The 72,089-nt window shown below is 31.0% G+C and overlaps 1 pseudogene; it reads left to right on the top strand.

Moving 5' to 3' along the window:
- Positions 1-52,291: 52,291 nt before the first annotated feature.
- On the top strand, positions 52,292-60,038 carry LOC102895407 (annotated as a pseudogene).
- Positions 60,039-72,089: the final 12,051 nt, after the last annotated feature.

Below are 72,089 nucleotides of genomic sequence, written 5' to 3' on the forward strand. Positions count from 1 at the left end.
CTTCTTCGGATCATGGAGTTAAAGTTCAGGACAACTGTACCTAGACTATTTTATATATTTCTTGGTTACATATCTCCAAACTAATCCTGATACTTGTCAGAAGGACACAAGTGTGAATAATATTTTTTTCCCACTCTGCATTGTTGGCAAAATGTTAGCGCTGTTATTCTTATAAATCATATAGAAGTAACAATATTAACACTGACATTGATCTTTTAGTTTATAACTGGCTCTCATATATTTTCCTTTAAGTCACTTGATAATCCTATAATAAAGTTCTCATATATTTTATAATGAAGAACTTTATTTTATAATAAAGTTCTCATATAATAAAGCTCTCATATATTTTCCTTTAAGTCACTTGATAATCCTATAATAAAGTTTAACCTCATTACTTTAATCTTAAAAGGATGACATAGAGTCTTTTATTTGTTAAACTACCTGTTTCAGGTTAAAAAAACGTAAATAATAGAATTGGAATCACCATGTTCTTTTCACTATAACTCCTTAAGTTATTCATTTTGGGGAGGTTAAAAAAAGATGAATTGAAGGATTTTTTATTATAAAAAAGTATAGTGGATGTAAACACAATTTATATTTTCACTCTGCTGTCAAAAAAAATGTCTTTTTTTGACGGCAGTCATTTAAGTCACTGACAACCAAGTTGATGTTTTTGCTTTATTATATTTCGTGGTCAATTATTATTCAAATTGTTTTCTAAAATAGGGTTACCGATATAATTCCATTTTTGTCTCATGCAAAAAAACAATTCACCACAAAATCTGATACAAATATATTTCTCTTCTCAAAAGACCAGGAAATTAAAGCCCAGAACCTCATATCAAATATGTAGCAATGTTTCTGAAATTTATATGTGGTTAGTTTATTTTTTCTGTTCTGTTTTCTAGACTTTTAGAGTAAATATTCCTGCAAGGGGATTTTAAAAAAATAAACTAGTAACTGCTGCTTTTCTGTTTGCCTTCTCCCAAAATGAATGCATTTTAGTCAGAAGATTTGTACTTTTGCAAATAGTGTTTTTAACTTACATAATACCAAAGGTAATTCAGTATTAAGACAGTTGGTTTTGTAATTGTTATTGCTGATTTTAAGCTTTCTATTTTTAAATAATTTTAGATTGAAAAGAAGTATTTAAAAAATTTCAATGTCCATGAGTATAATTTCATCCATCTTCAAATGCTAATTACTTACATAGTCATAGTGCAATAATCAAAATGTAGAAACTTGTTCCTCTTGATGCTAAAGAAATATAGCTAGTCTAACCTTTAGGTGGACAATGAATCTTGGAACTTTGTGAAATATAATATCAGAGAATTAATAAAGCTAAAATCAAGTTTTTTATTTGGTTGCATTTTTCTTTTAATCTTTGATTTGCAACTAATTTATTTAGAGCACAGCACCTGTTGTGGGACAGAATAAGAAGAAAGAGATAAATTTACCTTTTGTATAAAATTTAAAATTTATATCACAAGCTATATATATATTTTTTCATTTAACATGCTATTAAAATATTTAACATAGATGAACAAGTAGCTAATTTAGGTGTTCTGCTCTTTCGATCACCTGACTTTCATGGATTAGATACTTTTGTAGAATTTCTCCTGATGAATTTCCCAAAGTAAGTGAGCATTATCAATACCTTTGAAAGAATGAAAGGACTATTATTTTGTATGGAATTGTTTTCATCTATTGTCTGAAGTTTATCAGTTCATTGCTGAATATATACCATAGACATCCTTTCCCAGTAATAAATATTTGTCAACAAATATGTTGGATAATTATAATAAAAGTTAAAACTATTACAGTTTTATTTTAAATTTGGTGAATTGTTTGAATACTGAGAAGTTAGTGTTGAAAATATTCATTCATTCATTTGAATAATTTTTTACTGTATCAGATATCTTTCATTTGCTCCTCTAGATTTCCATATAAGATTCAATATCTGCTTTGTAACTATAAGGACTACGTCACTGGGATCTGTTGTTCTATGGTTTCTGAAAGATGCAGGCTAGCTAATTGGAGCACAGACAGGAAATGAGAGTTAAATAGGAAAGTAAAGTCAAAGCAATCATTCCCTTGCCTTCTATTAAGGGTTGCTAAAAACTGGATGGTTCTATTTAAAAGGTAGCCCTAACTCAGGTCCTTCTCCAAAGTACACATAACTATTGCTGTCTCTGAACCCCATTCAGGCTTGAAATATAAAAGGTGTGTATTCTTAGTAATTCTATGATACTGCCCTGTTCCTTGAGATTTATCCATACTTTGTACTCTGTATTCTGTTTGTATATGTGTTTTTGTGGAGAGAGAGAGAAAAATATAAGAACTAGAAATAGGGAGACAAAGGGACAAGGAGAGTTTTCTGAAATCAAATCTCTGAGCTTCATGACTTCAGATAATAGAGATAAGAGCATAAATAAGAGATCAAAAAAAGAAGAAAATCTTATCAAAATCAGTGGTTCCTGAGCTACTTTAAAATAGTAACAGTAAAAGAGGCATGGGCCAGGTACAGAACTTAGGAAAAAAACAGATGAATTAGATGATATTATAATTTTGTTTTTTAATTAATTTATTTTAAAATTATAATTGACATACAATATTATATTAGTTTCAGGTATATAACACAGTGATTGGAATTTATAAAGTGATCACCATGTTAAGTTAGTAACCACCTGTCATTTCATATAGTTTTTACAATATTATTGACTATATTCCCTGCATTGTGCATTATATCCTCATGATTTATAACTGGCAGTTTGTAGTTCTTAATTACCTTTACCTTTTTCACTCTTTGCACAGCAAAGGAAACTATCAACAAAACAAAAAGGCAACCTACTGAATGGGATATATCCTATAAGGGCTTAATACCCAAAATATATAAAGAATTCACACAATTCAATAAGTCCAGTCCTTACCTATATATTACATAGAGAGAGTGTAGAACATTAACTTTAAAAAAAATGAAAAGAACTTCAATAGATTGACAGATTTTCATTAACAAGAGTAGGTGCCTGAAGACAAGTAATTAACATGTTCAAAATATCTGAAGGAAAAATCTAGCTGTCACTAGACTTTTGTGTCCATCTAGTTTATCATACGAAAATAAGAAAAAGATAACTTTTAGATTACATACAGAATTTCATAAAGAAAAACTATAATGGGATGATTTTCACAGAAAACAAGTCAAATGCAAGAAAAATAAGTGTCAAGTTAGGGAATTAGTAAATATATTTGCTAATGTTTTACTCACTTGCTAAAAAATGATTAACGATAAGTTTCAGAAAATTTTAAAATTAGGTCAGAGACAAAAACCTAAACAAAAGATAATACTAAATACCAAAGGAGAAGATCTGAGATAAAATATTTTATTGTTTTTTTTTGTTCAGGTGATAAGTATGTTGATTAAAATTCACTTTATTATAGTCAAGTATGCACATTAGTAATTTATAATAAACAAATAACAACTGAAATATAGTGTTTATAAAAAGAAGAAGAAGAAAGAAAACCTGATGTATCTAGAAGAAGGTAAGGCTGGAAAAAAATACAAAATAAACAGTACACAAAACACAAAATAACAGAAAAAAAGGTCCAAATATATCAGAAATGACAATATATATAAGTGACTTAAACTTTCCTGTTAATAAACACTAACAGACTGGATTTTTAAACATGGTACTGACATATTAGGAGAAATTTAAAGCCCCCCCCCAAAATAAATGATATTTAATGAGGTTAGTAAGTAGGGTATAATGGAAACAGAGTGAGAATTAGATGCATAGTAGCACTTAGGTAATAAGATGTTTGAGTTGAAGATATCGGACTAAAACAGTTGCCAATAATAATAATATTCAGATATGGCCATGCAAACAATAACCTGAGGATCAAAGAAATCAAAGGCTAGGAAATAGAGATATTTGTCTACATGGAGGTTTGAATTCACCCTGGTTGCTACAAACTATTGGGCTAGTAAGGCAGACTTTAAGTGATGAAGTAAGATTTAACCAGAATACCAATATCGTGGCAGATGCCATGAATCTTAAGTAGGAACAATTAAAAGTTATTGAAGTATAAGGTGGACATTACCTTCGTTTCAAAAAGGTTATTTTGGGTTTGGTCAGGAACAAATGCAGAGTGGCCACTACAAATGTACTGTATATGTAAATGTAGTTTGCTAACTACATTTAGGAAGTGTTTGATGCCATTTAAACTTAAGTAAGTTAATTTATGGAGCGTTGAGTCTAACAATTAAAGAGAAGAGATGTTTTGTTTATGAACTATCTCAAGCTGAAGCACCACCCTATGTCCTATCTGTACATTAGAAGTAATCTGTTCTACTTACAGACTAAAGCATCAGCTGGCGTGTGATGAAAAATTGAGTCAATAGCAAGAAAACAAGGCCAGTTGGTGCTCTCATAATTCGGAGGCAATAATAAAAGTATAGGTGCACACCAAGACTATTCTAATTTTAGTGGATTAAACATATAAATCTTTCTATACATATTCAAATATATTCTTTATTTCAGACTTCAAAAATTTCTTGTTATATATAGCTGATCATTTCTGCTCATATCACATTGGATTTATCTGAACTTTGGCATGCAGAATTCATGAGGCATATTATAAATCTTTTAAATAATTCATGTATAAAGAACAGTATAACAAGAGTCATACAAGTCTTTTTAAGTCCAAAAATTACTCTACAGCACTGATTTTGGAGATAATAGATTTATTTTCCTTTTAGATCATGAACTTTGTATGTCCCTATGTTTCTTAACTGTTTTATTTAATTCGATGTGTTTACTCTTTGAAGGTCTCACATTTGATCTGTCAAGGAAAAAGAAACTTGTTTGTATTGATATATAATAGTTACATTTTATGTAACTTCTTTGATGGTAAGGTTTCAATGGTAGTAGGTGCAGTGGAATCAATAAAGGGCAGAAAAAAGATTTCTTCAGCAAATACTACTGCAAAATGGTAAAAATGTATCATCATAAAGTGGAATTTATACTTGATGTTTTGAACTCCTGCCCTATGGAGGTGATTGCACTATTAATATAATAAATCTTTGATTGAAGAGGTCAGAAAACTTAAGAAAAACTTCAGAATCGATTTGCCACTGATAGCAAAGATGATGAAAGATATAATACATTTAGGCTGGTGTGTGAAGCTTCATAACAATAGCCAATATTCTTGAATTATCTCAAAATATTTTTAAGCTCTTTTTAGAATAATATGAAAAATAAAGAGTAGACAGATTGGAATTTTGCAAATGAATTATAATGAATATAAGGAAATGCCATCATGGATATAAGGAAAAAAATCTCAAATCAGCAATCTTTGTGGTGAATGTATTGGTTGCCATTCTCCTCCCATTAAAAAGGAAAGAAGAATCAAGGTTAAGAAATTCGCCAAAGTAAAATGAAAGGGACAATGGAAAAACCTGCAGAAGTGACTAAAAATATACTTTAATTCTAACAATGGAAAGTAATTAAGTGCATCAGTTATTTGACTTTTTCGTTATTGATATGTTTCAATCATCTCCTAATGAACTCAAATCAAAAGAATTAGTTAGAGAATTTTTTCCTTTGAATAGTCCCATCACTGATATAAAAAAGAAAAATAAAAAAAGAAAAGCATAGAATTAACAGCAGAATAGAAATAATTCAATATAATTCCATAGGGAGAAAAAGAGATGGAAATATAGAGGATAGTAAAAGGAAAACTGGTATATAAAAAAATTAGAAAAATCAATCAGTGACACAATAGTTTGAAAACCGAAAAAAGCTCAGAAAAGGTGCCTTTTTTTTGACTATCATTGTTTTGATTCAATATGCAGTTAACACTGCTCATGTAAATATGCTATTTAGTAACTTATACACCAAAAATGTTTTTCAAACCTCCAAGAAAGCTAATAAAAATATTAGAAAAGTTGATAATTAGTTAGATTTAAGAACATTCACTTTCTATGTAAGAGTTGACTGAAAATGGAAGAATGGAAAATAGTATGAGTTACTATCCTTTCCTGATGTACAGAGGTGCATTGTTACAACTTTCTTACACCAACATAGCAGAATTGTTGTAGCCAGAATGTATGCCTCTGGGTTATATTTTTTTTGTCATATGCTACCTTTGTTAAATAAATATGTATACATACATACAAATTAATATAGTCTGCGTCAACAAAATGCCTTTTCTTTGGCAAAATTAATTATATATATGTATGTATGTAGGTACTATATATATTTTATGTATGTATTTTATATAAAATATATAGCAATTTCTTCCCACATCTATTTAATTAATTAGATAGTTTTCCTGCTTACTTTGTTTATGCTAGTGGAGGTTCACAGGGAGTTAAAATGATTTAATTACCTGTCTAACATTTTATAGCACATAGATTAATATGGTTTCCATACCAAAAGTTTATTTGAAATAAATATTACATTTGGAGGCAAAATGTTTGAAGGTTTTATTACAGTGGTCTAACAATTACTGAGTTCTTAATGGGGGAATTGCTCAGTGAAGTAAATTAAAACTGGAAGTTGAAGCCGCAAATATTCACAAAGGGAATCAACATATAATTTTAAATTGCCAATTTAACATTTTGGCCATCGGTCCTCACAGCAGCCTCAAAGTCCTTAACACAGATGCCCAGCAGGAGCATTATAAAGACTCCGGAAAAGAGGGCTGGTCAGTATTTTATAGTTTGATCTTCAACTTGTTCACTAGATATAAATGCCATCTGATATCTCTCAGTTTTGCTAATAATATGAATAGGATGTTTCAAAATACTTTGGCTTTCCTAATCACAGGTTTCAATAAACCCGTAAAAGCTATAATAATCGTGTAGCCTCAAGGTAGAACAATTATCAAAAATTGATATGCTTTATTAAGAAAATATAATGTTCTTAATGAAAGAAAAATAAGAAAATGTTCTTGAAAGAACAAATAAGAAAATGTTCTTAATGAAATTAGAGATTAAATTTAGAGGAGTGTAGATATTTAGTCAACTATAACACTAACATTTGAATCAATTTAATTGACTATTATGAAGACAGAAGCATAGGTTGTAAAAAGTTTACTAAGTAGTACGTTTTTCTATTTCAAAAATATTTTCTAATAGAAATGAGTAGCCCTATCATGTCATTTTGAATAATTATTTGTTCATACAAATTTTATAAAGATTAAGGATATTGGCTCTAGAACTAGACTGCTTGCTCTTGAATCCCACTGGTCACAATTACTGGGCTGAAGGCCCATAGAACCACTGGAATTATATATCCTCTGTGTGCTTCAGATTCCTCATCCATGAAATGCGGATAAAAGTTTACTTTATTAGGATGAAATTAGTTCCTTCATACAATGCCTGAAACAAAAAGTATTAGCTATTATTATTATTACTTATCTATTATTACTGTTGATGTTTCTTATTTAAGAAAATAAAAGAAAACTATGGTTATAAAATGTTTGCAATTACAAACTGCTTTAAAGAAGCTTTTTAACCTGCTTAAGAAGTACTGATCATTTATTTTTTCATTGTCACAATTTCCTTTCTTCAAAGGGAAGAAAATAATTTTAAAGGAAAAGAAACAAATGGAATATTTTATTTAAATGGTGATATTCAGTTTATAGGCAATTATATCGGTTCTGATTCACTATTTATCAGACAGCACATGTTAAATATATCTTCATTTTCAATGATAGAGCTCAATAAGCATTGATGGCTAAATAAAAGATATACTTTAAAAAAATTTTTGCATATAAATCACTTTCAGATTTCCATACCTAAGATAAACTAGTTGTGGAAGCTGATGACATTCACATTGCAAGAATAAACTGAAGCCAAAAGAGCATTGTATCTCTGAAATTCTTTTCTAAATTTTACAATACCACCACTACCATTATTCCTGTTTCTATATATTTTCCAGTAAATTCTATTCTGCTTCCTTCTGATAAGGTTACAGATGTCTACTCAGTGATTTTAGCATCACCTGTACTCTCAGAAACCAGAGAATGTAATCACAGAGGAAGGGATTCAAGATCACATTCTTTAAAGGCAAAAAAGATTGAGTTGCATTTAGTATGAGTTTTCTATAGTTTGAGAGCTATGCAGTTGACTGAATTGAGCAAAATAATACAACTCACTGCACTTGTCTTGTGTAGCATAATATTTAACAGGTATTTCTATATTGGTTCTCTTCATAATAATTCAAATATATGCCCCTATTTAAAAAAATATTTTCTCAATTGATTGTAAGTTAGAGCTACACATTTTTTTCATTTATTGATAATCGATTACATAATGTATAAACACACTTGTTTGACCGACCAAGTAAATTATTATATAGATCCCCCAATATTGGATAATTTGCCTGAGGAGCAGCAAATTCTTCCACATAAAATGATGTTTCTGCTTAGGGAATATAATTCAAGAAAATTGAGCTTTAACATCTGAAGGGGAAATTCATATGTACATACATCTATAGTCTGGCATTTCTTTTTTACAAGGAGGAAAAGAATCATACAAAATAAAAAAAAATTTCCTTATAATGGTGAAAATTAATTTGTCCAAGAGGTCCAGATAGTAATTGCAACTAATTTATAACAGATCCTGTTGTTTTTATCACTACAGAGGAAATATATTTGTTTTGGTGTAGCTAAAGCATTTTGCCAACTCAGGGAAATAATCTTTACAAATCATATATTAATGACAGATTCTACAAATGAAAGTCAGCTTTATTATTTTATAGAAATGTTTATAATTTTGCGTGTGTGTGTGTGTGTGTGTGTGTGTGTGTGTGTTATGGAAAGAGACAGCATTTCTACATAAATGGTTTTAGAAGGTCAAATTTCACCTTTTACCAATGCCATACTCTTGGTTTTGTTTCCTTGGTGATATGTAGAAAGCTATTTTCTCCAAAGAATGAAGATCTCATGCTAATTTTAAGTGAGTTGATCAAATTTAGGAAAGTTCTCCAATATCTTTTATTAAACTAAATTTTTATCACATTGAATTACTTATTTATTTTTACCTTTTTTTTTAAAAAAATTGTGGAATACAGAGATAGAAGTAACCATAGGTTTTGATTTCACTTAGGATAAAGAAAGCTGCAAGATAACATTATTCTTCTACTAACAATAAAATAGCCAGGTGTTCTAAAGAAATATTAAATTGGGGATGATGGAAATATTCTATATCTTGACTGTGTTGTGGTTACACAACTGTCCACACTTGTCAAAACTCATCAATCTGTACATCTAAAAAAGGGTAAATTTTACTGTATTTAAATTATACTTCAATAAACCTGGACTGAGTAAATGAAAAAAAATAAATAGAAACATCATGACATCTTAGCATTTCTAATGCTATCTATTCTTACATTTGTGAAATTAATAGTCATCATTGATATGTCATTATAAATTAATCATTGTGTCATTAATAGGCTAAACATATTATTTTTCCATTGCTGTATAATAAATCACCACAAACTTAGCAGCTTGAAACAACACATATTTGTTATTTCACAATTTTCATGGCTCAGTTTCCATCTAGGCACAGCTCAGCTGGGTTTTCTGCTCCAGGGTCTTTAATAAGAATGCAATTAAGGATTTAGGACTAAAGGCCTGACTAGGGGAGAATTTACTTTCAAGTTTGTGTTATTGTCAGGATTCAATTCCTCATGGATTGATAGATGAAGGGCTTTAGCTCTTTGCTGGGTGTTGGCTAGAGGCAGTCCTTAGTTCCTTGCCATGTAGGAATCCCCACTGGGGTAACCTGCTCATGTAATGTAATGACAGAAGTGACATCCTACTTTTGTAGTATTGTATTAACTAGAAGCAAGTCATGGTTCCACACTCCAAAGGAGTTAGTATTAGGAAGTGGAGATAAGTCGGCCATGTTAGAAATTACCTGTCACACCGATTTAATAAAATGCAATTAATATATGCAAATACATTATATTTAGAAATTTAGTGCTTAAGCTACATGAAGATAATTGGCATATCAGATAAAAATTAAAACTATTTCATATATTACATATTTTGTTTCATATTTTAATTTGTCAAAAATAAATGCTAGAAAATCAATTGTTTACCTATATATTCATTACAGTCATTGTGACATTAATTTTCTTTAAATGAATGTATTTCTTTTTATGGCTCTGCTTCTGGATATTTTACATAATTTTGTTTTGACTCAGGCATACCATATGTTTAATGGGTCTTAATTTCCCAATTATTACATATTATATTATCTAAAAGACTTTATATCTTAGAAAGCAATATTTTTAAAGCCAATAATATCTTTCATTATATTTATATGCTCCTTGTGGTTAAAGATTTAGCATATAATTTTAATTACTATCTGGGTAAGCAAGTTGTCAAGAATTTCACTAGCTAATTTTGTTAGCTAATATCAATATGTGTGATATTGAATACTACTTCAAACTTAGTAAAAAAATGTTATGACATATACTTAAAGAACTTCAACTAAATTTTTTATTAATATTCAATGGTTTTGATATTTTGATTTGATTTACTCTTTCTAGAAGATACATATAAAATATAATTTCTTTCTAAAACCCTATTTTAGAGAATATATTTTAATTTCAATTTTAAAATTTGTTTCATATATTCAATTCTTAAAATTATTTTACATGTAATGCTTTATATTTAAAGTTAACATTTCTCTTTTTATATCAGATGTTTATTTTATATTCTTTGCCACTATTTTATGCATATTGATACTTCCAGATTATTAATGACTCCTGACCACTTCTCCTTAATCTAGAATTTATTCTATAAAAAGACAGATTATAATACTTTTTTCTCCAATTAAAAAAATTATTTATCATTTTATAGTATTTCTAGGCTTTTTTTTCCATTTCACTTCTATTCCAATATAAATATTTTATCTCGTAAACTTGTGTTTTTATTTCAAAAATATTTATTACTTTAACCATATAGTCTACTTCTGGAAAACTGAGAAAAAAAAATATCTACTTTATTATTTGAAAACAAAGGATTATTTTAATATGAATAATCTTTTTACTCCCTATCCACCTCTTTTTCAGCATATCAGGAAGACAGAAGTTGCGGCATTGAAAACGAAATAGTGTATTGTCTGATGCACACTGAATTATTGACTATTTGGAATCTATGGCATTTTTTTAACTAGATACAGTTCAAATTACATAATTGCAGGTTTTTTACTTTTGAAAATGTGGTATGAATAAAACAGGATAAGGCTGTTAGTTTTCTCTTATATACACGCACATACATACATATATATTTAACTAATATCATTGTGTTAGGTAGCTATTCAGACATGAGCAACAGAGCAACAAAGGAATGGAGGCCCAGCCCAGAGACTGTCCAAAGAACACCCCAAGGGTAATTAAAAAATCCCTCCTCCACCCTGAGAGACAAAGGACAGGAGAGCCATAACGTTTAGCTGGTTTTTATCTGGCCACAGACGCTTGTGTAGAAGGTACTACACTAACCTGCCCACAACCTCAGCCTCATTATGTCATCATTATAATACCATGTTTATGCCTAGAAGTTCACGATTCTAATTATAACAATTCTGGGTAAGCACATGTGCACTATGGAAAGAGTTATATAGCAGACAAGTGTCAATCAAAATGACCTCACATGCCAATCATCTAGGAATACCTTTGTAACTACTCATCATGGCCCAAATATAACACAGACCTTCTCACTTCTGTGGGATTATAGCTCTCTTTGCTGAAGACCCGCTCCTCCCTTGGAGTGTACTCTGTCTTATCTTTTATCTTTTCACCTCCCAAATTCCAAGGGCTACAGCCTTCCTCAGTGTGACCTGTCTCCTTCTAAAAATACCTTTAATAAATCTTTTTCTAAATCTCGCTGACCTGTAATTCTTTGCTGTGTCAGTGGGAAGAATCGAGGAAAAATGCTAGCTGAACTTTTGTGCCATTCGCCCACACCATGCCGTAGAGGCAACACTGGAGTTCAAAATGACCCAGAATGGTAAAAATTGGAAGATGTTTACCAATTCATTCAGTCGTTCATTAAAGTTATGTTTATTGAATGGGTACTACAGGCCAGACATTGAATATGTAACAATAAAGGCAAAGGCCAAGACCCTTTTTCTGTACTCCTCTCCCCATCCTCATCCCCATATCAGAAAGAGTATTGCCCACTCTGATCTAGATTATTTAATAGTGTTTTTCTTATGGTCTTAAAATTATGATGACACTTTTCCTTACTCTATATTTATTCTTATGGACTCTCATAATAATTATAGAACACTGGAGAATAAAACATATATTAATGTGTGTATATGTGTGTTTATGTGTATATGTGTATGTCCCCCCATCAAGTAGCTTAGTATAGTATAGCTGACACCTAAAACACATGTGCCATATTTTAAAAGGTACCTGGCACCTCAGCCAAGACAATGGTAAGAAATGTTCTGAATATAAAATAGTTTACATTATATTTTGACTGAGTCTCCTTCAATGCTTTCAACTTAGCCCCAGGAAGCACATATTTACAAACCTGGAAAGGCCTCAGGGAGAGATGAGTAGAGTTGAAATTGTCTCATTTCTTTGGGTTCTTAAAATATCAAAATCAGCCTAAGGCAGTAAATGAGGCTTGAAATCTCCATTCACTTCAAGGGCACATCTGGCTATAAGGCCATCATGTGGGCTCATATTTATCCTGCTACATTTGAGTACAAATTAGAGCTCCCAGCTATGAAAAACTAACTTTAGGGTTGTTTAAGAATGTAGTCAGTCAACTGGAAGCTTTTTATTATGTAGTCAGTAACCATCTGCAGTCAATAAAAAACTACCAGTTGGCCTAAATATCTAGAAGCACACTGGTCACTTGTGTTTTGGGGTAGATTTGGTCCTATGCCCAAGTGCACCTGTCTATCCATGCCCAAACAATGTTGTGTAGAAGAAGAGGCAATAACTGCAACACTGCTGGTGAGATATGCAATACACCTGCAAGTAAGTATATTCAGATTTTTATCCACACTTGCTTTGGAAGGAGGCTTCTATTAATCAATGAAGTCATGCCAATAAGTTTACATCTGCAAGCCCAACTTTAGTTACAAAAATGAAAAACAGAAAAACGTAGATGAATATGGTTTCTATCTACCATTATTTCATGAAAATATAAGTTTAAATAAGGGTTGCAAAACAACAACTTCATAAAGTGTTTCAGGAATTACGGTGATTCAATATAAAATGAAATCACAGCTGGCATTGATGTAAGACTGCTGTGAATAATAGTTTTGCTTAAAGGAACTGCTATCACTTGGTCAAGGGTTGTTTAAAAGTAGGAGAAAGGGCTGTGGAATAAAAGTAATGAATAGCAAAAATGAATAAAATAGAGAGAAAACTATTGGTATAGCATGAAAAATATAAAATCCATTAAAGTAATAACACTCCAATTTACTAAAATTTCTCAAGGTATCTTGTAAAATAGCTCTGCATGATTTCTCTTATTTTCAATGCTCTCTATAAATGGGTTCAAGTCCTGTTGTTGGTATGGTAAAGTGAAAGCTTCAACTTGCCATCAGAAAAACTAAAGTCTAAAAATAAGAGTTGTCACTACTTGTGTGAATGTGAGAAATATCTGTACCTCAGTGATCAGAAGTTTCTTAATAAAAATAAATCGCAGAATAATAACTCAAATACTTTTTCTCTATAAATGAAATGACTTAGCCCACGGGTAAGGTAATTTGCTTTAGGTCATCAAATGAATAATGAGAGCTGAGGCTAAAGTTTACAATTTCCAGACTCTGAGTTTAATGTGATGTTTTAGGGCTTTGCTTTTTCAAAGTATGGTCCCTGGAGGAACAATATCAGCATGACTGAGGAGCTTGTTAGATGTGCAGAAAAGCTCTCTAGACCCCAGACCTACTGATTTGGAATCTGCATTTTAAACAGATCCCCAGGTGATTCCTCTGCATATTAGAATTGGAAAAGCAACACCTCACAATCTACTGTCTTCTCCTCAATGGTTGATGTGGGGAACAAATGAGTTGATAATGAAAAACAAATTATGCTCGGTAAATGCAATATGGCTGTATTTAATGGTGCCTGTAAAGGTGCTTGTAATTTAAAATTGGAAATTGAATAAGAATGCCCTTTAATGATTTCATTAAAATAATCTTCACATTTATCAAACCCACATATCCCAGTGAATTAAAACTCTTCCAAGTCAAACTGAGAATAACTATTTTAATGAAATATTTATATGGTATACTGCAATGTTTAATCCAAAAAATATTCCATCAATGCTAGAAGAGTTTACAGAATTTATAGTTTCTCTCTCAAAGTTTGTTTATGATTAGATGAAATCAGTTAAAATCTAAGAGAAGTGAGGAAATTGTGCAAAAAGGTGGAAATAAACTTTCACACACCCATTTCTGTTACATTCATAAGAATTTAGGTTTTAAAGTATTGACAAGAGGAATGACATCAATCTTAAATTCTCCCTGTTTAGGTAAAGCACCTTCAATACGGCAATTGCATCTTTAAAATATGCATCTCCGGTGCTCTATACAGTGCTTGGCTAGACAAAGTGCTTAATAAACATTTTTTACACAAAAGCCAGGGTTGGGGGGAACCAGACAAAAACGCTTTTTTTCTCTTCACGTAATAGAAGAAAGAGGAAATGGATCTGATTGTTGTTATCACCAGAGGAAAATATGACAACTCTCAACAAAATGGAAGCTTAATATTTCCATGTCTAATTCTTATTCTATGAGAAAGAGATACTCTTTTGAGAAATATTGCACTAGTATGAAGAAAAAGAGCCCTATGCTCTACCAAATACTAAACCAAATAAAGCCAAATATAGTATAATCTTTATTGCTAAAGAAAAACTCAAAAATAAAAAGAAGGTATGTGTAGGCTTAAAGCAAAAACTACAGAAGAAGCTGATGCAAGTTGGGCTCTATTTAATGACTTAACAATAAATGCAGCAAACTTATTTTAAATAATTTTGATTTGGAATGTGGTAGACAGAAAAATGTTTACCCAAAGACATCCACTTCAAAATCTCTAGAACCCGGGAATATGTTACATAAAATGGCAGAAGAAATATTGCTTATATAATTAAAGTTAAAGATCTTAAAGAGATTATCCTGGATTACATAATTTGGTTCAATGTAATCTCGAGAGTCATTAAAAGCCCAGAGCTTTCTCTAGAAAAGCACAGGGATGTGGCAGAAGGGGAAGTTTGAGAAAGTATGAGAAGAGTCAACGCACATTTATCAAACCCACATATTCCAATGAATTCAAAACTCCTCCTGGCTCTGAGATGTATGGAGCCACATGGAGAGGCCAGGGACAGGCCTCTAGGAACTAATAGTGGTGGATGGACAGCAAGGTAATCACAGGGAACTAATTTCTGCCAACAACATGAATAGGTTTGAAAGTATATTTTTCTCCAAAATTCCCAGTAACTAATGCAGCTTTGTCTAGGTGCCTATTGCAATCTTTTGAGATCTGGAGAAGAGGAACATGCTGAGCTGTGATGTGCCCAGTGTGTCTGTTTCTGTTTTGTCTGTTTGTTTGCATTTGGTCAGTTTCCACCTAAACTATAAAATTTAATTCAAAGGCAATTACCTTAACATTAATAACTGGAGCCAAAGGTAAAAATGATTTAATTTTCCTTGGATAATATTAGCTAGAAGTTATGATAGTGGCTCTCAGAATTACAGTGGGTATATATTAAATTTCACCTTTCTGGGCCCTAGTTTCACAAGCAGAGTTAATTCATCTAAATGAATTAGTAGGAAAGGTGAATTTTGAAATAGGCTGCTTTTCTTACACATGCTTTAATCTTGACCACTCTTTCAGTAACACCACACTATAGTTAATAAAATATAACAAATAAATTATTAGAGCACTAAATTAGAATTAATTTCATATATGTGCATATTAACTAGTATAAAATATTTCGCAGTTCTGATTATGAACTATGTAGAACAGAGTGAATGAAAGCCTTAATATAAATCAATCACATTTTGTTGGAAAGCTTTTAATGACAATGGAGTCTGGACATCAACAGCATCCATAATGGAATAATGGAATAATGGAATAATTGTTTTACATAAATGGAATAATTGTTTTATCAAAGTAAAACAATGGCTATATCCACAACCTAGTAGAGAATAGAGAAAGGAAATTCAGAACCCCAGTTCTCTATTTAGTGGAAATAGAGAAACACAGTTCCTTACTTAATAGAGGAAACAAATTCCTCAAATGTAACATAAGAGAACAGTATCACAACCATTTTATGCAATGAAATAAGATAAAACTGTGTGGTCACTGCTGAGTGACCCTCCTCCTTGGCTGGGAGAATTTGGTTAATTTATTCTACTCACATAAAAAAAATAAAACAAGCTATCGTTGTTAAGAATAATTGATCGTCATAAAATGGTTAACTTAAAAAATTATAATAGCAAGTAAATTAAAGAAGCTACACATACTATGTTTACCCCTTGTACTAAATTCTGTGATACTACACTTATAAACATAGTTTTTTCTTTGTTGTTTCTATTTCATTGCAATCTGGTAAGAACAAAAATATCTACCAATAGGCAAAAGAGAATGTGAACAGAAAATTTTATGGTCTTTACTTTACACTTAAATATTTTTATTAAGGGCATTTCAGGATACCAACATTTCTCTGTCTCCTCAACCAATCACCATCACTGAGAGAACTAACTGTCAAAAAAGAAAATTTAAATACAAGTTTATATTACATACTTTCCTACTTATGATCTGTACTACTCATGATAACTATTTCTACAATATGTTAAAATTAGCAGTAATTATATCAAATGTACATAGGGGGTTGTGCCTTTTAAAGCACATTTGGGGCTTTTATGTTCTGTTCATTTGAATTTGATTACTTTAATTTCATTGCTTTAATTTCATTGAATTTAAATGCTTTAATTTCTCTCAAGTCATCTCAAATTGACAATTAATTATTTTGTTTTCTCAACATTGTTTCATTTTAATATATTTCTTTTTCTTATATTATTACCCCTTACAAAGTAAAGGAATTGACAGTATACTAAATAAGCAATGAGTAGAACATATCAAGACTCCACTCAGGTCTATCTTAAACTTCCATTTGGTCCTTTTTGTTTTCAACTTGTGTCATATGATTTGTTTAGGTTTTTCATTAAACATAATGAAAGGGGAAAAGAATAAAAAAGAATTAGAAAGCAGTTGCCTTCTGTTTCACTTTCTAATACAGTTTTTTCAAATGGTAACTCAATCTTCATGAACCCTAATAATTATGTTTGTTCTCAGGGCCGGTGTCACACATACAACAAATGTTAATGACCCTTTTCTACCTGGTAGTTATTTTGCTACATGATACAAAGTATCCCTCATGAAACTCAATAATACTGATGATGATGACAAAAGAAGACAAAGATGAGGATTATTACAATGAGAACAAAAAGGATGACCATAGCTAATATTTTTTGAATGCCTCTTACATACTATAAACTTAATAAATGATGATGATAGATGATAGATAGATAGATGATAGATAATAGATACATACATACATACTTAGATAATTTATTCTATGTTCACTTTCATATGTAATCTTCAATATGCGCTATTAAAAGCAATTAAGAAATAGATTAGCAATAAATTAGCAATTAAGGAAATAGATTAAGATATTGTTTAAATTAGAATTTTCACTAATGTTTTTGAGATATATTAACTTCTACAAATATTAACTTATAAATTAATAAAGTACCTTAATAAGACAGATGACCATACTTGAACTCTTAAGTGCACACATTTTGAGTACCTCTTAGATGCTCAACACTGCACTAAATCCTTTACAAAATTTATCTCAAATGATTCTCGAAATCTTGCAAAGTTCCAATTTAATAGACAATGAAATTACTTATGAGAAGTGCCAGAGATCTAATCCAATTCTGACTCTAAAATGTAAGCTGTTTACTACTAGAGTGTTTCCCAGTCGCGTACACCACTTCAATTTCTATAATGAGTAATTCAAGGGATTTAGTTATGTCAAAATATTGGTGAGGTCTGTTATCTATAAAAGACCTTAATTATTAAATTTGGAATTTTGGGTCATTTAAATGAACAATTGTTAGATTTTTTTTTAATCAAAGGCATGAAATGCAAATATGAGAAGAAATAATATTTGAGTAATGATGATTACTTCAACTCCTTTAAAATATATACAGGAATATTTCAGACAAATATTTATAAATCATACTCTGTTAAAAGTGATGGTGAAAATTAAAAGAAAATGATGACTGCATTCTTTAAGTGTGATACTTTCCCACATTATGCTTGATGACCAAATATGATTACAAGTAGTTGTATTTTCCTGGAGAATAAAAATGTTGTATATAATTGTCAAGATTAATTGTCCTGAAAGGCATAATTCTATATACTCTGCTCAGACCCAAGTGTGGCAACCATGCAAATGTGGTTAACAGATAGCCTGCTGCAGAGAGCATAGTTGACTGACAGTCTCAGCTGCTGCCTATCAAAGTCCACCACTATGTCTGTGCCGAGGCCATATTTCCACCTGCCAATTTCTATGCATAGTGGGGATATTAAGTACTCCAATAGGAGCCTCTGGCTTAAGGACATTCCATCAACCTGATCAAAATTTCATTAGAATTATACAGGAGTCTGACTCAACCTATGCAATTTACCTCCCTCTACCCTCTTTTCTCACAGTTGTCACATCTGCTGGCAGTCAATGCACTCTCCTTGCCTACCCCTGGCTACCCTGCCTCTTTGTTTTTCACAGATGTTTATTATCTTATCGCATTTTTATATCTGCATTGCAGAGCACCTGAACTAACACGCCAAATCAATAAATCCTTACCTAGGAAGAGGACGGAAACTGGTGTATTTTGAACATCACTTCTAAGACCATTTGTTGAATGCAAGCACTTAGAAATAACTTGAAAAAACAATGTTAAAATGCCTGATGAATAAAGTATTCACCTCCAAACTTGATAAAAACATGTGATTCCTACAGGACAATCTTCTTTAAGAAGAAAAAGCCAGACTTTCTAAGTTCATAGCTACTCAGGAATGGCAGTGAGGGTTAAGGGAAGTGTGAAATCATTGAAAATGTTCTTCACATGATACACTGAAGTGTTCATTGGGAAGAGATGTGCTCAAAACTGATTTCACATATAAACATTGTGAGTTAAATTCCTTTTGCTAAGAAAAAGAAAAGTATGAAGTGGGCTTTGGTTCAGGAATCTAAGTGAAAAAGTATCTTTTGATTCCCTTCAATATCAAGAAGGCTATAGAAAGATAATTCGAAGATTTTTCCAATCAAATTAATTTATCTGTGTATTCATTCATTTATTTGATCATTCAACAATTGTTGAATTCCTAGTTGTGGCAGACAATCTGCTAGGAATTTGAAATATGGTTGTGAATAAAACACAACCCTTGCCACAATCTGATTAAAGTGCCAGTCAGACAACTAAGTAAACATTCAAAATAGGGTGAAAATATTTGTGGCAAGTGAAAATGTGAATGGGTCACAAAAGAAGGACACATAATTCATTGTGAAAGTGTTAGGAAAGGTGCATCTTGGGAAGTAATATTTTTGATGTGATAATCCCTAAATGATAAATAGTCAAGAAAACAAGGTAGAGAAGGCATATCATGGGTGCGAGAGAGAACATTGGTAGAAGTGACTCAAACCACAGAAGCACAAAAACAAGTATTGAGTCACTGAGAGGGGAATTTGTGACTAGGATAGAGTAATATAGATTAGAAAGGACATTGCATGCTCTGTTAATGTTGAATGTTATTCTTCGGTCAATGTAGAGCTATTCATGTATTTTATGTAGGGGCTTTAGAGTGAGCTAACAGACAAAAAGTGGCAGGCTATTACAAGAGTCCAGATAATAAAGAATGAGCCAAAATGACAGGGATAAAGAAAAGTCAATGGCTAAAAGCAAAAAATGTTAAGGGAAAATAATGAGATTTAGTAACTGTTAGAATACGGGAAGTAAGAAAAGAGAAACCTCAAAGATATCTCTCAAGTTTCTAGCTAAACAAAGTACTGGATAGTGATGCTATAAAATGAGATAAAGAATCAGAAAAAAATAGAATTTAAAATGAAAAACAAGAGCACTTTCAGATATATTGAGTTCATCAAATGCACATATATGTAGAAAATCGTGTATGTAGTCAAAACATTAAAGTTTGTTCTAGTGATATAGGCTTGATGGTCATTAATTTACAATAGATATCTAAAATTTAAGTAGTGTTTTTTAGGAAAATGCAAATCAAAACCACAGTGAGATACCACCTCATATCTGTTAGAATGGCTTATCAACAAGACAAGTAATAACAAATGTTGGAGAGGTTATGGGAAAAAAAGTAGTTGTGGGAAACCCTTATATACTGCTGGTGGGAATGTAAATTGGTACAGCCACTACGGAAAACAGTATAGAGTCTCCTCAAAAAACTAAGAATAGAATTACTATATGACCCAGCAATCTATTTTCTGGGCATCTACCTAAAGAACTTGAAAACATATACCCGTAAGATACATGTACCCTGATGTTCATTGCAGCATTATTCATGGTAGCCAAGACATGGAAACAACTGAAATGTCCCTTGATAGATGACTGGATAACAAAGATATGGTACATATATACAATGGAATATCACTCAGCCATAAGGTGAAATACTGCCATTTGCAACAACATAGATGAATCGTGAGATTATCATGCTAAGTGAAATAAGTCAGACAGAAAAAGTTGAGAACCATATGATTTTCACTCATATATGGGTTATAAAACTAAAAGTAACAAACAAAAACTCACAGACACAGACACAGTTTAGTGGTTATCAGAGGAAAAGGGTGTAGAGTTAAATAAGAGCAAAAGGGGTCAAATATATGGTGACAGAAGATTTGACTTTGGGTGGTGAACATACAATGCAATATACAGATGATGTATTATTGAATTGTACACTTGTAAACTATATGAAATTATTAACCAATGTCACCCCAATAAATTTAAAAAATAAAATAAAATAAAATAATAAAATAAAATAAAACCTAATGTGTGGATCTGATCACCCAGGGAAACAAAATAAAGAAAACAAACTAGTCTTGACAAAAAGCTGAAGAATATTACAATTTCATTTAGCTCAGGAATAATAACAATTTGTACTATACTAAGATTACAACAAACTGATATTTACAGAATGATATAAAAGAGACTGTCTCATAAATTAATATACTTTTAAAAACTGTCTTCTCAACAGTTTTCCAATTGATTTCTTATAATCATATTGTGAAATAGTTAGAAAATGTATTACTTTTCTCATTTTATTCTTTGATATTTGGGGAGGTGAATGTGAACATTGATGTTTGAATTTCCAATATTTCATATTAAAATGTGTACAAATATAGCTTAAATGAAGTCAAAACAAGGACAAAAATTTTGAAATCAGTGCCTAAATTAAGGCAGATATGCTGTAATAGTTTCATAAAGATATTTTTAGCCGCTAGTACTGCAGGAACATATTGAAGTCATATATTAATATTTTGATTTGGAATGTTTGTTGTACAGAGTAGAGCTGAGAACCATGTCACTTCCCACATATGTGACTAAACCAGCAGTACAATCAATGAATAATCATAAAACATTTTTTTCTTGAGGTTAATTAATTACCCTTCTCAATAATCAAAACAGTCTTTGCATACTTCCTTGTATAATGCAAAGAGGGTAAAAAATGTATGTGATACAGTGATAATAAATGTAATCCAGAATTTTATGAGGCAATTTAATTGATAGTAAACCTTCATAAATAATTAAATATTCTGATATGCTCAATTAAATATTCTGATATGCTCAATGTGAAGTTTAAGTGGTAATTCAATGAAATGATCCTGAAGTCCATGAATTATCAGACACCCAAGACTTCTTTAGTTGTAAAAGAATTAATTTTTTAAAATTATTTTTGAATTTTGAGATAATTGTAGATTCACATGCAATTTTAAGAAATAATACAGAAAGATCATATGTACATTTATCTATTTTTGTCCAATGGCAATATCTTGCAAAATTATAGCATGATATAACCAAGAAATGGATGTTGATAAAGATACAGAAGATTTCTATCATGACAAAGATCAGTTAGTTTGCATATTTATAATCACAACTACTTCATTCTAGCTCCCATTTTTCATTAATCCCATGCAACCACTAATCTGCTCCCCATTTTCATAATGCTGTTTCAAAAATGTTATATAAATGAAATCATACAGTATGTAAACTACTGGAATTTCATTTGGTATAATTCTCTGAAAATTTATGCAGTTTATTGTATGTGTCAATAGATTGTTCTTTTCTATCGCTAAATAATATTCCATGGTATGGATGTATCAGATTTGTTTCACTATTCATCTATTAAAAAAAAATCTGGATCGTTTCTTGATTTTAACTATTATGAATAAGGCAGCTATAAACATTCATGTATAGGTGTTTCTGTGAACGTGTGTTTTCATTTCTCTGAGTGCAATTTCTGAGTTATATAGTTGTTACACATTTAGTGTTTTAACAAACTTCCAAACTGTTTTCTAAGTGACTGTATCATTTTATATGCTTATCACCAATGTATTAGTAATCCAGTCCTACATATTGTTATCAGAATTTGGTGTTATACATTTTTGTTTGGCTATTCTGATAAATGTGTATCTCATGGTTTTAATTTATATTTAATAATGGCTAAAAATGTTGAAAATCTTTTATGTACTTATTTGCTATCTGTGTATCTTTTTCAGTAAAATGTGTGTTCATGTCTTTTGCTCATTTTCTATGCAAATTCATTTTTTAAACATTCAGTTTGAGAGTTCTTACATATTCTAGATACTAGTCTTTTGTTGAATATGTGGTTTGCATGTTTCTCCAAGTCTGCAGATAGTATTTTCATTCATTTTAACAGGTTCTTTAATAGAAGAACCTGTTAAAAGTTCTTAATTTTGATGAAATTCAATTTTTAATGTTTTTCTTTTATAAATTGTGATTTTGGTGTCAATTCTAAGAACTTTTTGCCTCGTTCTAGACCTTGAAGATTTTGCTATTTTTTTCTAAAAATGTTATAGTTTCATGTTTTACATTTAAGTACAGAAATATTTTTTTATTCATTGTTGTATAACTTGTGAGATTTAGGTTGAGGCTCAGTTTTTGCTATGGATGTCCATTTGCTCCTGCATCATCTATTGAAAAGGCTCTTTCCTTCATTAAATTGTCCTTAACCTTTGTCAAAAAATCATTAGTAATATTTGTTTGTGTCTATTTCTGTGTTATCTATTCTGTACCATAAATATGTTTTTATCACTCTAACAATACAACACATTCTTGATCACCATAGCTATATAATAATCCATTAAAATTTTTCTAACTTTATTCTTTTTCAAAATTGATTTAGCTATTCTAGTTATCCATTTTGTTAAAATGGTATATCATGTTGATTGATTTGTAGATGTTGAACCATCTTTGCCTTCCTAGAATAAATTCTACTTCATCATGTTGTATGATCCTTTAGATGTATTGTTGTATTTGTTTGCTAATATTCTGACATTTAAGGCCACGGTTTCCTTGTAGACTTTCTGTATGGATAATCTATTTGTTGGCATAAGTGGATTGCTAAGTCTCCTACTATTATTATATTTCTGTCAATTCCTCTCTTATAGCTGTTAATAATAGCTTTTATATATTTTGGTGCTCCTACTTTGGTTGCACATATATATTAATATATGTTATATCTTTTTGATGGATTGCCCCCTTTATTACAGTGTTAATTTTTGTGTCTTGTTATGGTTTTGGGGTTGAACTCTCTGTTGTCTAATATAACTACATCTGCTTTCTCTTGGATACCATTTGCTTGGAGTGTCATCATCCACTCCTTCACTTTGAGTCTGTTTGTCTTTGTAACTGAGACAAGTATCTTAAAGGCAACGTACAGTTGGGTCTTGTTTTTTAATCTATCCAGCTACAAGGTATCTTTTGATTGGTGACTTTGACACATTTACACTTAGGGTGATTACTGGTATACAAAGACTTATTACGACCATTTTATCTTTTGTTTTATAATTGCTCTATATCTCCATTGTGTTTCTTTTCCATTGTGTTTCTATCTGCTATTTTATTTTGGTGGTTTTCCACTGATGTGGGGTGGGTGTTCTCAGGGGGTTGGAATTCTGGGTCTACATAAAAACATTTTTTTTTTATGTTATATATGTATCATCATAGTAGAGTTGTGTTCTGTTTCCTATATTTTTAATATTTTGTGTCTCTGCTCTAGATTTTTGTTTTGTGGTTACCATGAGGTTTAAATAAAATGTCTCATAGATAAAATTGTTCTTTTTCTTCTCATAGCATCTTAGTTTCTTTGCCTATACAAGTTCCAACCTTTTCCTCCTATGCACTTATGTTTTTGTTGTCACAAATTATTCCATTTTATGCTGTGCCCATTATCAAATTGAAGTACGTATAGTTATTTTTATTGCTTTATTCTTTTAACCTTTATTTTACAATTGTTTAATATCCTATTTTGTAATAAAGTTGTAATTTTCGGATTCTGTTTATCAGCTTACACAAAATTTTGTGTCCTTTTGCCTTTTTGTTTTTGGTACAAAGTTTTCTTTCAATATTATTTTGCAAGAGATGTCATGTAGTAATGAAATTCCTCTGCTTTTGATTGTCTGGGAAAGCCTTTATTTCTTCATATCTGAAGAATAACTTTGCTGCATAGATTATTCTTGGCTGGAAATATTTATCTTTTACTATTTTGACTATGGAATTGCACTCTCTCCTGACCTGTAGTTTCTGCTAAGAAATCTCCTGATAGCCTGATGGGAGTTCCTTCGTAGGTCACTGTTTGTTCCTCCTTTAAAAATCCCTGCCCCCAGCTACCTTTAAAGTTCTTTGTTATTGACTTTTGACAGTTTTAATATAATGTGTCTCAGAGAAAGTCTTTCTGCATTCAGATAATTAGGTGTTCTATTAGCTTCTTGTACTTGTACATCCAGCTCCTTCCTCAGGTTAAGAAATTTTCATGTGTTATTTAGGTTCTCTGTTCCCTTCTTCCTCACTACTCCTTCTGAAATATCCAGTATCCTTATGCTGCCCTTTCTAATGAAGTCAGTAATTCTAATAGTGTTTTTTCATTTTTGTTTTTTTTTTTTTTAAAATCTTAGTTCTCTCTCTTCTTCCACCAGAATCATTTCTTCATTCCTATCTTCAAGTTCACTAATATTCTCTTCATATAATCTGCTCAATTTCAATGCTTTCTAATGCATTCTTCATCTCATTAATTGAGTTCTTCAGCTCCAGAATTTCTGTTAGGTTCTTTTTTAGAGTTTCAAGCTCTTTGGTAAAGTCTTCCTTCTATTTATTAATTATATTCCTGAGCTCATTTAACTATTCCTAAGTTTTCTTATATCTCGTTGTTTCTTAATGACAGTTGTTTTGAATTCTCTATCACTTAGATCATAATCTTCCACAACTTTCAGTTTGGTTTCTGGAGAATTGTCATTTTCTTTTTGTAATATTACCATGTTACTATGATTATTCATAGTTCTTAATGGGTTGTTCCTCTACCAGTGCATTTGAAGAAGCAAACACTTTTCTTATTTTACATATTGCTTTGTTTAATTTTAACAATTCAACAGGATGGTTATTAGAGGCCTCACTTTTGTTTTCCAGTAGCCAGTAGTGCAAGTTTTTGGTTTTTCTCACCTGAGCTGACTCTAATTATACTTCAGAGCCAAAACTTTCTACCTTCCATTGCCTCCTCCAGAGATGTCACAGATGTCCTGCTTGTCACTGGTATGCCTCTGGGTTTTCCAGTGCCTTGCTGTTGCTAGTGTTGCTGTGGTTATGAGTTTCACTATCACAGGCATCGCTGTCAGAGTCATGAGGATGGTGTGTGCCCCCACTGCATCAAGGGCTGTCTGGGTCTCGGACACCATTGCTGTGGTGTGGGGATGCCATGGGTTGGAGGGAGCAGGGTCACAAGCCCTGCTGCCACAGCTGCCTGATTACCTGTGGCTGCTAACACCACTGTGGCCGGCAGGCTAGAGTATCATTCACTGCCTCTGTTGTTGCTCTCAAGCTTTCTGGTGGTGTGGACACTGCCACAGCCTGGGGAAGGATCCAGAGTAATGAGAGCCAATGCCATTGCTGCCTTTCTTTTTCATCACAAAGGCTCTGGGGGTTGAGACGCTGGAGTCACAGGCCCTGTGTCCACAGCTGCTACAACATTCACTAGGGTTGTGGGCTCAGCCAAAACATGGCTGAGGAACTGGTGGTATAGCCACTGTTCTTGTTATTCCCCCAGTTCTACCTCCCCAATGTGTTTCAATCTCTCTAGCTTCAGATGTATAGATGTGTGGATCTCTGAGGCATTCTAGTGTGTTCAGCAGAGATATCTTTGAGTTATAGATATCCCACTAGTTGCAGACTGAAGAGGAAAGACAAAAAGAGCATCTCACTCCACCATGATGCTGACATCACTCTCCTCAACTGTATCTTTGTTAGTGCTATTTTTTTTCTCTAGATGTGCTTTAGCTCATTTCATTGATTGACACATACTGTGGTCATCCATCATCTGTGTCAATTTAGTCTTCATTAGCCTGAAGTAGTCAAACTCCCTAAGACCTATAACTGCTTATCATTTTGGAACCTAATAGATAGTTTCAGTGCCAGATTGCCTTTCTCTGTTTCTGCTCATCATATATTTTATTTTTCATTGTGCCTTTTTAATTATGATAAAATGTGTTTCTCATATATTTTATATGTTCTGGAGGTAGAAGGAGAATTTAAGACCACTGTTGACAGTGCCATTTTGACTAGAATTGTGTTTTAATGATTTAACCAGGAACAAAGCATAAACTTATACTTTTAGGGGAAAAATCTAAAATCATCATCTCATTAGACATGATGATATAATTACTGTAAATTAGACATAAAACTATAGATAAATATGCCAAGTACTATCCTTCAGTAATATACTATGGAATGTACTACTTAATGAAATCCTTTTAAATGTTAAATGTTAAATTATTTTCCTTTGTGTATTTCTGTTTAAAACAGAAACTCCATTGATTTAGAATTTTCTATTCAAATGTTAATCCATAAGCAGATATATGTTGATTAATTTTTACATATCCAACAGTGTACTAAATGTTATGAGTAATTAACACATAAATACACACACAAATTCCTGTCCTCAAGGAACTTATGAATTATTTACCTTAAAAATGTAAATTTCCTGATTACGTAATAGGCAAATCAGAAAGATTATAACTATGCATTATCAATGAGCCATATTTTTTCTTTGTAAAAATGTCTACCCCAGATATAAGAACCATAAAATAAGGCTAAAATATTTCTATTTCTGGACAGTATGCTAGTCAAGCATAGATAAGACAGTATAATCTCTGTATCACTTTGCTAAACAAAAATAACATACTGCAGCAATCTCCCCTTTGAACTTTTGGTCCCTAAATCCCTCACTATTTCTTTTTCCTCTTAAACCTATCAAGTTTATTCTATGTTAGCAATTCCCCCACAATACTGCAATGGAAATAATATTCAATCATTGAAACAAGTGGCTTTTTCAATGAGCATAAATTTTACTTCAAACCTCTTCTAAGGACTTGCTTTCTGTAATACAGTATGAGAATATTTAATTTTTATAATAAGAACATAAATGATGTATCTCTTCTTTTGAAACATATAGAAATACCTAGTGCATGTTTTGATGTTTGCTGTATATGATGCGAAGCTATTATCAATGTAGAAAATCAGAGAAAACATGCCAAATATAATTTCTCAAGCTTTTAGTTTGCTTTCCTTGCTAGCATCTGTTCACAAAAGATCTCAGGCAAGCAAAAACAATATGTTCCAGAGATAATAAAAGATAATTCAACAGATTAGTTGAATTTTACATAAGTCCTCTGTTTATGTATGATTTTCACAGTCAAGCAAAATTGAGGTCTTTTAGGGAAAAAAAAAAGGGAAGAAAAGATTTAGATGAGATTGGTATCACTTTTACCTACAATGATTTGATTACATATGCTCACATAGTCTGACAAGTTTTATCTAGAGGTACATCAGCATCATTTGACAGTATAAAATTATAAAACAATCTAAAGTACAGACATGCTATTTGTATGCAGTACACACATACAGATCTTATTGGTATAATACTTTAGATATCTAAAATCGAGATATTGTTCTGTTGTCTTAATTTCTTGTAAGAAAGAATTATATGTGAATCCAAATTACGTGTAATAGTATTATCTATACAGTCCAAGCGTAGGTTTTTTTTGTTTGTTTTTGTTTGTTTGTTTGTTTGTTTTTAAATGGCTACCATTTATTAAGAGTTTCCCATATACCTGGTGCCAAGCATAGTTTTATAGCTCTTTGTTAGGCCAATTCTACTTGAAGCACATTTTTGTTGTCTTACAAAATTAACTACTACAAATGCTTGTTTTTATACTAACCAATAAATGGTTCATGGTATTATCTGGATACAAATGAAAGCTCTTTTATTATTTTTATGTGCTTTTAGGTACTACAATTTAGTAGATAATTGACTGAAATTAAAAAACAAAACCAAATATACCTGGTTTGTCTACAATGAAAAATATAATATAAAATTGAATAAAAGGAGAAGAAAGCAAAATTGGTCAGATCTATTGTAGTCAGTTCACTTTATTATCCAGATGAACTGTGGCCAAATTAACTAAATAAAATTCCATACTAATCATAAAAATAGCAAGTGATAAAAACTACTTAATGATTTTTACATGCAGGGTTTGATATAGTATAGACTGAAATAAAATGAAATGAAAGCAGAAATTATTAAATAATCAAGTTGGGACAAGTTCAGATGGATTTCACAATGCAAGGTATATGACTATGACTGCACGTGTATTGGAGGCTAATAATAAATCTATGTGTAGGCTTGCACTAATTAAAGAAAGTCAAAGACATCAACTCAATATATTTCTGAAGCCAAATTCTAGATATCATCAAACTAAAAAGGCAGTATAACTATGATGGCTAATCTTGTATGTAAACATGGCTAGGCCATGGTACCCAAATGTTCGGTCAAACATCCTTATGGATATTTCTGTTAAGACGTTTTTTGGATGAGAGTAACTTTTAAATTAATAAAGCAGATTGCCATTCATGATGTGGATAAGCCTCATTCAATCAATTGAATGCCTTAATAGAACAAAGATTGACCTCCACTGAGAAAAAGAGAATTCTGCTAGCAGACTGCCTTTGGATTCAATCTGCAACTCTTAACTCTTCCCTGGGTCTCCACTTGCCAACTTGCCCTATGGACTACAGATTTTGGATTTACTAAATCTATACAATCTCATAAGCCAATTTCTTAATTTCTTTCTCTAACACACACACATACATACATATACACACATACATAATACACATACAAATGCTGTTGGTTCTATTTTTCTGGAAAAGTGTAATACAGATTTTGGTCTGAGGTACTGGGATGCTTCTGTAACAAATACCAAAATATGTGGAAGAGTTTTCAAAACTGAGTAATAGGTAGACACTGGAAGAATTTTGAGATGCATGTCATAAAAAGCCTAGGTAGTCTTGAAAGGATATCTTAGCAGAAGCCAAGAATAAAATGGAGTATACCAGCATCAGTAGAAACAGCCAGTTTGGGCTTAAGAGGGCAGAGATGGGACAAAAGAAGCAACGCTGTTGGACTTTTGGGATTCTACATGGACAATAGAGCTATCCAAGAAAATGGAAGAATGACTCTGATATCAGTAGGCCTGCCACTGCTACCACAGGACCAGAGGACACAGGTTTGAGGAGGAAAGCTGTCTCCTCTTCTGTTCCAAAGGGCAGGGCCACCTCCTTTGTTTCAGCATGTCAGACTGTTGCTCCAATGGTCTCATAAATGGTGGTGCCACTCTAATGGCTCAGTGGACAGAGCATTGAGACAAAGAGGATTATTCTCCATTTTCAAAATCTTATGAAAGTCTCTAAGTTTTGGAATTGCTTGGTTCCTGTGACTATTTTTTAGTTTCTAATTTCTCCCTTTCGCAAGGAGAATGTGTACTTATGCCTATAGTTTGGAAGTAAATAACTTCTCTGGTTTTATAGTTTCGCAATTAGAAAGGATTTTGTTTTGGGATATATCATAGCTCCACTATCAACTACACTTTGATTTAAATGAGATTTAGGACTTAAGAGATGGTGCTGGAATGGATTAAGACTTTGGGGTTATTGAGATAGAGGTGAATATGATTTGCATGTGAGAAGAACACAAATTTTGGGGTCCAGAATGTGGAATATTATGAGCTATATTGTGTCCCCAAAATTCAGCTGAAACCCTGCTAACCTCCAGTACCTCAGAAAGTAACTGTTTTTGGAAAAAGGTCCTTTAAGATGGTGATAAGGTTAAAAATGAGGCTATTAAGGTGGGCTCTAATTCAATCCGACAGGTGTCCTAAGAAGAAAAATCTTTGAGACTCAAAGAGATACCAGAGATACACATGCACCAAGAGAGCATGAGAGGACACTACAAGGAGTCAGCCATCCACAAGTCAAGGAGGGAGGCCTCAGAAGATACCAAATTTGCTGAAAACTTGATCTTGAACTTCTAGTCACCAGAACAGTGAACAAATAAATATATGTTGTTTAAGCCACACAGTCTGTGGTATTTTGTTATGGTAGTACTAGCTAACTACTATAATAATCCTAACATTGCTAGAGTGGTTAATATCAACTTAGAAACTTTCAAAAATTTCTGAATTTCAGGACCTACTTGCTAGAAATCATGGATGAAAGAGAAAGACTTCAATTTAAATATAGACTAGATTTTATTAAAATTCTTCCAGCTGAAGCTTTTGAACGTGAGCATGTACTTAAATCAGATAGTTCAAAAATTAGCTATACTCTCTAGGAACTTGAAGTAATTTAAGAAAGTGCCAATTTACACAATTGACTGAAAAAGTAAAGTTATGGCCTTATGTAGGAGCATTCGTTGTGGGAGATTATAAGATTATTATAGGATTATCCCACTCCTAGCTTTTGAGATAGGCATTGCTGAGGACAATGATGCTCTCTAACAAAGCATTACTTGGGAAGTTTACAAAGAAGTTAAAGAAGATGAATTTAACCACTAACTTACACAGTGTAGGATTTCCGAAATTCTTTAGTGTAAGCTTTTCTTTAAAGGAAAATGTTTTCTCTTCTCTTCCTATAAGTCATATAATTGGGTGAGCACTATATATAATTCTTCCAGTGAATACTCAGGAAGAATTATCTTCCTGTGGAATTTGCCACAGGGATTTTACATATCTAATCAAACTTTAAAATTATTTTGGCAGCTGATGGGGACAGTGTGTAAATCAGATACAAAGTTGAATACTTTAAAAGATCAGGTCAGTGTAGTAAAAAATTAAGAGGAAAATCGTGGATACTTAACTTTCTTGGGAAAACTATAATAAATTCAGCTAAATAATTTTACTAATTCAATCTTCTTAATGTTCTTTAAATTCACTTCTTCTTCCTTGTATTATCATCTGCCTACTTCATGTTTTTATAAACCCATAACTTTACTATGTCCATAGTCTTATCAGTTTTAGAACATTTATATCCATGTATTTAAAGTATTTTAATACTTCCTCTATCAATTTCACAAATATCACCAATAATGTATTAGAAATTACATACTAAGAATTATATATAGTAATTTAAAATAAATTTTATGTTTCTCAAGTTTAGTTTACTCACTGGATAAAACATGGAAGGAAGAGTAGATGGTGTAAGGTAAAACTAATACTTGTTAAGTAAGACTCATACTTGAAAGATTTGTGGCATCACACTAATAAAATTTATTTTAAATGATTAAAAAGTATTGGAGTTCAAGATTTGAAGATAAATCAGATTTCATGGATGATTAATAGAATCACTGATTTGTTTAGAAAGGAAAAATCTGAGATAATTTTTGTAGACTGCTTATGGAAATACAAATATATATTTGTGGGTTTTTTCCAGTAGGCAAGTGAAATGGAACTCAGGAGCCCTAGTTTTAAAACAGGAGAATAATTCACTTTAGGGTAGTAGTTGAAACACAAGACACAATAACCTCACCAGTAAGAGAGAAAAACAGATTGTCTGGACTTCAAGGTACCTATGTATTAGTCATATGAAGGAGGAAGTAAAAACATAGCCTGTATCTACTGTGGAAACACAATAAAGAAAGTGATTGAAATTGTATAATAATAGGATTATTTCCAACTGCCAGAGGAGGATGAACTATCAAGAACTGTATGATCAGTAATATAAAGTGCTGTAAAACTTTCTTAAAAAATAAATGTGTGTGGGGAGGGATCCTCTGGATTTTAAAGTAGAAAGAAAAATAAGTTAATGAATGATGTTAAAAAAAAAAAAATTCAGTGTTTTTTGCAATCCTTGGGGTATGGATTATATCCTCAGAATATAAAGAAAGAACATCAAATTATTTACAAAAAAGAGTGATTTATTTACATTTTTAAGGATGTAGTAAATCAACAGGCACTGAATATTTCATTTTCTATTATTATACCTTATTCTAAAATTTTCTTCATAGGCATGTACATTGTAAAAATCATTTTTTGTATAAAGAATATGTGTACTCATTTAAAAAAAAATTATAAAATAAAAAAATGAAGATGTGCAAATCAAATCAATCATTAATATTTTTTTTTGTAATTAACTAAGAGCATTTCTTTAAAATGACCAACAGGAATATGAATTAATGTATACCTTTGAGTGATTTTGTAGCAGAACTCTGATAATTTGGGTACTCACTCAATTTATGTAAATAGTAAATAGATAATGTCCTTGTGAAATGAATGGACATAAAAGTCCATGTTATGGACTGCATTAACCATAACACATTTAGATATAAATATGTGAATATAAATAAATTAAATCATGTGAAGTAATAACATGGCAATTTTAATATTTTAAAATTAATTTATATAAATAATTCTAAACTTTACCTTAAATTATTTTATTTATTACATTTTGGCTAATAAATATAAAATCTTTAATAATTTATGAGGTCATTTGTTTTAAAAACTTCCATAATAATATAATTTAGATTATCAAACATTTTTTTTATGGAATATTTTTGTTACCAATTTTTGAAAACACTAATGAATTTTCCTGGTCTTATTCACATGAAATAACCTTGTGCTCACAGCATAATAATACAGATAAAAAGCTTTTAAAATAATATCAATTTTCCATAATACATCATGCACAGTGCATGATAATCAGTTGCTCTACAAAACAATTTTTGATGTGATCTTTTCTCTTTTCTTTTACACCTTTTTAAAGTTGATGCATCATCAAAACATTGTTTTGTATGAGTTTCGAAAAAGGAGAGTAAAAAAAATGTCTTGTGACCTTCTCTGCAATTGGCTGAAATGTTCATGCCTTTTATTCAGGTCTCCATTAGTCAAAAGTGGTTTTAGCTAGCTCTACTCAAGCATTTCAGTCAATTACCAGCTTTTATCTTATTGTTATCATAAAAGACCATTTCTTTCCTAAAATGGTCAATTAAGTTCATGAAAATAAATGGTGAGGAATATACAATTTGTTAGTCGTCCTGTCAGGAGTACATTGGTCTTGGGGAAAAACATTTTAGAGGATTTCTTAATGAATAGAAATAGCTTTCATCAGACTAGATGTTTGTTCATGTCTCTTTTTTCTCTGGCCATAATTTACACTTAACAACATAGTAATTGAGTATTTGAAAGCTCTTAAAATATCTACTGTGTACTTACAGAAGGGTCCCATGTTTTCACTTAACTATTCCATTTGTTTCCATTTGTATAAAATACATTTTAGAATCAATTGAGGTAGCAGATTTTACTTAAAAAGCATCAGAAAAAGTTTCTTTTTTTTTTTTTTTTAACCTGGGAAAAATAGGATGGAAGAACAAGAATTTGGAGAAAATTAATCAAACAGGATATACTCTAAATATACAGAAATGTTATTGCACTGAATGTAAAATTTTAAATAGAGAAAAAATAATGAACAGCAGACTACTAATTTTCATAATGATGTGATATTGTGGATGTTCAAAACAAGAATGCAGGCTTGAATATGCTGTATTCATTTGCTTATACTTTGATTAATTCCTACTTCTGTTCTTAAAACAAATTAATAGTATTTGTCAAATTGTACTAGGCCTGATGTATACTCTAGTATTGATAGGCAAAATCATGGAAATTAAATCTGGTTATATCACATCATAATGTCTACCCCGGGAGATTCATTCTTGAAATGTGAAATTTGACTATCTTTCTGCATTATGAGTGAGCGCTAAATGGTTAGTAGTAAATCCATCAAGAAAAAAACAATCTATGTATTTTTGCTTTTCTTTAACTGTTACAAATATTTTCTCAATAAATATTCTAAGTTTAAAAACTATGACTCAAAGATTCTTTCTCCTAGGAAAAGTATCTAATGCAATGCCAAATAAAATGTATTGAAGGAATATAATTACTTCACCAAAATGGTTTTCATTCCTTCCTTTTCATTTGAAACCAGAAGTTAGGAAATTAGCCACTGTGATGGTTAATGCTGTGTGTCAACTTGGCTAGGCCACCATACCCAGATATTAAGTCAAATATCAGTCTAAATGTCACTGTGAAAATATTTTTAGATGAAATTAACATTTGAATCAGTAGCTTTTGAGTAAAGTAGATTGTCCTCCATATTGTGGGTGGGGCTCATCCAATAAATTGAAGACCTTAATAGAACTAAGACTGACCTCCCTTGAGAAAGAAGGAATTCTGCCTTTGGGACTGAGCTACATCAATTCTTCCCTGGATCTCTAGTTTGCCACTCTAATCTAAAAGTTTTGGACTTGCTGGCCCTATAAATGAGTAAGCCAATTCCATATATATATACACACATATATATCTCTTTTTGGAGATCCCTGACTAATAGAGATTTTTGTACAAAGGTGGTGACACAACAACCAAAAGACAAAATCATTGTGCACTATTTGCAATTTAGTGGTGGAATAGAATCTTAACTCATATAAGTACAAGTTCAAATACATATCAAGACATCTTTGATACTCTCAGATGAATAGTATACATAATGTATGCATAGTATCATATTTGTATAGTTTTGAAATATAGACAATCAGGTGATATAACTCACTGAGTTAATGTAATTAAACTATATGTTAAGAAGCAGGAACACAATAACAACAAGTGACAAGTTTCTCAAAGGAAATTAAGTAACTGCATTTTTCTTTTAATTTTATTTTGACTATAGCGATCTGATCATTTGAAGCATTCAACTTTGTATCTGAGTTTTCATTTATACATTCTTCTCATCAGCTGCCAAATATTTTCCTGAGTAAAAATATAAAACTTTGTTTTGCATTAACTTTCCTTGAATGTAGAAAATAATCATGGTCACGACCACTGATACCTTGTAGAGTGTAGGCAAAATGCCAAAATTTCAACTCTTCATCTTTCAACTCAGTAATGTTGCAAAAATTTTATTCCCAGGAGATATATAAGGTTCCAATAAATAGAAATTGATTGCTTAATGATGGATCATTATAATCAATGTAAATGGCTTCAAAGTCATTTCAGTATATCTTTCATTGTAAACTTTGCTTTCATTTCTCTTTATAAATTAATTTCACATTCTGTAATGAAATTTTGCCAACTGGGATACTTGTTTGGGGAAAAATATTGCCTCAAATATTATGGACAATAAGTAAATATCTGTTGAATAATTCATAGAGAAAATAATTCATTAAGATAAAAATATTGTTACTACCTCAACTATGTCCTACTTTAAATTCAGAAGTTATTCTATTTCCATTTTAGTTCTTAAATAATGTAAATAAAATTTAGTTGCAAGTATAAGAACCTTTTACTAAAACATTTGCTCCTCAGTTATGTACACAGAAAATGAAATATACTGTGTTCAATTATCTTTCTACATTACCCTGGATTTATCCTCAATATATTAAAGATATCATGGCGGACTGTAAAAAACGCTTCAATTTAAACACATGGTCAGAAAGTGTGAAAGAAAATAACGACACTTCGGAAGTTGACTAGTCATCCAAAACTCAAAAGTAACAAACCTCTAAATCTTGAAAATGAACAAAATATTTCTTTTATTTATTATTCTTTTATTTCAAATAAGTTTTTATTATTGGCTTCACTTTAGTCCTTCAAAATTAGATAATTCTAAATAAAGTAAACTTAAATCCTAAAAATGAAATGGAGTTTTATAAATTTTGCTATAAATGCTAATTGTCTAAATATCTAATAATAACTAATTCATGAATGTTCTCTTTTCTATTTGATAAATAAAAAAAAACTAATTTCATAGAAGCCAAGCATACATTTCTGACATTTTTAATTTGACTGTTTTGACTCATTTTTTATAAAATTTGATTTTCTTTTTTCATATATTGAAATAAAAATTTGAAGACAGACCTCTGTAAGCTAACAATATTAATTTAATTTTGTTTTATAGTTTTTTTTTCTTAGTTTGATCATATTTATTATTCTACCTAAAAAAGACTGAGGCTTTGAATTAGAAGTTTCTACTACCCTGGTCAATGATCTTGACAGTACATTGGAAGATGTGTTGCTGTATTTCAAAAATATTTAAATGAAAACCTCTTATAGGCGAAATGCATGATACAATTTTACATATGACAAACGTTCACTAAATCTATATCCATAAATGATTATAAATTAAAAAGAAATAAACAGCTTTTGTGTTTAGTTACAAAGCTGTAACTAAATGCTTTTTAATCTGTGCTTTCTGTGAAAATTAAGAATATTTTGACATATAAAGACTGTTTTATTACATAAAAACAGAATCTGAAAAGGAAACAATATTTAATTAAAAGTTATTTCCACCACATATTACACTGAGTCTCTTCTTTTCTTTTGTCAAAGTCTCAAAATCAATCCATCTACTTACCTACGTTCTTACTGAGTAAAGTTGATATTAATATTTATGATGAATAAAGTGAGAAAAGACAGAGAAATATAGAATTCATAGTTAGTAGAAAGTAGCAGATTAAAGAGTATGCCCATAGTGTCATGTGATGTGTGGATGTAGAAAATCTCAAATTTATTAAGTGTAATTATAAAATCAAGGAACAGCCAAGGGACTCCAATTGTTCTCCTATCTTATCACTAGAATCTGATGTTTCATTAAGGGGAAAAATCACATTAAAAAATAAGGAAAGAGTTCAAGGAAAAGGGCTTTGAAACAAAAATATAAGAAATGCCACACCAGACAATGCAAATTTATGTAATATTTATGGAACATAATTTAGCAAAATTGTAATACATTCATGTAATTAAAATTAATTATTTTTTCCATAAAATATACATTACAGCTTTAGAAAGTGTCCATTACATTGCAAAATTAAACATTTTTAAGTAATACAAAGGGAAAATAATGATAAAAAATAATGAGATGGTTCAGGAACAAATATTTGGTTATTAAAAATATTGATACTATTACACACTTGCTGGTGCTTGTTCAAAAATAAAGATCTAACCTTGCTAGGAGCCAATGTGTAGAGTGTAGCATGATTATTTATTAGTGACATAATGCCCATTAAGTAACAATACAAAAGAAACACTGTATGTTCCAAGATCCTTAACATGTATGTATTCTTTGCTTCATAGTATAAACTTCTAGAACTATATCCTAAGAAAATAATTTGAAATGTGAATTAACACTGATGATTTCTATAACTGACCACTTGGGCCACTTGTTTTTTTTCCCCCTTCCATGCTTTAAGTGCTCACTCTTATATTTTAAATTCATCAATAAAGAATGAGCCTGTGAAACTCTAGATCCCAACCCTTGACCCCAATGAAAGCAGAACCCCAGGCTTGTGAGCTCTCTTTCCAAATCCATGACCTTTCCGTTTGCCCCCTGGCATGCCCTATATGCACTAAGGCCTTTAAGTAATAACTCTTTTTTCTTTGAAGTTTCCTAGTGGTTACTGCTGAAGGATGTTTTGCAATTGTAAGAGCCATAAGGGTCGATCCAGTTGCAACATCAGTTTAGAAATGGGTGATGTCTGTGAAAACTCACCAGTGTCCAGGCATTTCTAGACAATAGCATTACTATCGATAGACTGAGATCAGCATTAAACAGTAATGTGTTATACCACAATTTTATGGAAGTTACGACATTACTAGGTGACAAGAATTTTTCAGTTCCATTATAATTCTATGGGACCACTATAGTATATGTAATCCATCATTGACCGAAATGTTGTTATGTGCACATGACTGTACATATTTGATCATCTTCTGCCTAGCGGTTTGGTTTCTAAAAAGTCTGCATCTAGATGCTGACTACAATCGGGTCTTGGCACACATTCACTACTGGAAGCCACTAAGAACAAAGTTATAAGCTTAAACAATGACAAAAGTTTAGGAGACAACTAGGAGCTCAAACTGGGCTGACTGGTAAGATTCATCTCCCATAAGAGACCAGTCTGTTAAGACTGGTGGAGGTGACTGCTTTATGTAATGCACAGAAACCAATACAAAGAGTAAAAAAAAATGAAAGGATTGAGAAATATAAGACACAAAATAAATCTGCAAAAACCATTCTTAATGAAATGGAGACAAGTGATTTATATAGAGAGAGTTCAAAATAATGATCTTAAAGATACTCACTGAGATCAGTCGAGTAATACATGAACAAAGTGAAAATTCTGACAAAGATATTGAAAATATTAAAAATACCAAAAAAATCAGAGAGCAGAAGAATACAATAATTGAACTAAAAAAATCAATAGATAGCTCAACAGCAGGCTAGATCAAGAGAAAGAAAAGATTGATGAACTAAAAGACAGTATTAGAAGTCATCCAGTCAGAAGAGCAAAAGGAAGAAAAAATGAAAAAGAGTGAAGACAGAGTAAAGGACTTATGGGACACAATAAAGTTGACCAATGTATACATTATAGGGCTCTCAGGAGGAAGAGAGAGAGAGAAAGGGCAGAAAACATATTCACACACACACACAAAAAAATAAGGGCTGAAAACTTTCCTAACCTGGGAAAAGAAGTAGACATTTGGATCCAGACAGCGCATAAAGGCTCAAATAAGGTAAATCCAAAGAGGCTGACAAAGACATATTTTAATTGAATTATCAAAAATTAAAGACAAAGAGAATCTTAAAAGCAGCAAAAGCAAAACAACTTGTTAAGTACAAAGGAACTCCTATAAGATTGCCAGAGGATTTTCAGCAGAAATTCTACAGGACAGAACAGAGTGAAATTGTATATTCAATTCACTTAAAGAAAAAGCTGCCAAACAAACTCAACTCAGCACAGTTGACCTTTAAAATTGAAGGAGAGAGAAAGAATTTGCCAGATAAAGTTAAAGGAGTTCATCACCAATAGACTGGTTTTACAAGTAATATTAAAGGGAGTTCTTTAAGCAGATAAAAGGATACCAATTAGTAACATGAAAACATATGAAAGTATAAAACTCACTGGTAAATATATAGTTAAATACAAGAATTCTAAAATTGTAATGTCAGTGAGATTGTAACTATTTATTCACACATTAGAATACCCAAATATATAAAACTAATATTATTAGAACTAAAGAAAGAAATAAATTGCAATACAATAATAGTAGGGAACTTCACTACCACAATTTCAACAATGCAGAGATCACTTGAACAGAAAATTGCTCAAGAAACATTGAATTTAAAGTAAAGAGAGAATCATTTGAATGGGAAAATATATTTGCAAGCAACACCTCCGATAAGGGCCTAATATCCAAAATATACAAAGAACTCATACGACTCAATAACAACAAAAAAACAAACAACCCAATCAAAAAATGGGCAGAAGACCTGAACAGACACTTCTCTCTAGAGGACATACAAATGGCCAACAAATTATGAAAAGATGCTCAACATCGCTAGCTATTAGGGAAATGCAAATCAAAACCACAATGAAATACCATCTCACACCTGTTAGAATAGCTATAATCAAAAGGACAAGTAATAACAAATGTTGGAGAATATGCAGAGAAAAAGGAACCCTCATACACTGTTGGTGGGACTGCAAATTGGTACAGCCACTATGGAAAACAGTATGGAGGTTTCTCAAAAAACTAAGAATCAATCTACCATATGATCCAGCAATCCCTCTACTGGGTATTTACCCCAAAGACTTGAAAACCCATATCCGAAAAGGTATTTGTACATCGATATTCATAGAGCATTATTTACAGTGGCCAGGACATGGAAGTAACCAAAGTGTCCTATGATAGATGATTGGCTAAAGAAGCTGTGGTATATATATACAATGGAATATTACTCAGCCATAAGAAGAGATGAAATACTGCCATTTGTGACAACATGGATGGACCTCGAGATAATCATGCTAAGCGAAATAAGCCAGACAGAAAAAGTTGAAAATCACATGATATCACTTATATGTGGAATATAAACCTAAAAGCAACAAATGAGCAGGATAAACAAACAGAGACTCGTGGACATGGACTATAGACTAGTGGTTACCAGCAGTTAGGGAATGGGGAAGAGGGGAGGTAAACAGGGTAAAGGGGATCAAATATATGGTAGCTGAAGGAAATTGGACTTTGGGTGGTAAACATACAATAGAATATACAGATGTCAAATTATAATGTACAACTGAAAATTGTATAATTGTAATTACCAATGTTACCCCAATAAACTTAATTAAAAAAAGAAAGAAAAAAAAAGAAATATTGAATTTAAATTACACTTTAGAACAGATAGATTTAACAGAAATATACAGAACATTGCAACCAACAGCAGAAGAAAACAAATTTTCTTAAGTACACATGGAAAATTCTCCAGGATGATAAATTAGGTCACAAAACAAGTCTTACCAAATTTAAGAACATTAAAATCATTTGAAGCATTGCTTACAATCTCAGTTGTGTGAAATTGGAAGTCAAATACAAGAAAAAAACCTAGCAAATTCACAAAATGTGGAGATTAAACAACATATTCTCAAACTGAGTCAAATAAATACAAATGAAAATGGGAACAGAATACAAAAAATTATGGATGCGGCAAAAAGTAGTTCTTACTGGGAAGAAAGATCTCCAATAAACAATGTAACTTTAACCTCAAGGAAATAGAAAAGGAAGAACAATGATCTAAGCCCAAAATAACAAAAAGAAATAACAAAATCTGATTAAAAAGAAATAAAATAGAGATAAGAAAAAAACACATAAAATATCAATAAAACTAAGAGCTATTTTTGAAAACATAATTAAAATAGACAAACCTTTAACTAGATTTACCAAGAAAATAAGAGAAGACTTAAATAAGATTATAAATAAAAGAAAATTTACAACTATAACCACAGAAATATGAAGGTTCATAAGAGAGTACTATAAATAATTATAATATGCCTCAAAATTGGACAGCCTGAAAAAAAATTGTATAAATTTTTAGAAACATACAACCTATCAAGTCTGAAAGATATGAAAATAGAAATCTTAATAAACCAATGAGTAAAAAGTTTAGATCAGTACACAAAGCTCCCAACAAAGAAATGTCCATGACCAGATGACTTCACTTGTAAATTCGACCAAACATTTAAAGAACTAATAACAATCGTTCAAAAATTCTTTTAAAAAATAGAAGAGGAGGAAATATCTCCCAACTCATTTTATGAAGTCAGCATTATCCTGATACCAAAGCCAGACAAGAACACTATAAGATACGAAAGTTATAAATTAATAACGCAGATGGACATAGATGCAAAAATCCTCAATGTAATATTAGCAGACCAAATTCAGCAGTACATTAAAAGGATCATATACCATAATTAAGCATTTATTCCAGGGATGCAAGCATATTTCAACATTTGCAAATCAATAAGTGTATCACGATAAGAACACTTATTGAAGGATAACAATCATCATCCAAATAGATGAAGAAAAAACATTTGACAGACAACGCCTTTTCATGATAAGAACTGTTAACAAAGTACGTACAGAGGAAACATACCTCAACATTATAAAAACCATATAAGACAAGTCCACAACTAACATCATATTCAAGATCAGGAACAAGAAAGAGATTCTCACTTTTATGACCTTTAATCAACATAGTACTATAAGTCTATATAGAACAAGTACATAAGAAAAAGGAATAAAAGTCACCTGAATTGTAAAGTCACCCAAATTGTAAAGTCACCCGAATTATAAAGAAAGAAGTAAAACTGTCTGTTTGAAGCTACCATGATTTTATATAGAACTCAAAAGATTTTGCTAAAAACCTGTTAGAACAAATAAATGAATTCAGTAAATTTGCAGGATAGAAAATCAACATGCCAAAATCAGTTGTGGTAGCAATAAACTATCCAAAAAAGAAATTGTGAAAACAATTCTGTTTTCAATAGCTTAAAGAAATAAAATACTTAGAAATAAATTTAACCAAGGATGTTAAAGATCTATCTGTACACTGAAAACTATAAAACATCGATGAAATAAATTGGTGATACATATAAATAGAAAGATATCCTGTGTTCAGAAACTGAAAAGAATTAATATTGTTAAAATGTCCATACTACCAAAGCAATCTACAGATTTAGTGTAATTGTTATCAAAATTCTAATGTTATTTTTTACAGAAATAGAAAAAAATCATAAAATTCACATGGAACTGCAACAGACCCTGAATAACCAAAGCAATATTAGGGGGAAACAAACAAACAAATGAACAAAAACAAAGCTGGAGGCATGATACTTCCTAACTTTAAACTGTGTTATAAAGCAGTAGTAATCAAAACTATACGGTATTCACACGAAACAGACACTTAGATCAATGGAACAAAATAGAGAACTCAGAAATAAATGTTTGCAAATACGGTCATTTAATTTTCAAGAATATACAATGGGGAAAAGGCAGTCTCTGTAATAAATTATGTTGGGAAAACTGGATAATCACATGCAAAGAATGAAACTAGATTCTTATCTTACACGATATGTGAAAAAATAATTTAATATGGATTAAAGGCTTGAATATAACACCTGAGATCATATAACTCCTCAAAGAAAAGAGAGAGAGTACTGTAACATTGGTCTTGGCAATGATTTTTTTGGATTTGCTGCCAAAGCAAAGTCAACAAAAGCAAAAATAAACAAGTGGGACTACATCAAACTGAAATGCTTCTGCACAGAAAAGGAAGCCATCAACAAAATTAAAGGCAACCTATGGAATGCGGGAAAATATTTGCAAATCTCATTTCTGATAAGGGGTAAATATCCAAAATATATAAAGAACTCATACATTCAATATTGAAAAAAAAAATTCAAAAATGGGCAAAGGACCTAAATCAAGTGTTTCAATGAAGGCATACAAATGGCCAACACATACATGAAAAGGTGCTCAAGATCACAAATCATTAGGAAAATGCAAATCAAAGCCATAATAACATTTCATACCTGTTAGGATATCTATTATCAAACAGACAAGAGATAACAAATTCTGGTAAGGTTGTGAAGAAAAAGGAACTCTTGTATACTATTGGTGGGTATATAAATTAGAATAGCCACTGTGGAAAACAGAATGGAGGTTTCTCATGAAATTAAAATAAAAACTACCATGTGATTCAGCAATCCAACTTTTGAGTATCTATCCAAAGGAAACAAACTCAATATCTCTAAGAGATATTTTACTCCCATATTCATTGCAGCATTGTTCACAGTAGCCAAAACACGAAAACAATTTGTGTCTGCCAACAGATAAATGGATAATAAAAATGCAATATATATATATAATGAAATATTATCAATCTTAAAAAAAAGGGTAGTTCTGTTTTTCGCAACAATACAGATGTACCTGGAGGGAATTATACTAAGTGAAATAAACAAGACAGAAAGTGACAAATACTACATGGAATCACTTACATGTGGAATCTTAAAAAAAAAAATGTTACTATAGAAATAATAGAATGGCTACTGCTAGGGGCTGGAGGTGGTAGAAATAAGGAGAACCTAGTAAAAGAGTACAAAGTTTCAGTTATAAGATAAATAATGGTCTGAGGATCTAACATATATCATGGTGACTATAACTGACAATGCTTTATTGTATAACTGAAATTTCCTAGGAGAACTAAACATGACTATTCTCATGATAAAGAAACATAAAAAAGAATTCTAAGTGAGTAATATAAAGAGAAAATTTTCAAACTTAGATCACTGTAGGAAGCTGAAGTGCCTCACCAAGGAATAAAAGGGTAGGCTCTTTCTTTTGACTTACTAGGAACTGAAATAAGAAGTAGCGAACCTTGTTCATTTCACAGAATGAGGTCTCTGTCTCTTCAACTACCTCTTTTTCTCTCCTGAAATCAAGTACTTTTCTAAATCACACAAGAGTAGAGTGAACATGAGAAAGTAAAACTTTGCTTTGGACAACAGTTTCTGTTCCATTAACCTTCTAGTTTTGGTAACATGTGTTCTTTAAATATTACTTGCCTATACTAAAACTCCCCCAACCACTATAAAAAAAAATTAAATTAAACATACAAACAAAAGTGATTCACCAACTACTTAGCAAAACACAACTTTAAAATTTTAAAGAATGGTTATAGAATGTCCATGGAAAATTTCAAGAAATGATTAACACTGTACAATCAGTTTAAATATATTTAGATAGATTATTATTTCAAAAAATAATATTTCTTAAATTAATTGTTTCAGAAGAGGTGGAAACTTTTAAAATTTTAAGCAGAACATTCTACTGAAATAAAAGTGTTCATTCTCACATTCTTTTAAATAAATTTTATTCAAAATGTTAATTAATTTATTTTTTTAATTAAATTTATTGGGGAAAACATTGGTGAATAAAATTATATAGGTTTCCAGTGTACAATTCTATAGTCAATTTAATTGAAAAATACTGTGTTTTATTAAAACAGGTGCTTTTGTAGGTTAATAAATGAAACAGTAAAATATTTCTTCTTCTTAAGAATTGGATACTATGACATATTTCCTAAAATAAATGTCTACCTCCTATAAAATGAAAAAGAAGTTTAATTGGTAAAAGAATATTCTGCTGTATTTTACAGATAAAAAGCCTCAATTTTAAACAAATCAAATCTCTCATTAAATAAAAGAGAGAGTCTATACCAAATAAATATGTAAGTTGTCATTTCAGTCTTAAATTCATAATGGAAATATTCAAAGAGGATTTTGATTTTAGCTGATTTCCAAATGATAGTATCAGACTGAAAATTCTGTACCAAATTTAGATTTAGATTGTATCTTTCTTTGATCAGATATTCTTCTAAATGTGAAAGGAAATTCTAAGAAAAATATGTTCTTTAGCCATTATAGAATAATGTTATATGTTCTGTTATAATATTACTCTTTTATACTATGCTGACTATAATATGTAATATAAATTCTATACTATATAATAACCAGGTACCTGGGTAGAGGAGTTTTTAGTATTTAGTCAAACCAAACAATTCTAACAGCTTATATACAAATATAAAATATTTTAAGGATAACTGAATCTGGACAATCAACTACTTCTTCAGGCCTATTTTAAACATAATTTATATTCTAAACATTCACTCAATAATCATAAAGTCTCCTTGAAGTTAAAAAACATCTTATTATGTTAATTTTTTCTTGGATGCAGAATATTTATCTACTTTTTATCTATCTTTTTATTTTTTCATTTATTAAACCACTTTGTTGAGGTATGATAGTTTTTTAGGTCTAGGAATCAAATTCAGATTTATTTAATCTAAAACAGAAATTATATCTATTGTTATAGATATAATTATATATATCAACATATATAACTCCTAAGGATTTTTTTATGTAGAATAAAATTTGAGGAAAAATAATTTAATTGATAGAGTACACTCCCCATTTATATAGTCTCTCATAATATTTTAATAGGATTTTACATGCAGACCATTCTAGAAATTTTAACTTTAATTTTAATTTTAGATTTAATATGAGAACCTTCAAACAGCTAATATCGAGTAATGGAAATAAACACATAGAATCCAAATTTAATTATAATACAAGGTAGAGCTAGATAAACTGCCCATTTTAATTCAGATTCTACAAATTATGGAAAATTAAAGGAAGAATAGATATCTCTGTATGTGAGATGACTGTACCAAGAATTTATAAAATGTGAATTCTAAAGTAATAAAATATAGTCGTACTTGATATAAAAAAATAAAGATTACTGACAAAATCTGGGGGATTTTCTACATTGTTTCCACATATAAATCAAAAAGAGCCAGTTCCTAGCTTCTAAATGCTTTAACAATTAGATACATTACTTGTTAAATAAAAGATTTTTTTTTTTACATATCTGTTACCAGAGAACTATATAGCAAAGGAAGCTAGGCAAAGATTATATTCACAGTCCATTTACAAATAATACAAGCCCTTCTTTCATTTCAAAAAATAATAAGATCTGGAACATCAGTGCTTTTGGAGATTGACAAAATGTTCATAAGAAACAGTGACAGGCTTAGGCAAACAAGTTTCAGGAACCGAATTCTGGATACTACAGAAATCTAATAAAAGATAACACAATACAAAACATGTGGGAATTTTTACAACAGAAGAAGGAAGACAAACTGTGAATGTGTTTTAGTTGCATTAAGCTTTCTCATTGATAGGTTTTCTCAAAGTTCATATGCTAGTTTTATCTTTCAGACCTTAAATTGGTTTTCCCCTCTAAAACAAAAGTAATTTAAGATTATTTACGTTACCTTATCATTTATCATTAGGTACTGTACACACATCCTGAATGTTTTATGCTTTTTAAGTAATTTATGTTTTTATTAGAAAAGTCACATGTTCATGATGTAAAAGTTTGAACAATATACTATATAAAGAAAAAGAAATTAAACTTCTCCCTCATTTTGCCATTCCCCAAATCTTCATTTCAGAAACAACCATGTTTGAAACCTCCACCTGGTCCCCAAAAGGCAGAGCTGGTTATTTTTTCCCCAAAACCTTTCATTATTATTTTTGCAAAGCAGGATACTTATGCTTAAATCAAAACTCAATGGAGTAGGCCCTGCAAACCTATCTGAGTTTAATATTTTCCTCTAGGATCCTCTGGCAACACTCTCACTCCTAGGTCTAGATCCTTCCTTTCTCTTTTTTAAAGTCATTCTCACATAATTTTTTGGAAAGAATTTTATAAATTAATATACTATTATACATGTTTGTATTTCAACTTTATAAGAAATTGTAAAATTTAATACAAAGTAATTGATTAATTCATTAAGCAACTTAAAATTTGCTATAATTTAAAACAGCAGTCTCCAACCTTTTTGGCATCATGAGCTGGTGCTTCTATGTGAATCTAATGCCTGATGATTTGAGGTGGAGCTGAGGCAGTGATGCTAGCATTGGGGAGTAGCTGCAAATATAGACGAAGCTTCACTCACCTGCTGCTCACCTCCACCTGTGTGGTCTGGTTCCTAACAGGCCCAGGGGTTGGGACCCCTGATTTAAAATATACTATGTCATGTAAATCTACATATAACCTAATGCTTGACATATAGATGTGTCCAATGACTTCACTGAATGAATGAAGACTATATAAATGAATAATAATTTTGCTTGGGGAATGTATGTGTGTGTATTGCTCTTTGATTTATTTGATTGACTATAAAACATGTTAGTGCCTTAAAAAAATATGGATTAAGCTAGGCTTTGGTCTTCTCACTCTGCTGAAAAGTAGGTAGCCCTAATCTTTAGCAATAGCCACAAGGACTCAAGTCAAAAAAGCTTATAAAATCGTATATTTCTGAAAAGTCATTGTTAGGTTGTCTCAAAAAAGCTATTTACTTTTTAACTCCCCATTGCTACAAATAATTTGTTCAATATTTGCGGGAGTTAGAGAAAAAAATGTAGCATATTAAATTTAGATTTTAGTTTTAAATTGACATAATTGAATAGTTTTAAGAATCTAGGATGTAGATAATTAACTGTATTTTAATGAAGAAACTAAAGAAGAATAAATAAATATCAGTCAAAAGCATGCATGTCTCTAAAGCATGTAGGAAGTTTTTATAACTTATCTTAAATATGGATATTAGATCCTATAAAAATGCCTTTTTAAAATATACAAGTCTATTAAAAATAAGCAGTAGAGAATATATGCATACACAACTTTACTTCCTTTTTCCTAAACTTTGTTTTCTTTTTCTACTTCCGAGAGCTTGTCTTCCAAAACACAGTCTAAGAACAAGTCAATAGAGGGGGGTCAAGATGGCAGGCCAAGTAAAAGTGGGGTTTGCCTCCTCCTATGAATGCATAAAAATTACAACCAAATTATGAAACAATCACCTTGGAGAACCCCCTGAAGTCTAGCTGATCATAATGCATACATCTGAGGATTTAAAAAAAAAGCTATATTGAGACCAGTAGGGAGGCAGAGACACAAAGCAGGCTTGTCCCCCATTCACGCATGGTACTTTAGCACCAGAAAGGAGAGTGTGGCTGCCGAGACCCTCCCTCACACAGGGGCCCTCCAGCCCAGGGTTCCAGTCCTGAGGTGCCCTATCCCCACACAGGGACTCCTCAGCCCAGGGTTCCAGTCCTGAGAAGAGGAGCTCCCATAAAATCTGACTGTAAAAAGCGGTGGGGATTCTGGCCATCTGGGTGAGATGGAGGGAATCTGAAAACCCAGACATCCTCCTTAAAGGGCCTGCACACACTCACTTGCCCACAGACACTCACCCTGGGTTCTAGCAGAAAGTCGGCAGCTCTGTAGGAATGAGAGACATGCAGAGAAAGACTAAGTCATGTGGCACTGGGATGAGGGCTAGAGGGACAGCCGTCTTTGTTCCTTTGTTGGGACTCCTTCCACTGTATTCTATAGGTAGATACCACATTGCCTGTGTTGAACCCTCCCCATGCAAGGCCTATTCGGAAGCAGCATTGGCTGGGTGAGATCAGCTTGCTCCACCCTGTGTCTCCCTGGGACCCCACCCTACCTAACCCACAAATTGCTGTGGTAGTTCCATTGCCAGGCAACTGGCCTAGCCCTGTGCCTTCCCTGGGCCTTGCATTAGAGAGCAAACAACAGCCCTGAGCAACCCAGTCCATGAATTCCAAGAGATACTTTTGGTGTCAGGCCACAAGCTCTGCCCTAAACTAGTATTTTGTGAAAACATCTTGAGTGTCTGTGTAAAAAGAAGGAAGAAAAACTACATAAAAATGAACAATAAAATGGCAATAACTACATATCCATCAACAATTACTTTTAATGTACATGGATTAAATGCTCCTATCTAAAGAGACAGGGTAGCTGAATGGATAAGAAAATAAGACTCACACATATGCTGTCTACAAGATACCCACTTCAGACTGAAAGACATACCCAAATTGAAAGTAAAGGGATGGAAAAAGATATTTCATGCAAATGGAAAAAAAAAAAAAAGCTGGGGTAGCAATATTTAAATCAGACAAAATAGATTTTAAAATAAAGGCTATCATAAGAGACAAATCAGGGCATTATATAATGATAAAGGGATCAATACAATAAGGGTACATAACACATATACACACCCAACGTAGGAGCATCTACATATATAAAGCAATTATTGACCACCAAAAAGGGAGAGATCAACAGTAATATACTCATAGTAGGAGACTTTAACACTCCATTGATATCAATGGATAGATTTGATATTTTCAGAGCATTTCACCCCAAAGCAGCAGAATATATATTCTTCTCAAGTGCACATGGAACATTTTCCATGATAGACCACATGTTAGACAGAAAACAAGTCTCAACAAATTTAAAAATATTGAAGTTATATCAGGCGTCTACTCCGACTATATGGTATGAAACTAAAAATCAACTACAAGAAAAAAATGGAAAATATACAAACACATGAAGGCTAAATAACACGCTACTAAACAAATAATGGGTTAATAATGAGCTCAAGGAAGAAATGAAAAGATACCTTGAGACAAATGAAAATGAAAACACAATGACCTAAAATCTATGTGAAACAGCAAAAGGAGTCCAGAGAGAGAAATTCACAATAATATATGCCTATTTTAAGAAATAAGAAAAATCTCAAATAAAAAAATCTAAACTTACATGTAAAAGAACTAGAAAAGGAACAGCAAACAAAACTCAAATTGAGTAGAAGGAAGGAAATAAGAAAGATAAGAGAGGAAATAAATGAAATAGAGTCTAGAAAAACAAAATACAAAAGATCAGTGAAATGAAGAGCTGGTTCTTTGAAAGGATAAATTTTTAAACCTTTAACCAGACTCATCAAGAATAAAAGAGAGAGGATTCATATAAATAAAATCAGAAATGAAAGAGGAGAAGTAACTATGGACTGCACAGAAATATAAAAGATTAAAAGAAAATACTACAAACAATTATATGCCAGCAAATTGGACAACTTAAAAGAAATGGACACATTCCTAGAAACATACAATCTCCCAAGACTGAGTCAAAAATAAACAGGATATATGAACTGATCAGATAACCATCAATGAAATTCAATTAGTAATCAAAACTTCCAAAAACAAAAGTCTTGGAATGGATAGCTTCACGGGATGAAGAGTAAAGCATAGGGAATATGCTCAATATTATTGTAATGGCTATGTATACTGCCAGTTGGGTGCTAGAGTAATTGAGGGGATCACTTCATTAACTATATAAATGTCTAACCATTGTACTGTATACATGAAACTAATATATAAAAAAAGAACAATTCAGTAGAAAATCAAGTGAATAATTTCTTCTTTCCCATCAGAAATAATTGGTGACAAATCATTTATTAAGGAACTATTTTAAAATAATTTTTTGAGTATCTGAAAGCACCCAGAAGATATTGAATCACTGGCTCTTCTTTTTTGTATATTCTCTCTCATTTTAAAAACAAAACATTTTTAACTGTTTATACTCTTGAAGCAAAAACAGACACTTAACAGACCTAGGATTGCTACATTTTTTTACTTTGTTTTTAAATGGAATGAGATAAAGTATTTTATTGTGTTCTTGCCTACTATAAAACTTGTTTTCCCCCCTAAAGTGTCTTCTTAGAGTCCTTACAGGCTACCTAAAGTTACATTAAAGTCCGGGGGCAAAGATAAATGAGGTTTCTGCTCAAGGTATTACAAGACCAATTAACAACATATAAAATATAAATATGATCATAAATACATTAAAATAGAGCCTTTAGGAGGAGTAGGTCAATGGCAAATTTTGAAAATGAATATTTACAAGGTTAAATACCCCAGAGGGCTATGAAATAATAATTTAGAAAAAGTACTGTATGTTATATTTTTAAATGATATTTTACAAGAGAATTGACTTTACAAAATAATGCTCTTCAAATATTAAATGTTCTAAATTAGGCATATCATCTTTAATTTTCTCACATGCCTCTCCAATAAAACCCACATAACTCCCAATATTCTTCAGTCAGTATCAGAAATTTACCTTGCTGAGAAAATATGTAATGCACTATACTCCTTCTCTCTCAAAAATACTTATTTTTTTTCACATATACCTTTATTTTTTTCTAAGAAAAAAAGTGTATAATTTCTCCCAGGTTGTACTTCTTTATATATACTGTTGAATTTATGTTGTCCCATTATTCAGAAGAATTTGTTTTTTTTCATTAACTCTCCTTTTCGCACTTGTTTTAAATTTTCATTTCGTTTCATTATTAACTTACAGGAATATTCCATACTTAATCTTCCCAATTTCCCATGTGGTTATCACATCTGGGCTATCACAATACTTAAGCTATCACTTCTGCATTGAAATTTTATGATAAAATCATAAGTGAGAAAAGTACACACTTCTTTAGAAAAATACCCATTGTCAGCTCTGCAATAATGGAAGCACTTTTCCTACATTTCAAATTCAACCAATCCCTTTTTGAAACACTCCATTGAAAGTGTATCAATTGCTAAACTCAAAGCCTCCTAATACCTTATATAAGAAAAGATCTATGTTTTGCTCAGTAAAATTGTACCACACAATACGACTTTTACAAATAACTTGTTCAAGCAAGCAATACAACTAGCTTTTATTTTCAGAATAATGCAAGTTTTCACTTTTCTTAAATAAAGACCTAGGAGTACAATGGCTGGGGCACATGACGAGTATGTTGTTAAATTTATAAGAAATGTGAACTGGATACAGTCATTCTCTATCATCACTGCCATTGTTCCACACATGTTTCGACTGGAATGTTTCCATAGCCTCCCAACTGCTCTGTTTCTATCTTTGTCCTCCTATTGGCCACCCAAACCAGTGATGATTTTAATATGTGGATCAGATTATGTCATTCCCCTATTCAAGATACTTCAATAAGTTTCTACCACTCTTATAATAAAATCTAAAGTTTCCATCCTAGGCCTTTGGTTATCTCTAAAAATTTATATGCAATATTCTCTAGCTACACTAACTGCTTGCTCTTCCTCAAACCCGTCAAGTGTGTCACAAACTCAGGAAGTTTAACTTACTCTTCCCTCTGCCTAAATATACTTCCTCAAGTATTCTTAGAGCTTATCTTTTTCACTCCCTCAAATTGCTTTTTAGATGTTATCTTTTCAGATAGTTTGGTCCAAACAACCCAATTTTAAGATTATCCACTTTGGGTTTTAGCTATGTTTGTTCTTTTATTTATAGCATTTACAGTTTGCTAGTATATTACAAATGGGTTTATTTGCTTATTATCTGCCACTGGTAGTAGGATATAAATTCTAGGGGGTGAGTGATTTTTTTTCTTTATTCTTTTTTACAGTGGTTTTCTAGTACCTAAAATAATACTTGGCAAATAGGAATTAAGATATTTGTTGTTACAAATAACAAATGAAACATCCTATCTTTGGCCCACTTGCCTCTGAACCACCAAACTTCACTGAAGGAGATAAGAAATATAAGTGTACAACCTAATCCAGTGACCTCAAAATAGCATTCTATTTTTTCCTATCATGTTCTCATTTTCTAGCTTATATTCAATAAATAATAATTATAACATAGCTTTGCAACTGGCTTAAATCCTTAGTCTTCGTATTCTTCAGTTGAAATTATCTAATAAATCCATACTCATGATGACCTCAATATACTGATTTTCCATACTCACCTCTGATTGGGGGAACATTGCTTCTGAAAATCATATATTCAGATGAATGTCTCGAAAATTCAAGACCATTAAGGTAAAACTGGCACTAAAAACTTCCCTGCAAATCTATCAGATTTGTCTTTTATGTCATAATTTTTGTTTGGAAACAGCTATTCTCATAAAAGTTAGAATATTGTCTACTAATTTTTTGATAAACTAGAAGTCATCAGACTAGAGGGCTTTCACCTTCCCTCCACTATTTATTGAAATCTATCTGTTCAGTATGCACATTCTCCTTTTATCTCTCCTATTTCAGAAAAAGACATGTCCATACTTCTCTCAGAGCCAAAATCTCTAATTGTCCACTGGATCCCATCCTCCTTATCTTATCCTTTGGATGTTCTCTTTCTCCACCTCTAATGGATTATTCCTATAAATACAAAAACATGTTTAATATTTTATGTTTTAAAATCAAAACCCCAAAATCCCAAACCTTTTATATTTGCCTCTAATAGCATCCAACTTTAGGTTCATATCTCTGTTCCTCTTCATAACCACAATTCTTGAAATATTAGTCTGCATGTACTGTGTCTTCTTCTTGATTCCCAAATTATTCTTTGAAACCCTCAAATCTAGGTTTACCTTGATTTACCTGGCTAAGGTCACTTATGATTTCATATTGCACAACCCAATAATCATTTTTAAACTTTATCTCATTATATAACTCAGTTGATTTCATTGATATCTCTTTATTTCATTAAATATTTTCCATTCTTTGCAACTATAATAGTATCGAGTACTAATTTCCCCCCGGATATTTGATCATCTTATCTCCAAGGCCATCTCATACTTAACATGCCCAAAATGGAAGTATATACTTCCTTGGAAAACACTGACACACACACAAACATGTGCATGTACATGTACAAGACACCTTCAAACAGACATGTGAACTAACACACAAACACACAAGCACACCTCACATATACATTCTTATTTACACATGTACATCACCCAAATAAGCATACACTTAAAAAGACATGCATATCTCTGCATATACACACACACTCACATGCACAGATACTACTAAAAAATACTCATAAATGTATGTGTATACCCACACACATGCACTCACTTATACACTTGTATTTTCTCACCTAAACAATCATACGAGCATTCCTCCGCCACACATATAAATATATATACGCACCTATAAATATATATATACACACACACAGATACCTGCACACTCAAGAGATGCACATATACACTTATCGACATACACGCTCACTCACATATACACACATGCAAATCTCACACACAGACACTTACATACTCTCAACAATAAATATTACACTCACAATTCGTTTACATTTGGAGTGTGTGTATGTGTGCAAAAAATGAAATTGTGAGGACACAACAGATTCAGAACTTACTATCAGATTCTGGCTTGCTTTCTGAAAGTAAGTTTTAAGTCTATTGTTTCCTCACAATTCCATTCTAATTTCATCAACTCAAATTGTCAATTCTTTCTCTAAATAAATCTAGAATTTGCCTATATATTTCCATTTTTTTTGCTACCGACCTAGACAGACCATCACTTTTATCTGCCTTCTAACATTTTTCAAGCTTCCTATTTTGCCTTCTCTAATCTATTTTGTATAACAAACTTCTATTTCAGAAGGCAATTCAGATTAAACAACTTTAACATTTAAGTTCATTCACTGACTGTCCATCAACTTCAACTTTCATTATTAAAATTAGCCTATATTGAATATATAATGCTGGCAAGAACATGATGAAATGGGTATCATCGATTTTAGGTAGCACTTTAAATGATTTAAAATATATTGGATAAAACTTTTATAATACATTTGAGATAAAAAAATAGCAGTATACCATTTCACTTATAATTTCATTTCATAGACAATATAACCAGATTTTATCAATGCTATGTATGAAAGCATCATGAACAAAAATAAATACTATAGTAGTACTTATGTAATAGGGAATATTCAAAACAACATAAAAATAATGCTATAGAAATAAACCATGGAGTATCCATTCAATAGACTATTACACATTAATTAAAATATTATTTGAGAATAATTTTTACTTACATAAACAATGTTCATGATAGATTGATAATATATAAAATATTAGACAGTTAAAGATAAATGGGTGAAAATTTATATCTGCCAAATAATCATAACTCAAACAAAGCAAAAGACAAAAGAAATATACAAAAACATTAACAGCAGTAATGTTTCAGAAATTTAATTATTTTACCATCCTTCTTCTCTTTTCTAACCATCTATATTTGTTATTATGAGAATATATAAAGGAAAACCCAATTAAAAGAATTACTATCTTCCTCTTTTTTCTACCCTATGGCATATGGAATTAAAGTAGCTCTGGCAATCTTTAGGTCGTTAAACTTTTTGTAGTCCTTTTTATAAACTTTAGATTATTGATTTACTTTTTAGTCAAGAAAATTAATTTTAGATTTATTTAAAAGTACCTTTTAAATATTGAAAGTATTACTTTTTTTTTATTTATTTGAAAGTTCTTTAATCAACAGCTGACTAGAATCAAAGTTCAAAGTAGATGGAATTTAAATGGCAGTATAATTAGGATGGATGTCTATTTCATAAACTAACTTCAAAGTATTACTGGTAGTAATAAATTAAAATAATAAGCATATATTCCAGCCAAATCCAAATGTACAATAAAACTTTTCATTTATTTTATTATTCTTCCGTTGTTTCATCACAAAATACATTATGAGGACCTAACATTGTCACAGGCTGGGTTCCTTGGAAGAAGACTCTGGGGTTCTGAGATTTAGGTGCAGGAGATTTTTAGAGAAGTGCTCAAAAATACCACCAGTTGGGTGTGAGAGAAGCCAAACTGGGCAGATGAAGACTTTAAACTACAAACAGATGAAGACTTTAAACTACATACGCAACAGTGTCCTAGGCTACCCTACAAGTGGCTCTTCAGAATTATCCCCAGTTGAGAAAAGGGCACTGGCTCTTCACAGCCCCATATTGATGAATCACTGGATATGGATTACTCCTGAAAATGGTCACGTGACCTCCATTTAGCTATAGGTAGCTTTTTTCAGTCAAGACAATTAACATTGAGGTAATCAGATGTCAGCAACCAACACTCCTGGAAAGTAGGGAAAAAAGTGCTTTCATCTTGAAAAGTGTGGTTGGGGTGATATATAGCTGTACAGTATAGGACTTCTATATTGAGTCATGTTTGTTAACTTTATTACTTTCCCAAAATTGCTATGCTAAATATAGTGACTATTTTCTCAGATCCCTTAAGCTTATATTTCTACTTCATACATATCGCTCCTATAATAAAGAAAAATTAAAAGTGTGTAATATTCTCCTTCACTCTATTAGTATAGTGATGATTGAGTATTTTAGGACAGTAGTTTTCTAACTTTAGAGAATACAGGAACAACTTATAGAGTATTTGAAAATTAAATATTCTTCTATCATACTCTTAGATATTCTGATTTAGGTTCACAGGTAGTAGGGCGATACAAAATTTTAATTAACATCGTTCTTGTTTTTTGTACTCTTCTTATACTCACAAAGCATAGGTAATGTTTACAGAAAAAAACAAATGTAGTGTATTGGATATTGTATGGAAGTATAGTTGAAAAGTTCTAGAACTGCAGTAGCAAGAAGCATACCCAAGGACCATGTTTTGGTTTCTAAATATTCTCCAAAAAACTGAACCAAGATTCCTTGAAAAAAATGCAGGGGCACTTGTATTTACAAGATGAAACTAAAGCATCTTGTACTGACAGAAATTAAGGAAATGGTAATTAACAATGATAACAACAACAACAACAATAATAATAACAACAATAACAAAAACAATGATGATGATGTCATGTCCAAAGAAAATGGAGGTCAATCTGAAAGATTTATTAATGTTCAAAATTAGAACAATTTAAGCAACAAAATGAATAGTGTTAATTTCCGGTTTTGGCCCCAACGTATAAAGAGCTTAGAAGCTGTCATTATTATTCTTATGAAGACAAAAAATTGAACAGACTGAAAATAAATGAGTTTTCCTGAAACTAGAGAACTAAGATTGCAGGACATATGGTCACTCCCCTAAACCTGGAGAGTTAGTTTTATACAGAGTCACAGCTGAGATCAGTTTATATGGCAAAGAAAGTCCAAGAGCTTTGAATTCGTGGTAACACTTAGATGGTAACTTTTATGAAATGCTGGAGGCTGAGTATGAATGCAATGGAGAGTGAGAAAATGGATTTCAAAGTCTGGGAAATGGGTCTCACATTTGCAATGATTTTAATTCTAGGAACCCAACCAAGTTCTCACAGTGACATTCCAAGAATGATCCTCTCATGATCCTGGCAAAGGGAAGGGAGTTGTAATTGTGAAATATACCTACAGTGTTCTCTATACTTCTAGGGGAGACTTTACTAGAATCTTAGCCCAATCAGAGCAGGGCATTCCTTTCATGCCAGCATGCCTTAGCTTCCTACCTCACTTAAGGAAGAGAGAAAAAAATTTTGCCACTGGACTAACACTTGTGATGGACTCAACCTGGAAAGAGGCCCACTAAAGGACTTGAGATTTAAACATAAGATTATAAAATGCTTCCTCTATCGAACAACTGAAAACCACATCAAAAAAGCTTCAATATAATAAAGTGGATGTTGATACTCTTTGAGGAAGACTTACATCAAGAGAAAAAAAAGAAACAAGATAGCCTAAAAGAGAGATATAGACAATTCCAACAATAATAGTAGATTTTTCTATTTCTCCTTTCAATTTGACCCATTTTTTGAATCTTATTATGTAATATCTCTTTATTTCTGATAAATTCCCTTGTTCTGAAACCTTTTTTTTTTGTTGAAGCACTATAGACAGGACTCAACTCTATGCTATCTAGAAGAAACCCACTTTAATTATAAGAATCAGATAAGTTAAAAGAAGTAGAATATGTATATCATAACACCAGAGAGAGAAATCAAAAGCTAGAAATGATTACGCTTAGTAAGGCATGTCAAAAACTGAGATAGGCCGAAACCTAGGCCTCTTACACTAAATAGTTAGTCAAGTTGTGAATGCAAAACAAAAATCTTCAAGGAAATTAAAAGTGCTACTCCAATAAACACACAATGATAAGAAAGCGAAACCACCTCATTGTCAATATAGAGAAAGTTTTAGTGGTCTGGATAGAACATCTAACCAGCCACAACATTCCCTTAAGCCAAAGCCTATTTTAGAGCAAGGCTCTAATTCTCTTTAATTATGTGAAGGCTGAGAGAGGTGAGGAAGGTCTGAAGCTAACAGAGCTTAGTTCATGAGGTTTAAGGAGAGAAACCGTCTGTATAGCATAAAAGTGCAAAGTAAAGCAGCAAGTGCTAATGTAGAAGCTGCAAGTTATCCAGAAGACTTAGCTAAGATAATTAATGAAGGTGGCTGCACTAAAATCAGATTTTCAATATAGATAAAACAACCTTATATTGGAAGAAGATGCCATCTGGGACTTTCATAGCTAGAGAGCAGAGGTCAAAACCTGGCTTCAAATCTTCAAAGGACAGGCAGACTCTCTTATTAGGTGTTAATGCAGCTGGGGACCATGAATTCAAGCCAATGTTCATTTATCATTCCAAAAATCCTAGGGCCCTTGAGAATTATGCTAAACCTTCTCTGCCTGTGTTCCGTAAGTAGAACAACCAAGCCTGGATGACAGTTCATCTGTTTATAACATGGTTTGCTGAGTATTTTAAGACTATTGTTGAGACTTACTGTTCAGGAAAAAAAAAAAAAAAGATTCCTTTCAGAATATTGCTGCTCACTGATAGTGCATCTGGTCTCTTATGGAGATATGTAAAGAGATTAATGTTGTGTCAATACCTGCTTACACAATATCTATTTTGCAGCCCATTTATCAAGGATAATTTTGACTTTTAAGTCGTATTATTTAAGATGTACATTTTGTAAGGCTAGAGATCCCATAGATAGGAAACTGAAAAATGTCTGGAATGGATTCACATTCTAAATGCCATTGAGAACGTTTGTGATTCATGAGAAGAGGTCAAAATATCAACATTAACAGGGGATTGGAAGACGTTTATTCCAACCCTCATAAATGACTTTGAAGGGTTCAAGACTTCAGTGGAAGAAGTAACTGCATTTGTGATGGAAATAGCAAAAGAACTAGAATTAGAAGTGGAGCCTGAAGATGTGACTAAATTGCTGTAATCTCATGACAAGCTTTAATGAATAAGGCGTTGCTTCTAATGGATGAACAAAGAAAGTGATTTCTTGAAATGGAATATACTCCTGATGAAGACGCTGTGAAAATTGTTAAAATGATAACAACGAGTTTACAATATTATATAAATTTAGTTGATAAATCAGCAACAGGTTTTTGAGAGGATCAACTCCAATTTTAAATGAAGTTCTATTATGGATGAAATGCTTTCAAACAGCATTGTGTGCTACAGAGTAATCATTTATGAAAGAAAGAGCCGATCGATGTGACAAACTCCATTGTTATCTTATTTTAACATTTTAAGAAATTGCCATAGCCACCCCAACCATCAGCGTCCACCACTCTGATCAGTCAGCAGCCATCAATATTGAGGCAAGACTTTTCACCAGCAAAAAGATTATGACTCACTGAAGCCTTCAATGAAAGCATTTTTAGCAATAAAGGTATGAATATTGTCCTTCTAGACATACCTATCACATACAACTGTATAGTGTAAACATAACTTTTACAAGCAATAGAAAACCAAAAAATTAGTGTGACTTGCTTTATTGTGACATTAGCTTTATTGTAGTCTGAAACTTAGCGTAGAATATCTCCAAAGTATGCCTTCATCAGTTTTAGTCACAATTTGCCAAAAAAAAAAAAAAAAAAAGAAAGAAGTCAAAATGTCCTCTAATAGGTGAATGGATAAACAAACCATAGTACATCCAAATAATGGAATAATTTTTTGCTATAAAACAACTGCTCTATCAAGTCATTAAAAGACATGAGTGGAAAAACAAAACTATGTAGATGGCAAAAATATCAGTGATAGCAAGGGGGGTGGAGGTGGGGAGAGGGTTGAATGGATGAAACACAGGGGATATTTAGAAAAATTAAACAATTCTGTATGATACTATAATGGTAGATACATGATACAATGCATTTGCCTTAACTCATAGAATTTTGCTGCACAAGGAGTGAAACACAATGTATACAATTAAAAAAAAATTTAGGTTGTTGGTGTATCCCAGGATAAAATGAATATTACAAAACATATTATAAATGTGTGAAACAGCCTCACTGAAGGAGGTGTGAAAAATGGTGCTGCTCTAAGAAACTTTGGAAATGAGCGAAGTTTATAAGAATAGAGGTAAAGACACTACACAGAAGCCCCACAGTATACATTAACAGTACCGTAGTTGATAAAGTTCTTTCTCATGGTAGTACGGGTTAACGATTCTGCTGGATATGTGTACTGAAGTTATACAATTAAATAAATCAATGGTATAGTGGGAAGTTACAAATAAGCAAGGAGAAAGATGCTAGACTTATATGGTAATGAATTACCAACATCAATAAGAAGTTATGTTTAGTTTTATAGGGTTATAAATGGATGGTTATCTATCTATATATAGGTAGAGAGTTATAGGTATATATCATATATGTATATATATTCTATGGGTTAGTATACATACACATATTACTTTGCTCTGTCAGTAGAGAGGGTCTAGAAGCAATAATCTCTAGCTATAAGAACACCTAACACACGTATCTTGGTTCTAATACCATTCTCTAATAAGAGAAACCAGGGCTCCTTAGATAAATGGCTGATACTAGGGCTGGGGCAGGAAATATAGAAGATGAACTGGAACACCTCTCAGGCCAGGAGGAAGTGTGCTCTCTCTCTCTTGCTCTCTCGCTCCCTCTCTTGCTCATCTCATTCTTTCTCTTTCACACACACACAAGTACACCCATAATGATAGGAGTAGGCCAAAGTGACATAAAATCCATTTGAAAGCACTCCCAATGGCTAAAGCTGGAATAAATTGAGCAAGTAAAAATAGTATTAGTTTATTATACACACACACACACACACACACACACACACACTCACACACATATCAACATATACAAACGTCCTGTGTGGAAAAATTCTAGATAATTTATGTAGATACTCTTTCCTGAAGCAGATAGAGTATAGCCCACCACTCTTTAAGTGTGAGTATATCCAAAGAGTACATATCAAAAGGTGGCAAAAAGAGTAAGTTGGTGGATAAACCTAAAAACACTACCTCAAGGTTAACATCAACATTGACAAGTCATGATGATAGTATATACCCTTGTTATTATGTATTAAAATGTACTTTACCTTTATGGTCTTACTAAAAAAAAATCATCATCTCTGTCCAATTGTAAAATAAATATCAGACAAATCTTAACTGAGGGGTAATTTAGAAAATACCTAACCAGTACTCTAAAGCTTTCAAGGCTATCAAAAACAAGGGAAGTCTGAGAAATGATCACAGCTAACAGGTACCTAAAGAGATATGATTACAAATGTAACATGATATACTGAATGGGATATCTGAACAGAAAATTGGCGTTATGTAAAAAGTAAGAAACCTGAATAAAGTATGAATTTTAGTTAATAATGGATCGATATTGATTCATTAATAGTAACAAAATACAAAACAAGTTATTAATAATAAGGGAAATTGGATATGCATATGAAAGTTCTGTGTACTATCTTAAAATTTTTCTGAAATCGTTCTAAAATATAAAACTTTAAAAAATAATATAATTATTGGATTAAAACCCAAATAATTAACTCTCCATTAACCTATACTGATATAAATAATTGAATAAATAAATAAATGGAGGTGAAAGTATAAGTCTTCATTGATGAAAAATTCCAAATAATAAACATAGATACTATTCCCTTTGGGAGCTATAACTTCATTCTTGGCATCCTTTTGGGAGTGGTCAGGACTTTGTGACTCACTTCCAAAGTATAGAGACCAAAAAAGGAAAGAAAAATCATAACGTTATAGTGAAGAAACCAGGCATATTTTACTTTAAGCAAGTGATCAAGGTTGACATTATCAGTAATAAATCATGTTGACATCATGTACCCCTTATATTATGTGATGGAAGAGTACTTCACCTCTATAGTATTCTTCCCTTCAGAAAGTACAATTCAAGTCTAACAATTAAAAAAAACAAACTCTAAATAACTCAAATTGAAGGATATTTGACAAAACACTCTAGTAGCACTCTTTAAAAGTGTTAAGGTCAAGAAAACAAGCCAAGTCTAAGACACTATCTCAAATGAGATGAGAGAGAACTGAAAACTACATGTGACAGGGTATCCTGTTCAGTTCCACAAAGAGAAAAAGGATGTTAGGTGAAACTGGTGATGTCTGAATAAAGTGTATAGTTTAGTTTAGTTAGTAGTATTGTCATTATAATTTATTAGTTGATGAAAGCATCATGGTTTTGTAACACATTGATATTAGAGAAAGCTAGGTGAAGCATAATGGAGAACTCTCTGTATTATGGTGGCTAATTTTCTATAAATATGATAGCATTCCAAAATAAAAAAAAAAAAGTATGTGTGATTGTGTGTGTGAAAATCTAGTAATTTCTTTTTAATTTCTGTATAGTTGTGTTTCAGCTATAACAGATATTCTGTTAGCTTCTTTTAAAAATTGTCAAATTTACAACCAACATACAGAAGACTATAAAACCTAAATGTACAATAAAATAAATTGCTAAAATAAAGCCCAAAACCACTTCGAAAAATAGAATAATGCTAGTCTCTGTATGCTTTCTCAGTGTCATGCCTTTTTCCTTCTTTCTCCAGGGTAATTACTGTCCTGCTTTCTAACACAATAGATTAATTTTTGCCTGTTTTGTATCTTATATAAATGTATTCAGGTGGCATATATTTTTCTAGGTCAAGCTTCTATCACTCAACATTATCTTTGAGAGTTTCAACCAGATTGTTTTAGGTTGTACACATCCATTGCTGCATAGTATTCTAAGACATGCCACGATTTATTATCCTTTCTACTCTTAGTGAACATTTTTTTTTCTCTCCCAGTGTTTGGTTATTTTTAATAGCAATGCACTGACATATTTATAGGGGCATTCGGTGAATATTTATTTTTACATTTTAAACCATAAGAACTTCTAGGATTATGTTTATAGTCAGTTTTTCAAAGCAGTGGCACTAATTTTTATAATTATTCCGTTTGTAAGAATTATAGTAGCTCTAGTTTCTTATCAATAGTTGACATTGTTTGGCTTAATAAATTTCGGTATCATGGGAGTGACTAGTAGCATAACATGGTGTTTAAATTATTGATTTATCTACAGAATACAGAAGTAAATGTACAAGTTTTATGTGTACAGCTAGAATAAATTTTTCACATGTATATGCTAATTTTATCACAACTTAAATGAAGACAGAAATATTCAGAATCCCATAAAGTTCCCTGCTGCTCACTCCAATAATTATGTGTCCAAATTCCATCAACATTGATTCATTTTATTTTTCTTGAATATTGAATTATGTTTGATGACTTTCTCAACATTTCACCTCTATTATTCATCAGTATTATTGGAGTGAGCTGCAGTTCATTATTTTTCATTACTGTAAATTATTCTATTAAACTATTCTATTTCATGACTATAACAATTTGTGTTCTATCTTTAATGTTGTTTTGAGCTATTATCAGGATGACATATTTTTGGTGGATATGTAGACTCATTTCCATTATTAACTAAAGAATGGGATTGCTAGCATGGTATATATATAGATTTTAAATGTTTTGCTTTTCACTTTTTTGAACCTTTATGTTTGCATTTTTTGTAAATAGCATAAAGTTTTAGTTTTAAAATGGGAAATATTTTCCATTTGTACTGGATATAGTTATGGATGTTTAATTTTGCTTTCCACTATACTTTCCTTTGTATTTATAAAGTATTTCCATTTATTTGACTATATTTTTCTATTAGATTATTATTTTTATATTATTTGTTATTAGTTATCCTGAATATTATAAAACACATTATTTATTTATGTGTACTGTAATTTAGTACTTTTTTCACATCCTCAGAATGATAGAATCTTACAAAAATTTAATTACATTTAGCTCTCTTGTTTTTTTAAATATTATTGGTGCCATAAATTTTATTTGTACATTTACATGAAATTGCAGAATAAATTGACATTTCTATAAACAGTCATTATTCATTTTTCTTATATTAATCTAGTATTTTTTCTTTCCAGTACTCTTCAATTCTTTTCTCTTTTCCATGCTGTTATATGAGATTGCTTTTCTTCTGTCTGAAAAACCACCTTTGGTATTTCAGTTAAGATTGGTAAGTTCCCTCAGATGTTTGTTTCCCTGCACACTTCCTAATTTTGTTTTTATTTAGGTTTTAAAAAAACATATAAATATATATATATAATCATACAGAATATGAAAAAATCTAAAGTATACAGTTTGATCTATTTTGATAGTTGTATTCATTCATTTTAACAGACACCGCTATCAAGACAGAAAGCTTCAATTATCTCAAAAAGTTTTTAGGGTTCTTCATGCCCATTTTTCAGTCATCAACCTCTAAAAAAACCAATAGTCTGATTTCTGTATCTATAAATTAGTTTTGGCTACTCTGTAATATAAATAGAATCATGAATTATGAAGGTTTTTGAGCCCAATTTCTTTTACTTAGCATAATGTTTTTGAGATTTATACTTGTTTCTTATATCTGTAGTTAAATCATAAATATTTACACATAGAGAGAGGCTAGGTAATTATAGGGTCATAGAATAATCATTTTTAACTTTTAATAAAAAATGACAAATATGTTTTTTGAGTTGTTTCACATTCCCTCTGGAAATTTCTCATTTGTCCCGTAGTTTCACCAGTATTTGTTGTTTCTTTTTTCCCCCTAGATGATTTCTTCCAGTTTTCTAGTTCACTACTTCATTCTCTCTCTCTCTCTCTCTCTTTCTCTCTGTGTGTGTGTGTGTGTGTGTGTGTGTATGCTATACATATATATGCACATAATATATATAAATATACACTTATATGTAGACACACATATATATATACATATACATACACAAATATATGTTATATAATAAATTTTTGTAAAGCAGTTTAAGGTTAACAGCATTAAGCAGAAAATACAGAGATTTCCCATATACTCCCTGCCCCTACACATGCATAGCTTCCCCTATTATCAATGTCCCTCACTAGAGTGGTATATTTGTTACAACTAATGAAGCCACACTAACACATCATAATCATCCATAGTATCACACAGAGTATTTTTACTTTGAATATTCATCAAATGTTAGAGACTTACAGTTTATGCTTTATACATTTTCAGAAAATGTAAATAAAAATAAGCATATCTGGAACAATTTACAGAACTTCACAGAGACATAGTACACATCACATGAAACCTATATTTTTCTCAACCCCAGGGTATGCACTAATACTTAAATAAATCTGCTAAGTGTACATGTTATAGTCATGTAAAGCACAGTTTATTCCCAATTGTGGGTATCAGAGACTCCAAAATATTTTTGATTCACAGTGTGCCTTTGTCTTAGTTGTTTGTTTGTTTGTTTATTTTTGTTTTGTTTTTAATGAAACCCCTAGGTAAAAATTTTTTAACAGCCCATATTGTTAAGTAATTAGGTCCAAACAATTTAATAGCAGTAATTTATGTGATATTTAACAGGTGCTACTGTGTTTCTCTGAAAAATTAGAATTTCCCACCGCACCCTGTGAATTTGCTCTACCACTTCATAGCTCCTTGGCACATGGTTTGGGAAACCAAGGTCTTAGTCATTTCTGTGTAGGAAGAAATTAGAATCAGTCCTATCTGAGGTTTGTGTTGTGTTTGCATGTACATAAATACATTTTATTATTTTCTTCAATCACCAAATATTTGACTCCTTTTACTCCTATCTATCTCCCCCCTCTTCCAGAGAAGATGGAATAAATATCTAAGATTTAAAGCTTTTATCTTCCAAAAACGTATAAATGAAATGAATTGTTTCATTTAAAGTGCTTCCATTGGAATACTGCATTTAATGAATATATTCAATTCTTCAAGTTCCATTTGGAACTCTTTTCTTATAATTACTTTCAGATGAGTGTGCATATTCTTAATGTTGGTAAAATTAAAAAAAAAACACTATAACTAGGATGAAGGATAATAGAAATAAGATGACACTTTCCAAAATTTGTAATAAAATGATTAAAAATGTAAACTCATATACTCAAGTGTATATTAATTGCCAAGGTGATTCGGTACTAGGTTGTTTTCATTCTCAGTGCACTGCTATTTTTATATACATGCAAAATATTTCTAATATGAAGAATAGTATTTCAGTTATCTCATCATATATCTTTCTTAAAACTAAGTGATTTGATAAATGAGTATATCATTTGAAATTTACTTAATTGTTTTCAGGAAAATGCATTTTAAAGAAATAGTTTACTTTGAAAGAAAATAGCAACTTTTAATAGCTTTTATATTTTCTTTTGTAATAAATAATAGTGTTGGACAAAACGGAAACTGTGAGAAACAATATTGTATTTATTTTTCCAAATGTAGGGGAAAAAATGTGTGAATATGATCAAATGTGTTTTTATATTTGATTTAAAAATACAGGTCATGAACAATCATATTTTCTTTATGTCAAGTTATTATATAAATTATTGAGTCTTCTAAGTTTTATTAGTATAATAGCAGTTAATAAATTATTATGAAGACATAACTATAAAAAGATTCTGACTGTTGTATTTCAAAACTACATATATTTTAATTTTCTTGATAAATTTTATCATAATGGTGATGAATTAATGCCTACCATCCAGTGAAAAATTGGAGTTATCACTAAGGGTAAAGTTTGAGAACTATGCCATATAGCAGTTTTTCTCCTTTATTAGTCCCATTAGAGTGAATTGAAATGGCAGAACTCTAATATTAAAAAAAAAAACTCAATGCCTATAATAATTCTTCAAACCATGAACCAATATTGATAATTATAGTTATAATTACACTATACTGAAATTAGGGGTAAAATAAATTCTTTTTGAACAAAATTGTATGAAGGGCTAAGAATTTTTGGTAATTCTAGCTAATGAATGGCAAATCTTGAAAATAGTAGGGCATCTGCTAATAAGAAGACAGGTTGTGTGTGTGTGTGTGTGTGTGTGTGTGTGTGTGTGTGTGTGTAGCATTTTTGTACCATCTTACTAAATATTTTGTGCTAGGTTTACAGATTCTGTATCAATTTACAATGAAATTACTTAATTCTTATATCATAGAGATTTATCCAGATCATCTTAAGAAAGTCTAAGAAATGTTCTAGCAATGTTAATGCTCAGCGATAACAAAAATATTTCTCATTCAATGAAAATTCCCTAAAGATAATTTTTCTTGAATTATTTATACTTCCGAGCAAATTTCAATATCATGCATTTATTAACTCCAGTCATAAACTTCCAAAGTCTTTCATTTGCTTATTTTAAAACTCTTTAATTTATTTTGAATAATAAGTGCATGTGACTTATGTTATTTTACGCTGATGAGTTTTTAGTTCCCCTTATTTAAATTATAAAATATTAGCATTATTAATGACTCACTGTGTAAAAATTTTTTTTATCTTATCTCATATTTCTCATGTCTTTCAGGTCATAAATCCAAAATATAGTTCTTACACATATAATTTTTCCTAATATAACCATTAAAATTTGCATATTTTATAGATTCACAAAGCTTTTATTAGTTAATACTTTCTATTAGCAATTATCTTTGCAAATAAAGGGAAACATCATTTAAACATTTACATTAAAAACTTTAAGAGCATCTCACTGTCCATCCTTTTTAATTTATATTTTAAATAATTGGTATTTATTCTGTTGACATTTTGACAAATTTTCTTTAACTGTGATAGTGTAAACATTACTTCTATATTGAAAGCTCTTCAGAATTTAACTTTTGAAAATGAAAGTTACAGGAAAGATAATGCATATGTTGTTTTAGAAAGCAATATTTGTTTATTAGTGTTTAAATGTGTATAACAAGAACTGGTAAAATTCATGTTCCTTTGGTTGACCTCATGGATACAAAATGAAACAGTCTCTATAAGTATATTTAGAGAGTATTTAAAATATTTATTAAATTTATTCGGTTGGTTCTATATACTTTTTGAAACTAAAGTATTAGGAATCAGAAAAAAAGTATTATGTATTTTGGAAACATACCTCCAAAAATTATTTTTGTAATGTTTATTATTTTGAAGAGATAATGATAGAAAATTTGAGAAAGCATTATCAAAATCATAAATTTTAAATATTGATTCTGTAAGGAAATATAGTAACTTGTACATTGTAACCAATTTGAATGAGTGAAGGAAGATGGAGAGAGTGAAGTCACAATTATATAATTTAAATATTATCAATAATATTTATAGTCATAATTGGATATTCCTAAATCTTTCATAAAAATTTACATTTTGACACATTTATAAACAATCCTAGCCATGAGTAAATTTTAGTTTTCCTGGAATGACTGAGATAATGACATAAAAATGTGTGTAGTAAAAGACAACATGAGTTAAGTCCTCCGAAATAGATAAAAATCAATTCTCATGGTATAATAACTACAGTATAGTAATTGATACATAGTGAAATTCAATAATATTTCTTGAATTGAGCTGGAATTTAATTTACTCTTTAAGCATAATACTAATTGTAGTGATTAAAATGAATACTTGGCCATTTTTACCTATACAGCATCATAATAACCATGCATTTCATTACATTTTAGATTAACTTTGTAATTAGATTTGGTTATGACTTTAAAACCTATTGAACTATATCCAGCCTCTGTCAAATTCTGTCAGGAATCATGATGGTAAACAGATAGAAATTGTGAAGGATGACAGTGAGGTAAAATACTGTGAAATCTTTTGGACCCATCATTGTACATTTGCACAGTTGTTTAAGAGAAATACCAAAAATGATATCCATTTTTAGATCTTTGACACAAATTTACAATTCTCTCTCTAGTGTCTATTTCCTCACATCCCCACTAATATTAGTTGTCACCAATCTTTTAATGTTTGTCAACTTGAAAGATGGAAATATATCTGATTTCAAGTTTTTGATGTTAAAGAGAATGAATAGATTTCTGTATGTTCATTGTTTATTTATATTTATTTTTTGGCCTCTTTTCTATACCTTCCTAAGTTTTCTAGTAAGTTTTAAATCATTATTCATATAAATTAGCAAAATGCATTAATATAGTAATGGAATTAACCTATATTTACTATTTATGAGCAGTGAAAATATTTTTCCACATTTTTATGTTTTAAAAATCTTGGGTGGAAATATGCCACACAGATATTTTAAATAATGTAATGAAATCACAATTTTGCTTTTATGGAATTTACCTAAGTTGTATTTCCTTAAAAGTCTTCTTTAGCACAAATATTCACCTATTGAAGATAAAGGGGAAATCTAACCTTATGCATTTCAATTTTATATTTGTATTAATATTTAATATTAAATTATTCATCTTTCATTAACAAATATAATGACAACTACATAGCATAAATTATATCTACATGAGTCATAAGCATATTATTTAATATTGTTGATTTTTATATAATACAAACCACAACATAAACATTATACATGAAGTATAAATATATTAAGTAATATATAATGTTGAAAATTAATATTTGGTTGAATGCCAGCCTTTAACACATAATTGTTTAGAACTTAAAAATGCAATAGTCCTTTATTTGAAAAACATACTGGGCTTTCAGAGTCTTCAACTTTTATTCATCCCTACAGATAGATATGTGTAAAATACAGTATTTACCTAGTCCAACACTTTCATTTAACAATGGGAAAACTGCATCCAAGACAGCCTATATCTATATAGGTATGATCTCATAGCTAACAATGGCAGATTTGGAACATAATTTAAGGTCCCTTATATTTTTTATTTTAGCTCATGATGTTTTCTGCTTACAATTGGAAAAAATCTGAAATAATACTGGTATGACTAGTACGATGTCAAAGAAATGAACACTGAATTAAAAAGAATCGAATGCTTTCATTTTCCCCCTGAATGCCTCCTTAGAATCCCTGAGCAACACCTTTGACAGAATTCTGGAAATACATATGAATTTTATTTTGAAATAAAGTGATAAAGCTTTTATTTTATTATTAAACATGTTCTCTTGAATTTATTTACATATATCTAGAGATCCAGTAAAACTTAATAGAATATTTTAAAATCTTTCAGAAGTAAGAAATTTGAAAATAAAGATGCTTTAGTTTAAAAGAATTAATAAACAAAAAAGATGATATGCTTGTGAATATAAAGAGCATAAAGTTTCCTTTCTGAAGGCTTTTTTCAATATTACAGATAATCACATATGACTTCATGAAAACCTTACAAGAAAACTCATTTTAAATGTACCTTTTTTTTTACACACATAGTCTTACATCCATAGTTCATGGTTTATCAGTATTTTGCAAGGTTGTCATAATAAGCATCCATTTTATTAAAAACTATAAAATCCAAATAAACATTGATGAGAAATTTAAGGCACAAGCATGTTTCTGTATAAAATGACCCTTGAAAAATAAACTCTGGAAGGAGAATATTTGAATTGAATTACAAAATAATCTGATCCATATCCTCATATGTAAGACATAAAGACATCTAAATCTATAGTAGAATTATTTATAGACATTTCTACTTATATAAATATAGTAGTATACAAAGAAACATATCAGTGTGTATGAGAGAGAAAGTATAGAATTTGGGTCTTATATCAATTCACAGACAATACCTAGAAAATAATTTGTAGTTCTTCAAATTATTGCTTAGAAATAGTTTGTGGTACCTGACTTAATGCATAAGCTATGGTAATCAGGGAGAAATGTTTGTTGTTATTAGAAAGCATCAAACTATTGCCAGTTAAATGAATTAAATATCATTGAGACATATTTTGAGGCCTGTAGTCAAATGACATTCACAGCAAAACTATGTCAAGAAAAATATCTTTCTTATTACAAGTTCTCCTCTCTCTTTCTCCAAAAGTCTAAATTATACGAACTACTTTTTATATTTAACTCTTACTCTGTCTGCATCTATCTTAAAAACCTGACAAAACTGATAGTTTGAAAAAATGAGATTTTCTTTGGATGTAAACAATACTTTAATTTTCAAAGTAGAAGTCATTATACAGTTATCTTGTAGCCTGTCCTCTGAATACAGTGTATGGTCTTTCTTACTTCTGTCAGGTGTCAATACTCCTGACTTATGAATACAGAGAATTTTAGAGGTTAGGGAAGGGTTGGAAAGAAGCACACACACTAGTATTTCTATTTAATTCCTTCATTTTTCTTTAAAAGAACTGTTTTTACCTATATACTTCAGTAGAGATTACACAGTATGATAGATTTTATTAATAAGTATTCTAATTTGTTTACAGATTTTAATAGCAGGAATCAGCACAATGACCATTGTGCCTATTTGATCAAAGAAGGCCCAAATTTGACAAATGAAAATTTTGGTGTCAAAATCATATAGCTTCAGAAAACACTATTTTAAAAAGTATAAGAAACAAAGCAAAAACTAAGAGTAAGTAATAAAAAAAAAAATAGTCTCAGAGGATCAACTGTAGTTTGTTTCTAAAGGGTCTTTCAATGCCAAGGGCAGTTTTATT

Source organism: Pteropus alecto, unplaced genomic scaffold (assembly GCF_000325575.1).
Source record: "Pteropus alecto unplaced genomic scaffold, ASM32557v1 scaffold20, whole genome shotgun sequence".
NCBI lineage: Eukaryota > Metazoa > Chordata > Mammalia > Chiroptera > Pteropodidae > Pteropus > Pteropus alecto.